The 62,996-nt window shown below is 43.3% G+C and overlaps 1 long non-coding RNA gene across 1 annotated transcript; it reads right to left on the bottom strand.

The window, feature by feature from the left end:
• Positions 1 to 11,392: 11,392 nt before the first annotated feature.
• On the bottom strand, positions 11,393 to 31,762 carry LOC142656486 (uncharacterized). Its single transcript, XR_012849691.1, has 3 exons — positions 31,550 to 31,762; positions 13,704 to 13,875; positions 11,393 to 11,568 (listed from the first exon to the last, which is right to left on the bottom strand). It is a non-coding gene; the product is annotated as an uncharacterized LOC142656486 (long non-coding RNA).
• Between the last annotated feature and the right edge of the window lie 31,234 nt (positions 31,763 to 62,996).

Raw genomic sequence — 62,996 nt, 5'->3', positions numbered from 1 at the left:
GAGAAAACAGAGCGATACAAGTGGGTACAAAGCCGACCGCCAACCAATCCTCCAGCACAGAACCACAGCAGCACCACATAACACCACCAAGCAGGACCCAGGACACAAGCATCAGACAAGCCACCCGCAAGTCACAATGTCCTGATACTGTCCTAATAATTGACTCAAATGGCAAATACCTTAATTCACGGCGACTCTTCCCAGGAAAAAGGGTCAGTAAAATTCACTGTGCAACTATCCAACAAGTCACATCAGTCATCAATAACCCACATTTTACCAATCCAAACCATCTCATTATACACACGGGTACAAACAACCTCCAAGACCAGCAACAGCAGATTGCAGAACAACTGACCCAACTAGCAAAGACGGCACAACAAAAGTTCCCTGACAGTAAAATAATTATATCATCCGTGCTCCCAAGAAAAGATGTACCCAACGAGATCACCCAGGCCATCAACACAGAGCTGGCAGCGAACATCAGCTCAATGTCAAACATCAGCCTGGCACAACACCCCTCCATAGAGCAGCACCACCTGTATGATGACAAACACCTCAACAAACGAGGGGTCAGCCTTCTGGCCAAAGAACTGAAAGACATTGTGCTGAACAGACCCCCCAGACCTGGACCCCACACCAGCCAAAGCCAAAACATGGAGACATCACTAACAATGAAAAGACCTCAAACTCCACACACCTCACTACACCCAGGAGAAAAACCCCTTTACCCAAGGTCAGACCAACAAAGGCAAAAGCCATGGAGAAAACCCCCTGCCTCACACAGAGACACGCAGAGCAGAGACATGGAGGAAACCCCCTGCCTCACACAGAGACACACAGAGCAGAGACATGGAGGAAACCCCCTGCCTCACACAGAGACACACAGAGCAGAGACATGGAGGAAACCCCCTGCCTCACACAGAGACACGCAGAGCAGAGACATGGAGGAAACCCCCTGCCTCACACAGAGACACGCAGAGCAGAGACATGGAGGAAACACCCTGCCTCACACAGAGACACGCAGAGCAGAGACATGGAGGAAACCCCCTGCCTCACACAGAGACACGCAGAGCAGAGACATGGAGATGATAAAGACCCTGCTCAGCACTCTATGTAAAAAACTAATGTGACTGTACAACACGAGAACATCTACAACACATCCAACAGTCACATCTCCAGCCCGTCCTACACAGCGCCGCTCATTACAAGGTATATGGACACACAATGACGTCCTTTATAATCAGCAGCTGGAATATTCAAGGCCTCAACGCCTCAGCCTTTGGATGCAAAATTAACGATCCAGACTTCATCCAAAGACTGAAAAATATCGATATACAAATCCTCCTGGAAACATGGACTAGGACAGAGAATGAGTCCCTGGTGCCCACTGGATACAGGGAAATCTCTGTCCCCGCCCTGAAAAATAAACACATCAAGCAGGGTCGGTGTTCAGGAGGAATATTAGTCTGGTACAAGGAGGAGCTCCATGAGCAGATCAAAGCCGTGAAGCGAGGAGACAGCCACATCTGGATAAGAATAGGCAGCTCCATCCTCACCTCTCAGTCTGACATGTATCTCTGCGCAACGTACATCGCACCGCCAGAGTCCCCGTACTCCAACCCAGACAGCTTTGAGATTATACAAAGGGAAGCCGCCCATTTCCAGACCCTGGGCAGCGTTCTCATCTACGGAGACCTCAATGCAAGAACGGGGAGAGATAAAGACTACCTGACCAATGATGGAAATATCTTCATCTTTGGAGCAGAGGCCGACTGTCATAACTCCCTACAGAAAGAGAGAAACAGCTATGACAGCACCGTCAACAAAAGCGGGAAAAAACTACTGAATCTATGTCGAAGCTTAGGACTCCACATACTGAATGGCCGCACCAAGGGAGACTCTTTAGGAAGGTATACACTAAACTCCCATGTAGGCAGCAGTGTAGTAGACTATGCCATCACGGACATGGACCCCGCAAACATTGGCGCACTCATAGTCACTCCACAAACGCACCTGTCAGATCACAACCAATTACTTCTATACATCAAATCCACAAACAAACCATCTGCACAAAAACCACATCAAACCGGCCTCTTCAACCTGCCCCCATCTTTTAAATGGTCCAAAACGTCAACTATAAAATATAAAGAGACAATCAACAGACCAGAAGTGCAGGAGATGCTTCACAACCTCTACAACAAGGTGTATGATACAAGCCCAGGAGGGGTCAATCAGGCCGTAAATGACCTCAATAATATATTCTATACCATGGCAGAGAAGTCTGACCTGAAAAGATGTGACTACAAGAGGCCACAAGAAATACATCCTAACGGTTGGTTTGACCGTGAGTGCAAAGAAGTACGGAAGACCCTAAGAAATGCCTCAAATAAGAAGCACCGAGACCCAAACAACACCGGTCTGAAGGAGGCCTACAGCAACATACAGAGGCAATACAAGACCATCCTCCGAAAGAAAAAACAAAGGCACATCTCCACCAAACTTACCCAACTCCAAGACGCCCTCCATGATAACTCGTTCTGGGAATTATGGAAACACATGGGCAAAAATTGCAAGAAAAACAACCTTCATATTCAAAATGGCAACATCTGGCTCCAATATTTCAGGGACCTCTACAAAGATATCCCGAAAGAAGAACAAAGCCAAGAACAAAAACAAATAATATCAAAATTGAAGGCGATGGAGGAAACACTTAAAGATTCTCAAAACCCCCTGGATACACCAATAACACTGCAAGAAGTAACAGAGAGAACCTCAGACATAAGGTGTAAAAAATCCAGCGGCCTAGACAGAATCTCACCAGAAATGATAAAACACAGCCCGCCAGAAATACAGGCCGCAATAGTCAAACTATTTAATATAGTGCTGAGTGCCGGCTACTTCCCACAAATCTGGAACCAAGGCCTTATAACACCAATCCACAAGAGTGGGGACAGGTACGACCCGGCCAACTACCGAGGGATATGTGTCAGCAGCAACCTGGGGAAACTGTTCAGCAGCATCCTGAATAAGAGAATCCTCAGCTTCCTCTCCCAGCACAATGTCCTCCACCAAAGCCAAGCTGGGTTCATGCCAAACCACCGCACCACTGACCACATCTACACCCTGCGCAGCCTCATCAAGAGCCACGTCCACAATACAAAGCATGGGAAGATTTACGCCTGTTTTGTGGACTTTAAGAAGGCCTTTGACTCAGTGTGGCACCCGGGCCTATTCCTGAAACTGCTGGAGAGCGGAATAGGAGGTAAAACCTATGACGTCATCAGAAGCTCCTACACAGAGAACAGATGCAGCGTGAAGGTGAACGGGAGAAGAACGGCTGATTTCCAGCAGAGCCGAGGAGTCAGACAAGGCTGCAGCCTCAGTCCAACGCTCTTCAACATCTACATCAATGAACTGGCCACAGCTCTGGAATCCTCCTCAGCACCAGGTCTCGCCCTCCATGACACCCAGGTGAAATTCCTGCTGTATGCAGATGACCTTCTGTTACTATCACCAACCGAGAAAGGTCTCCAAGACAACCTGCAAATCCTAGAAAAATTCAGCTCCACGTGGGCACTACCCATCAATGCCAAGAAAACCAACATCATGGTGTTCCAGAAGAGAAACTCAAAATCCCCCAGGCACCCGACCTTCACACTAAATAACGCCACAATCACAGCGACCGACAGGTACACTTACCTGGGCCTAGAAATCAACCAATCAGGAAGCTTTAAACAAGCCATAGAGATTCTGAAAGACAAGGCGTGCAAAACCTTCTATGCCATCAGACGAAAACTCTATCATCTCAAACCACCAGTGACGGTCTGGCTGAAAATCTTTGACTCCATCATCTCCCCAATCCTCCTGTATGCCAGTGAAGTCTGGGGTCCGGACACATACCCAGACTGGTCAAGGTGGGATTCCAGCCCAACAGAAATCTTCCACCTAGAATTCTGCAAACACCTTCTCCAAGTCCATCGGAGCACCTCAAATAGTGCCTGTCGGGCAGAACTGGGCAGATTCCCACTACACCTCACAATCCAGAAGAGGGCGCTATCATTCTGGGCCCATCTACACAGCAGCAGGCAAAGTTCCTATCACCATAAAGCCCTGTTACACCAAGGGGTCCCAGGTAAACCAGGCCCCCCAGAACATCTCACCCTGACCCGGCCTGAAGAAAATGTCACCCAGCGCGGCCTCACAAAAGCCGAAATCAAGAAGACAATAGACAAAGGCCAAGAGGAATATATCAGTGACTGGAGAAACGACATAAAGACATCCCAGAAACTGACAATATACCGGAGTCTACAGCGGGAATATAAACTGGCGCCATATCTGGAGAAACTGCCAAACCCCAGAGACAGACAGATCCTGAGCCGCTACAGACTGAGCGCCCACAACCTGCTCATCGAATCCGGGCGCCACAGACAGACCTACAAGCCCAGGGAGAGCCGACTGTGCCAACAGTGCGACCAGGAGGCCGTGGATGATGAGACCCACTTCCTGCTACACTGCTCCAAATACTCAGCAGTGAGGGACACTCACTTCAGGAGACTCTCTGATCTCTTACCGGACTTCAGCTCCATGGAAGAGCAAGAGAAACTCTACATCCTGCTGGGTGAAGAGGAAACCACAGTGGGCAAAGCGGCACAATATGTCACTGCATGCCATAGACTGAGAGAGACATGATATGCCATGGACTTGTATAACCCCGACCCTAGATATGTCCCTATCCCCCAATCCCTCAGTCCCTATCCCTCATTCCCTTACTTCTTACTTGCTTTGGCAATGCTAATATGTATTTGGTCCTGCCAATAAAGCTTCTTTGAATTGAATTGAATTGATTGAATTGATAGATAGATAGATAGATAGATAGATAGATAGATAGATAGATAGATAGATAGATAGATAGATAGATAGATAGATAGATAGATAGATAGATAGATAGATAGATAGATAGATAGATGATAGATAGATAAACTTTATCAGTTGATGAATTTTGAACTGACAAATCATTAGCAGTAATATTGGTGACATGTCGCACAGCAGGATAACATCGCTCTATTGGCAGGTAATGAGATCACAAGGTAATTGTCCGCCGTGCAGTGATTCCCACACTTTGTGCTATATATATATATATACGCAGCCCTTTCATCTCCCAGCACAGAATCTACAAGTAATGACATTTACCTCACAATCCACTTATTACTTACAAACTCAAACTGCAAATGTTGTTTTTTCTATTTCCACATTTGTAGCAATGATTTTTTTCGGCTGTTTAATCATTTGATCATCGCTGTTACTTTCTTGTAATGTTGTGTCTAACTCTTTGGACATTTGTCCTCTTAAACGCAATGTCAGACCGGCTATAAATTATTCCAGCGCTGGATAAAACTTCACATTCAGAACCTTTTGACAGATTTCCAATCTTTTCTTAATATCTTTGTTCTCTGCTGCAGCTACTAAACTATAATGAGAAACTAGGACCGAGAACTAACAAAGAACGGAGCGAGCTTCAGTGTATGGATGAGAGAAAGATATAAAGCTGGGGGAGAACACTGATACTTTATACTGGTTTAATGCTGGTTCCTGGATTTTTATTTTTATTTATTTATTCTTTTTATAAATTATTTATAAAGATTGATTATATTGTTTATAATTTATTTATTTTTTATAGTTCTATTTTTTATATTTTTGTATATTTTTGTATGTAATGTAAATATTGTAAATAAAATATCTGTTTTTATACCAAAGCACTGGAGTGTTCTGTGTTCTTAATTCCTTTATAGTTGTTATCTGGACCAGGAGATGGCGAATCTGTTACAATTTACTGCATATTTTTGGATTAGATGACGCACCGGACTGTAGGATACACCCAGACTTCCACAACAAAAATATTAGTGACTCTCCCAGCCAATGTGCACGGAACTACAACACAGACCCAATTACTTGAATGATGATCCAGGGTGATGTTGTGTAGGGAGGGAATAAGGTGACGGGGCTTCAATCACTTTTATTTTATTTTTGTCAAGGGTCCCAGAGGTCGCACCCCTATCGATCACAATGTTATGGCATATTCTTTTGATCTGCCATAACAATATTAGATGGGAACACCCCTTAAATATCTGCTGTCTAGGATATAAGAGGGGTTAAAATGTTATTTTCCGTAGTCTCGGGTAAAAGAGGGGATTAATACCCAGTCTCCAGTCTCTGACGTGTACATTGGGTTCAGCTTTCCTTCCAGCACTGCTACTATTAGACAGCAGCAAGCGAGATCCGGTCCTCATATTATCACAATGTGGGCTGCCGCTATTTCTCTCTGTTGTCACATGGTGCTGACGTTCAGGGGCGTAGCTAAAGGCTCATGGGCCATTGTGCAAGAATTCAGCTTGGGCCCCCTACCCCTCCCACCCCACTGCGCGAGCCTATGCCCAGCCGCCTTGCCCGACAGACCCCATGGATGCCCCCACAGTATAATGCCTCCCATAGCTGCCTCCACAGTATAATTGCCCCATAGTATATTGCCACCCATAGCTGCCCCCACTGTATAATGTTCCCCCATAGCTGACCCCACAGTATAATGCCACTACACAGTATAATGCTCCCTATAGCTGCCCCATACAGTATAATGCTCTCTATAGCTGCCTCCCACACATTATAATGCCCCCCAAAGCTGCAACCACACTGTATAATGCCCCCATAGCTGCCCCCACAGTTTATTGCCACCCATAGCTGCCCCATACAGTATAATGCGCCCCTACAGTATAATGCCCCCCCATACAGTATAATGCCGACCATAGCTGCCCCATACAGTATAATGCGCCCCCTACAGTATAATGCCCCCCCTACAGTATAATGCCACGCATACAGTATAATGCCCCCCATACTGTATAATGCCCCCATACTGTATAATTCCCCCCATACAGTATAATGCTCCCCATACAGTATAATGCCCCCCATACAGTATAATGCTCCCCATACAGTATAATGCTCCCTATACTGTATAATGCCCCCCATACAGTATAATGCTCCCTCAGCAGCCACCATATTAGCCCCCCTCCCATACCCTGCCATACCCAGTATAATGCACCCATATGTGCCTAAATATAATAACATAATTACTTACCTATCACCGTTCCCACGACGGGTGGAGGAGATCCTTCTTCTCCTCTGCACTGTGCTATGAGTGACTCGGCGCAGATAGGCACAATGACGTCATTACATTGTGCCTGCCTGCGCCGAGCCGCTCACGCCACACTGAATGCTAGAGCAAGGAGCCGTCAGCTCCTTGCTCCAGCATTGAATTCAACTGTATCTGCGCCCTGAGGAAAGGGGGACCAGCGCGGTCAGCGCTGTGTGGCAACAGGAGCCCTGTGTGCCCCCAGGCTTAGGGGCCTGGTCGCAACTGCTTCCGTTGCGACTCCTATAGTTACACCACTGGTAGTCTACACCCCTAGATTTCTAGAAATACACAAAGGCGCACATGCACAGGCATTTGCTTGATACAGTCAGTCTTTAAGAAAAACATGTATATATCAAAGTCATGCAACATGATACATATATGCATGGGCACACTTATTACATACATGAAGATTTATTATATACATGCACACATAGATACATGCATGAACACATACACACATTCCTCTGCATGCAAGCATGTACACATTCACACGGTCATGACATACATGAACACACTTAAACATAGGCATGCACGCATACGCACAGTCACTATATGCAGAGATTCACTCATACATGCACACTTATGACATACATGCGCACACTCACTAAATACTTTAAATTCACATATACCCACACTTATACATGCATGCACACATATGAACAGTCACTATATGTAGGGAGTCACACATACATGCAGTACATTAATGCACACATACAAACTCATTACATACATGCACACTCTCTGTACATACTTTAATGCACACATTCGCACACTTATTACATACCTGCACAAACATATAAATTCACGCAAACGCACAGTCACTATATGTAGGGACTATGCATGCATGTATATCAGTTACTAAATGTAGGGCCCCACACATACATGCATATTCAAAACATACATGCACACAATGGCATCACACAGCACATTAACACGCGATATACGCACATTCATTACATGCATGCACACATATGAACAGTCACTATATGATGGGACTCACACATACATGCACATTTATGACATACATGCACACACTCACATCATATAGTGCAATAATGCACACATACACACTCATTACATACATACTTAACCATAGACACGCAAGCATTCGCACAGTCAGTATATGCAGAGACCCACAGATATTTACACAATTATGACATACATGCATACACTCACACTTGCATACAGTACATTAACACACACATAAACACTCATTACATACATGCACAAATATATACATGCACTCAAATGCACAGTCACTATATGTTGGGACCCACACATACATGCATAATCATGACATACATGCACACAATGACATCACACATTAAGGCACACATACACATACTCATTACATAAATGCACTTACAGATACAGGCACATATATGCACAGTTGCTACATGTAGGCACCCACACATACATGCACATACAATACATACATTAACACACGCATACACAAATCGATTACAAGCATGTACACAAAGATACATGCATTCACACATACGTACAGTCACTACATGTAGGCACGCAGTTACATACATGAGTACATAGCTGCCTACAAGTCTCTCATGGGAAATGACAACTCATAGGCACTGTAATTATATATAGTCTAATGATCCCCCTATATTCTCAATCATGTGAGTTTAGAAATTAATAGATATATGGGCTGAGGCTCAATGTCGGACTTGTGTATAGTGGGTCCACCAGACTTGAACTTCATGATCAATTTTGTGAATGGATCTGAAGAATTCCCTTTTCCTCTTGTGGGCCAGTCTAAAGCTCTGTTCAAATCTGTGTCTGGGTTTCCGCCCATAATGGAAACCACCATGCTGTGCCGAATTCATACGATAGATACCACCGGCTACTGATGGACCCCGTAGGGCTATAATGGAGTCAATCAAGTTTGGTGGGGGTGTCATTTTAACCGGAAGAATAGTGCTGCACGCATATAAATATAATATCATTTTTAACACCGGCTCAGACTGGAGCTTCCAATGAAAATGTGAAAAGCCTAACCAAGGGAAACATCTACGTAGAGTTTGTATGTTTTAATGGTTTACTCCCAATGTTCAGATGCATTCTGTAGGGGAACCAGGGTAAGGGCTCATTCAGACGAGCGTGTATCTCGTCCATGTGACAGCCGTTAAAACAACAGTCGTCCCATGGACTCATGTACTTGTTTCAACGGAGCATGTGAAGGGTCCGTGGAAAAAATAGGACATGTCGTATTTTTTTGCGTTTCACGCATCCCTCCATAGACTCTAGTCTATGGGGGATCCATGATAACGAGTCCTGCACGGGTGCACCTCGGACATGAAAAACTGACGTTTTTCATGTCCGAGGTTGGCTACGTTCATGTGAATGTAGCCTTACATGTGATTAACTGTGGTGTGTCTGGCTTAAAGTAGGGATTTGTGAGCCTTGCGGGGAACAGAGACAATTTGAGCGAATAGGGAGCTGTGGAGTATGCGGGAACCTGATAAATAATGGATGACAAGCAGATGAAGTGGCCGACATAGCTTGACTGGCCTAAGTAGAGTCATGTGCTATTGAAACCATTTAACTTTTATTCCCCCTTTTTCACCCACCACCAAATAACGACACGTGACAACCGAGGTTGGATGTGAAATGGCCACAGCAGTCGTTTATTAATTTACATTATTTTTAAATGCAATTTAATCCGAAACATTCGATAACTCCTTTAGGAATTCGACCAGAGAATTCCTCCTATAATTCACATGACCCAACATGGGTCAGAATCAGAAATAACAATCAACATTATTAACACTTAACAGAGCAGGGGAAGTCCTTGAAGCCATTTACACCGGTTTTCCTTTAAGTTAGCCATCTGCAAACCACCACCAACTATTTACCTCCAGCCGTAAACCAGCTCGGAGGCACCGCTCACCTCTGCAGATGGCTCCAACCACCAGAAGACCACTTCAAAGGGATAACACCCTTTTGAAGTCTTCAAATGATATACCTTTATGGGGGACGCATACCCCCGATGCGACCCCCCACCATTTTGTACTGACCAACCTCAAGGACTCCCCCCGCCAGATGCCATGACACCCGGACCTGCTCCAAAGAAAATGAGAAACACAAGTTACATAAGCATACATCATAAGCACCATAAAATAGACAAACGCAAAAACAACCCCAACCCAAAAGTACAACCCAATTTAGGGCGGGAGAGTGGGAGCTAATTTTTTACCTGTTGTTCCTCAATGCCGAAAACAGCGGGAGGAACAGATACCGCACCCCCCAACTCCTCCCCTCTCTGTCTCCTCCCTTTTCCCTGCCTCCACTAACCCTTTCCCTTCCTATTGGCTGACCTTCCCTCCTATGGCAGTCATGGAGGCTTTCCCTTAAAGGGAATGTGTTGCCAGAAAAACATGTTTTGTATTTTTTAATTAAACATTTAGTGTGTAGGTGATTAAACATTGTTCAAATTTTTTTTATTTTTTTCACGAGTCAGGAAATATTATAAATTAGATTCTAATTTATCATATTTCCCATTGCTGGTCACTAGATGGAGCTATTCCCAAAATTGCAGCATTGCAAAATTGGGTAAAAAGCCCTCGCTATAGTGAGCTCTCAGCATCCCCCCCTCCTTTATCCTGGCTAGTGCCGGGATAAACGCTGGGTTTGAACGGTCTATCCTCCTACACTGTGTGTCGCCATTTTTTGAGCTAACACACAGTGTAGTAGGTTTACATACAGTAGTAAACACACACAAACACGAACATACATTGAAATCTCTTACCTGCTCCTGCCGCCGCGGCTCCCTCCAGCCCATCCGCTCCGTCTGCTGCCGCTGGTCCAAGTGCACAAGTCCGGAAGCCGCGACCGGAAGTAGTAATCTTACTGTCCGGCCGCGACTTCCGGTCCACAGGAAAATGGTGCCGGACGGCGCCAATTTCAAATTGGACTGTGTGGGAGCGGCGCATGCGCAGTTCCCACACAGACGGCGTACACAGAAGTGGATGGGACGGGAGCCGTTCGCAGTCCCTATGGGACTGTGGCTGCCGTATTCCATGTCTGTATGTGTCGTTAATCGACACACACAGAAATGGAACAAAAAATGGCAGCCCCCATAGGGAAGAAAAAGTGTAAAAATAAGAAAAAGTAAAACACAAACACACAAATAAATATAAACGTTTTTAATAAAGCACTAACATCTTTAACATATGAAAAAAAAAATTGTGATGACACTGTTCCTTTAAGCCCTCCGTGCTGCCGTCCAGCCTCATCTATACTGTGGGTATTTTCTCGCTTACTGTGGCAAAGCTTTGCAATATAGAAACATCTCATCCAAGAAACACAATAAAATAAGAATTCTCATCATTAAACCCAGTGTTTTGTTCTCAATCCTCCAGAGTTATGTTCTGAAATTGTAAATGAAAATAAGGGAATAAAAAAAAAAATTTGAACAAAACTGTGAAACTAAATGGATAAAACTGAATTGAACAGCTCTGCAAATAATTGAGTTGTTTTCCAATTTTTCTTCAAGGAAATCAAAGGGATGATGGAACGTTTAAAGTTCACACACAATGACATTCATCTCTAAGCACAGGCGGAGAACGCGGCCCATGCCCAACTCAATTTACAGTCATCGAAGTTATTAAAATGTAAGTTTCAAATACTGAGTCAACGCCATTCCCTGGGCACAATCACATCACTCCACATCAATATTCTGATCACAGCTCATGCCTTGTCAAGTAGAGAATGACAGGCTGCACCATCACAATACAATGATGGACTGACGTCTACTGCATTAGGCCAGGCTCATTATGCAAAGTAGTAAACTAGACTGACTTTACAATATATACTAGATATATACCTGCAATTACCAAAGAAAACCAACACGAGGCAATAAATACTCTAGCCTGGCTCTGCAGAACCAGAAACAATTTATAGTCAATGTCAATTTTGGATTCATGTAATTCACCACTGGAGGGATGAGCGGGACTACACATCCTAGTGTGTTCTGGGTGCCCTGTATTCTGGGCAGGTGTAGACTGGGAAAAAAGGAGCCACCAGCCAATGACTATATCTGTACTCCTTGGTGCTGGCATTAACAGGAACTCAATGGTGGTGGTAGGCTTATATGAAAGCAGCAGGAAATTAATGGTGGTTTGACCCATCATCAGGTACTGGCTTTTAATGAAAAGTCAACCTATTAATAATAGGAATTGAATGGTGGATGAACCAATCAGCAAGTAGACACTCAATTGTGGTGCGTGGATCAGCAAGCAACAGGAACTCAATGATGGTGGACCTATTGACAAGCAACAGGAACTCAATGATGGTGGACCTATTAACAAGCAACAGGAACTAAATGATGGTGGACCTATTGACAAGCAACAGGAACTCAATGATGGTGGACCTATTGACAAGCAACAGGAACTCAATGATGGTGGACCTATTGACAAGCAACAGGAACTCAATGATGGTGGACCTATTGACAAGCAACAGGAACTCAATGATGGTGGACCTATTGACAAGCAACAGGAACTCAATGATGGTGGACCTATTGACAAGCAACAGGAACTCAATGATGGTGGACCTATTGACAAGCAACAGGAACTCAATGATGGTGGACCTATTGACAAGCAACAGGAACTCAATGATGGTGGACCTATTGACAAGCAACAGGAACTCAATGATGGTGGATCTATTGACAAGCAACAACAGGCACTCAAGGTGGCTGGACCCATCATCAGGTAACAGGCACTCAATGGAGAGGACCTATGATCAAGGAATAGGAACATAAAGGTGGATAGACCAATCAGCAAGTAAATGACACTTAATGGTGGTCGACTGATCAGCAAGCAACAGGAGTTACTTCAGCCTTTACTTTAGATTCATTGGGACAATGGTTCCAAATGTAAACATATTCTTTAAGCTAGGGAGAGGAAGAAAATGACTGGGAGTCAGTGCTGGGTAGATACTTTTTTTTTCCGAGTGGGTGGAGTCAGAGTGGAGTGTGACCCTGCTGGAGTTCTCCTTTAAAACAATTATCCAGGCATAACTTATACACTGTGTTATGTTTGAGGCAGGGCCTGAGTGGGCGGTGCATGACAAAGGGATTCTCTTTTTGGTGATATTTGAGTCCGTGTCATGCTCCGCCCCCTCAGGCCCTGCACTAGGCATAACACAGTGTATCAGTTTTGCCTGAAGTGTTCCTTTAAGAATAGAAAGAGTTTCCTACTATATAAGAACATATTTTTTGACTGCTGGGTATGGTGGCCCCTTAAAGATAAAAGAGCATAAAAAAATGTCCTGATAGATATATTTATAATAATTTTTCATTAACTCTTTATAAAAGACTTGACATAACGGGGGTTGGAAAATCTGTGAAACACTTTCATATATACTTTTTGTTCCCATTGTATCTTAATAAATATTAAACAGATCCATCTATCAATGTGTTGGTGACTTCAGCCTTAGGTAGCTGCTGCTTAATAGGAGCATATGGTTATGTTTAATGCAAAAGTACATGTGCACCCGTGTCACTCACCAACTAATTAGCTAAATGGTTCTTAGCAGTATCTCAGGATTGATAGCAGATGTCTGTACAGTCCATATATCCTGCAGGTTACACAATATAGCTGAGTTCACCCCTCCGAGTAGCCGAGCTTCTATTAGACCAACAGAGAATGTGTAATGTTCCACATTGTCATAGCCACTTTCTAGAAAATGCAAAAATATAGTACATATAATTATGAGGTGTATAGCAGGGACTTGACATTTCTTAGGTTGGGTGTCATTAAGATGTTTAATGGCACCTATGGTCACCCAAACCCTTTATGCAACCCCAATGGTAAACACTATCAACCCCATATTCAGATAGATTTTGCCCCAGTTGTCAGGTCAGTCAGCCTGGGGTTATGGCCAGTTTTAGATTCAAATTGGTTTTCTATTTTTAAACCTTGTTACAAGACAATCTCTTTTGTTTTAACAATCTCTTTTATTTAGAAGGTTCCCTCAATGAACAGCTGATCATAAGCTGTCTCAATGATGGGATCCCCAGCGATCAGCTGTAATCTGTGCAGGAATCCAGCAGCAAGTGTCTGATTTCCCTGCAGCGCCACCACTGGGAAAACTAAGCATTACACAGTGCTCATTAAAGTAATTGATGGACATCCTTGATCCTTGAGAGATATTCTTAAAGAGGCTCTGTCACCACATTATAAGTGCCCTATCTCCTACATAAGGAGATCAGCGCTATAATTTTGGTGACAGCAGTGCTTTTTATTTAAAAAAACTATCTGTTTTCACCACATTATTAGCGATTTTAGATTTATGCTAATGAGTTGCTTAATGCCCAAGTGGGCGTGTTTTTACTTTAGACCAAGTGGGCGTTGTACAGAGGAGTGTATGACGCTGACCAATCAGTGACCAATCAGTGTCCTGCACTCTTCTCCATTCATTTCCTCAGCGTATAGGGATCCTTTTAGATCACTATGTGCTGTCTTATACTAATACATTAACGATACTGAAGTGTTTAGACAGTGAATAGACATTCCACGGGATGTCTATTCACAATCTCTGCACTTCGTTACTGTTTCTGTGGTACTTACAGCAGAGCAAGCGTAATCTCGCGAGATTACGCAGTAAATGACAGGTTACAGCGAGATTACGCTTCCTCTGCTGTAACTACCATAGAAACAGTAATGAAGTGCAGGGATTGTGAATAGACATCCCGTGGAATGTCTATTCACTGTCTAAACACTTCAGTATTGTTAATGTGTTAGTATAAGACAGCACATAAGGATCTAGCAGGATCCCTATGCGCTGACTAAATGAATGGAGAGGAGTGCAGGACGCTGATTGGTCACTGATTGGTCAGCGTCATACACTCCTCTGTACAACGAACACATGGTCTAAAGTTAAAACACGCCCACTTAAGCATTAAGCAACTCATTAGGATAAAACTAAAATCGCTAATAAAGTGGTGAAAACAGATCGTTTTTTTAAATAAAAAGCACTGCTGTCACCTACATTACAGCGCCCATCTCCTTATGTAGGAGATAGAGCACTTATAATGTGGTGACAGAGCCTCTTTAAGGTGGCCATATACGTTAGATGAATGTCGGCAAGCCTGCTGATTTAAGCCAACCATCTAATGTGTATGGTGGTGTCCCGACTCTCCCCTAATGGCAGATAACATAAGGATCAGGCTGTTGGAGGTGTCTGGCAGGGGCTTACTCCTTTCTCCCTTTTGAGAACACATGCACGCTCGGCCTAGGCAAGTGTGCATGTTTATGGGAGGTCGGAAGGAATAGCTGTCGTACGAACGAGCATTCAGCTGACAGCTATCTTAAGTGTGCTGCCAACTTTAAAAGGGTTTCCCACCTGATACATCTATCACCTATCCATCTCACTGATCACTAAAACGCCAAATTAATCTCTGTCACCGCTGTTTCCGTCACTCCCATAGAGTTTGAATGGAGCAGCTTGAATGCTGCTCCTTACAATCTTATTACTACCATGGTTGTGCGGGAGAGAAAGGAACAGTGGACTCAGGTCCCCCATTCTAGTGATCGGTGGGGGCCTCAGCGATAAAACATTCATCACCTATCCTGTAGACAAGTGAAAAATTTATTTGGTGTGAATCAATCACTAGATAGATCCTTTACGATATTAACGAGGTTATCCGTACCCACTAAACAGCCCCAAATCCTCTGGTAAATGGGGCAAAATATTTCAAGAGCCAGTATGCAAACTAGGTGAATACCTATACGAGTATAGACCATTGGCATACGCCAAACAATAATGCGTCCACACAAATCATAAAGCAAATATCAATACCTATACCAGACTGTGAAGACTACTAGTATATCCAGAAAATGAAACACACATAGCACAAGTCATGTACCATGACAATATAAAATAAACTTTATTGAAATATACATAACACATTGGCCATCAAAATATAAAAACAATATAGCACACAGTTAAAAAGGAGAGTATGGAGGAGCTGCGGGAATAATCCAATATATATGCTACCATACTATAAACATCCTGTGATGTGGTAACAAATGCAGATATCTATAGAAAAGATAATCATATAGATCAAGTATTTGGACAACAGAAGCACATAAATATATTTAGTACCTAACAGAAGAGCACACAATTGTGCATACATATAAGAGTATACAGCTAGAGCTCCAAGTTGCACCCAAAACAAAGACCATGCTTTATAAATAAACGTTTCGCCGTCAGCATTCTCAAGGGGTACCCCTTGAGAAAGCTGACGGCGAAACGTGCGTCTGGGGCGGTCAGTGTGGAGTGTTCCTGCGTGCTTCCTATCATGCAGTCCATGGGTTTGTGCAATATCCTTTATTTATAAAGCATGGTCTTTGTTTTGGGTGCAACTTGGAGCTCTAGCTGTATACTCTTATATGCATGCACAATTGTGTGCTCTTCTGTTAGGTGCTAAATATATTTATGTGCTTCTGTTGTCCAAATACTTGATCTATATGATTATCTTTTCTATAGATATCTGCATTTGTTACCACATCACAGGATGTTTATAGTATGGTAGCATATATATTGGAGTATTCACGCAGCTCCTCCATACTCTCCTTTTTAACTGTGTGCTATATTGTTTTTATATTTTGATGGCCAATGTGTTATGTATATTTCAATAAAGTTTATTTTATATTGTCATGGTACATGACTTGTGCTATGTGTGTTTCATTTTCTGGATATACTAGTAGTCTTCACAGTCTGGTATAGGTATTGGTGCAAACTAGGTGGCCTTACCAAATTTGTTTGGCTACTCAGAAGCTTGTACAGACATGTTAGCATATGAGCAAGGAATCCGATCTGGGGCCATTTAGTGGATACAGACTTCTTTTTTTAAGACATCTTTAAGGGACAGTCCAATCAAAACTCATACAGTGCGTTATGCCTAGTGAAGGCCTGAGGTGGTGGGGCATGACCAGGGTCGGACTGGCTCACCAGAGTACCAGAGGATCCTCCAGTGGGCCCAGACTCTGATCCAATAATGGGTCCCAAAAGGTCTAGCAGAAGATAATTCCTTTTTGAGCTGACTTGGAAGCCAAGCACTTGCCACTAGGGTCTATTTCTTATGGATGTTTCACAAATAACCTATATGACATTATTGATGATATATCCTAAGTGTGCAGTGATAACAACAAGTGGATGTGCACATATTCTGTAGCGATGGTGGATGGGATCAGAATCATTCGATCTGGTGGGCCCAAGGGAACCCAGTCCGACGCTGGGCATGATTTAAAGAACACCAAAAAAAATCCTTTGTCAAGCTCCGCCCCCTCAGGCCCTGCACTAGACATAACACAGTGTATGAGTTTTGCCTGGAGTGTATACTCTGAAATAAGCTCAATCAGTGTTGTGTGGAATGGTTTATTTCTGCGAAATGGGAATCTAGTAGCCGGCCACAACTTAAAAAAAGGAAGATGTTGGGTACTTTACTCTTCTTACTAGTGTTATGCCTGTTCACACTTGTACTACAATACTGTTAGCAACTGTGGCATTTTATAAATTGTAATTCCGGAATGCACTTAAAACTGGAGTTCCCCTTTAAATGGTCAATGCACCATGAAAATGAGTGTGTGTGTGTGTGTTTTTGTTTGGGCTACAGAGACGGAGGCGAGAACCATCTAATAGCTTCCTCTATAAATTTGCAGGATTCTGCTGCCAATTTAACAAACAGTGAAATGAAAGTGACATCAATTTCTTTAGTCCCATGCCAAGAGAGACCTCTGCCAATTCCATCCTCTTGGGGAGGGTAAGAGAATATCAATTCACTCCTGCCACCAACTAACGGATTTCCAATGCTACATTATATCTCAGCCTTCTGATTTATACGTCAAGACGAAAAATCAAGCCGAGGTTTTCATTTGCAGCCATAAATAATAACCAGTCGGATATGAAATGTGACAATAATCATAATATGGGAAGGAAGCAAATGGAGATTAAACGGAATCGGTCAGCAGTTTTATGGTCTCGAAACGGCTTACATGGCAATATAGGGGAGGGGGTTTTAAAGAGGCTCTGTCACCAGTTTAATACTTCCCTATCTCCTACCTAATAAACGCTTTGATGCTGATAACTACTGTTGTTTTTTTGTTTTTTTTAAACTTTGATTATTGACAAAGTTCTGATAATTTTTAGATTTATGCACATTTTTTCTAAATGCCCAACTGGGTGTTTTTTTTTTCCGTTTCACTAAGTAGGCGTTGCAATCAGCTCCATACACTTCTCTTCATTCATGCCCAGCTTTATTCACAGCACAGCGAGATCAAGCTGTGACGTCACTCTCCCGCAGGTCCTTCACCGGAGCGATGTGAGAATGACCAGACATCGCCTCCAGCCATATTAGGATTTCTCCTGAGGAGGATAATCGTCCTGGCACGGAGGCGATATCTGGTCATTCTCTCGTTGCTCCAGTGAAGGACCTGCGGGAGGAAGTCACAGCATGATCTCGCGAGATCACGCTGTGCTGTGAATGAAGAGAAGTTTATGACGCTGATTGGTCAGCGTAATACACTTCTCTTTACGACTCCCCCCTTGGTGAAACGAAAAAAGAAACGCCCAGTTGGGCATTTAGAAAAAATTAGCATAAATCAAAAAATTATCAGAACTTTGTCAATAATAAACGTTTAAAAACAAAACAAAACAGTAGTTATCAGAATCAAAGCGTTTATTAGATTAAGTAGGAGATAGGGAAGTATTAAACTGGTGACAGGCCTGAGGAAGATGCCAGTGCGACATTGAAACGCGTAGCCGTCTTACAAATAAATACTATTATTAATTTCTGCATCTTTATTGAGTAGCAGCGCTGTATTCAAATCCCCCTTTTTCTACCTCCATTCAAGACTATTGGGGGGAAGTGAGTAGGTTTGCAACAACCTTCTGGGCAACATCCTTACCAATGTCACCAAAATGTTTGTTATTCCCTCAGGTGAGACCGCCTGAGGAGGAGGACGCTGCGATTCCTAGACAGGTGCCCTCCATAATACACATTATCCTCATGGTAGCAAAAAGGTTTTTATTACAAAACTGGTTGAATAGGGAAGCTCCAACAATACCAGAGGTAATTATACAGCTGAAAAAGCTTTTGAATATAGAACGCCTTGAAACAGAAAGACACAAAGAAAAGGAAACAGCCCACTTTTTCAACAAGTGGAAACAATTTATTCTTACTCAATTCGATGACCAGGAGATCAGAGAATTGATGTCCTCGTTTAGACATACAACGTGGTACGCGAAAGAACACCTTAGTGGTTCCCTGGGAACTTTAGATATTTCGGGGAGGACTTGATAACAGGATAATACCAGATATAGTTAGGGTACCTGAAAAGGTTCTTTCCGGTATGAGGGGAGGTAGGGGAATACGTAGATGGTGTACAAAGTTAAGAAGGGGTCATGTATTGGTTTAAAACTAATGAGGTCATTTATGCTGGTGGATACAAGCAACCTCGGGCTGCGACCGAGGTTTGAATCGTCAAATGTGTTGGAATAACTAAGGAGGACATGGATTGTTTGATATGAGATGGAAAAATTGTAACGTTTTATCTCTATGGTCGCTCTTTTATGTTTCTTACAGTAATGTCGATACATTATGGCAAATGTTCATTTGTTTTTCAATATTGTTTTGATTTGTTATGATGTAAAATTGAGAAAAGGCAAGATAAAAAAGAATGTTTAAAAAAAAATAATAATAATAGTAACAGATTTTAAGGTAACATTTTATTTTGGGCTTTCTTCCTGGGTTTTATACACATTTGTGTGACCGACAAATAATCAAGAATACCTGATAATCGAGCACCTTTTAGGTTCAATTGATGACAAATTAAGTAAATTTTAACGTAAGGTACAGAAGCTCATCCATGCCCACTTGCAAAAAATTTCCCCAAATACAGGAAATAGTCTAATTACACCACCAGCACAACCTGATACAACTAGATAACAGTACCAGCACAAAATGCCACATATAGATCTAAGATACATAAACATAGACTCCACCACGTAAATATAAAGTGCAAAATGCAATAAATCACACAAAAAAATACCGGTTGTGTAATCGTATATAGCACTAACATACAAGAAACACTCAAAAATGTGGTGAAAATTATTAAGAAATATAGCTACCTGATGCAGACATGACAGGGCAGTGTGCAGAGTCGCCCTTTCAACACTTCGATGCGCGTTTCGCCTCCTTCGTCAGACTTAGGCGAAGGTGGCAATACGCGCATCGAGGTGCTGAAGGGCTGATAAGCCTCTCTATAATATTGGCAGTCCATTCTCAGCCTGCCACGTGTATATATATATATATATATATATATATATATATATATATATATATATATATATATATGGCCACCCTTGTGTATTTTGCAGTGCAAACTGTCACTTCTGCCTTATATACAAGTGTCTAGAACCATTATATGAGATTTTTTTTTTCTTCTATGGCCTTTACTAGTGGGAGAAGTTTTAGAAAAGTTGATAACTTGTATTTTAGCATGAAAATGGTTAACACTAGTAAATAAAAAAATTGTAATCTAAACCATAAGGCCAGAGCCAAGCATAACTGTACATCCACTGCCTGGACTGTGAAACCCAAAGTAATTGTTCCAAATTTATTAGGTTCTGTGTCAGCAAATCCAACGACAATTAATCACCCCAAATGTATTAACGCTGCTGGCACTAGTTCTTCTATCAGAGCAAATATCTAGCAAATCCAAAAACTCTCAGCGAGAGCAAATAACTGCTTAAATATTTTATGAACAGAACTGTCACGTGGATGGATGGATAGAAATGGGATAGAGGGATAGAAATGGGATAGATAGATAGATAGATAGATAGATAGATAGATAGATAGATAGATAGATAGATAGATAGATAGATAGATAGATAGATAGATAGATAGATAGATAGATAGATAGATAGATAGATAGATAGATATGAGATAGATAGATAGATAGATGATAGATAGATAGATAGATAGATAGATAGATAGATAGATAGATAGATAGATAGATAGATAGATAGATAGATAGATAGATAGATAGATAGATAGATAGATAGATAGAAAGATAGATAGATAGATAGATAGATAGATGATAGATAGATAGATAGATAGATAGATAGATAGATAGATAGATAGATAGATAGATAGATAGATAGATAGATAGATAGATAGATAGATAGATTCTCAGAAGAAGATGGCCACTTGTACCCATCACTGTCGGAAATACTAGGTACGTTTTGCCTATTTAATGGGGCACACATGAATGAGGCATTTATTTGCCATTAACAACCAATTAGTTCTGCCCTAGAACATTACCTGAGCAAAATTGGGCATTGCCTATTAAGCAGAATGTATTAAAAAAAATATGTGAATGATTCTGGCACAATAATAAGCCCCGAGGGGGTCCAGCAGAAGACAACCCCATTTGGAGAGGATTTTGGAGCCGAGCACTTACCACTAGGGTGTATTTCTTATGGGATGACTTTAACATAACCTATTAGACCTTCTTGATGATTTGTCCCGTGTGTACAATGATAACAAAAAAGTTTCATATGCAATTAAAAGTAAACATGCACGTGTTCTGTATAGGCGGAGTGTGGACCCTCAGAATAATTTCTTCTGGTGGGCCAACGGTACCTCAGTCTGACGCTTACTCCAGAAACGTCTGTAGAAGAAACCTATGACAGAAGATAGACGGGAGAAAGCCCACAGATGGGGCGGTGGTGGGCAGTCATGGAGAAGAAGTAGATCCCTTGTCCAGAGGTGTAGGTGGGGCCCTCAGAATAATTCCTTTGGGGCCCAAGGAACCCCAATTTGTTACTGTATACACCCCACCTAATCCTATAAATAAGGAGGGTCCCATCCCTGTTCTCAATGGGGTAGGGGGGTAAAACTGATCCTCATTCTCATTTCTTTTGAAATGTATGAAAGTTACAAACACCATAGAGTACTCCCACAGTAGAGTTTTCGATGGAAAGTGACTACATATGCATTGCTGCCACTTATTGATTCTCAGGGTCAGTAGGGGGCCACTACAGCCAGCACCCTGCCAATGATGTTGATAAACGTTATTCACTGGACAATCCTTTTAAGTATAATAGACAACTGTATTCTTCATGTACATTGTTTCAAAAAATCCAATGTCAAACCGTCCCACAAGAGACACAAATAAAACCTTTCTTAGCCGCCTTCCTATCATCTCCGATCTGCTCTGTATTTTTTATTCTGACAAGTAGGTCACAGGAAACCATTGAAGAAGCCTGAGCCTGGTTGCTGCCCTTGTCCTCCAGCCCAAGGAGCTTAAACCTTGCGTTCCATATATTATGAAGCTTCATTTATTTTTTATCGGAGTGTTTAGTACTTCCCGTCTCGCTTGTATGGCCAGGGATGGCAACTTCGTCATTAATCTCTCACATAAGATCTGTTCAAGGTCAGATATTAGAATTTATTAGCTGTATTACTGTAACTGGGATTTGTTACAATGGTTCAACCAATGTATTCGTCATTGCGAGGTCTCTGTGACAAATTATTTCAAATTCTATATGGTCTTATTAATGGGCCGGCGTAAGGAAATATCTCGCTGTTGTACAATATTTTACTGTGGGTTAATACTGTATATGATGCTGACTGTTTGGCCAGGCATTCATTGAAAAGGATATAATCAAGTTTAAAGTGAATCTAAACCTTTATCTATCTCCTCATATGTCAACGAGACAGGTGTAGAATTGGCCCCTAAGCAATAAAGGTCATGGGCCACTAAGTCATGCTATAAGTGCATATGGGGTGTATTTATCTCTTGCACATTTTTCTTTTTGCATTGGTGCACTTACCTGAGGGGCTATTAATCTCCTTCATCTATAAGCCCTACATTTTCCTAATGCCCTAATGGTCAGTCTACTTCTGCATTGAGACATGGTAGATGGAAAGCCATCCCGAGAGAAGTCTGTCGTGGACTTCTATTCCAAGGCCCAATACTCCACATAAAATAAAAATAGGCAATGCTCCAATTATCTTCCAGAATTTGAATCCCATGGTAAGCCCCACCCTTGTTCCACCCCTAAAATTAGATAGAAACACCTATTTTTATGTTAATTTAAACCAGCACCGCCCCTTTCACGGGCCATTTTAGGACAAAGTACTATAAAATATGAGATTGTTGATAGGTTTGCTCCAGTGTTAGTGACAAAAAAAAATCTTCATTCACCCAGCAAATGTTTCAAGTCCATCATGTAGATTAAAACTGTGAAATATTGTTCGTAATTAGATCTGGAATTACTTTCCTTCTAATGTAAGTTTATGAGAAACATTTAGGGCCAGTTCACACAGAGTTTTTTTACACTTTTTTGATGTGGAAACCGAGTCGGAAAACGCGGCAAAAAACGTCCAAAAATGCCTCCCGTTGATTTACATGCCCTTTCTTCGGACGTTTACGCTTCTGACCTCCCATTGACATCAATGGGAGGCAGAAGAAGCATATTTCACTGCGCTTTTTGCCTGCGGCGCTCAATGGCCACAGGCGAGAAACGCTGCGAAAATCGGCGTGCAGGCAGAGCAAAATCTGCCTCAAAATTCCAAACGGAAAAAACCTGCAAAATACTCTGTGTGAACCCAGCCTTACAAGCTGAGGAATGTTCTACATATACTGTATTTTCTGTTAAAAATGCAGTTTTTATTTTAAAAAAAATGTATAAATATATTATGAATGTATTGTATTGGTTTTTGACTCAAATTTGTGTGGTGTGGTTTTTTTTAAGTGATTTTTTTTAATGTTACCTTTTTTTTAAAATGTATTTTATCTTTTTTTTTTATCTCAAAGGAGGAATTTTAATTCCTCGCCACCGAAGAAAAGCCATAGCTTTGTTTCGTTTTCCGTCGACATAGCCGTATAAGGGCTTTTTTTCTGGGATGAGATGTAGTTTTTTAATGGCATGATTTAATGTACTGGGAAACTTTTAAAAATGATTTTGTGGGGTGGAATGTAAAAAAAACCAGCAATTCCTCCATAGTTTTTTGGGTTTTCTTTTTACGGCATTTACCATGCAGTAAAAAAAAGCAAAAAACAGGTTATCTTTATTTTGAGGATCAATATGAATGCGGCCATAAAAATTGGTTTTGTGTCGCCATATAATAAAAATAGCAATTATTTTTTTAACTTAAATTTTGCTTGCTATTGAGCGCCGCATCTGAGAGTTTAAGCGAGCGAGATCGATACCGATATTGATCTCACCCGTTAGAGCAGGGCTGCTCCAAGCCTTCAGCTACCGGAGGTAGCTGAGAGCAAGTAGATTTAACGTCTCCCTGCTCTGTTTATTTATTCCGATGCAGCGCTGTAAAAAGGCGTGGTCATCGGAATAAAGCCCGTTAGTGGCCGCCATAAAAACATGTGTGGTCACTAACGGGTTAAACACGCAGATGGTTGTGACTATTCTTCTGACAACTACTCTCCCGCAGTGCAGAATCAGCAAAATTAGGCATATTATATGCAGACTTGTCATTTCTCACCTCCATGAAATAAAGATTAGTGAATACGCTGGAATCTAGAAATTTAGATAATTTTTCTTTATTTGACAGTAATGATCATTTTATGGGATTAACCTCTGTTTGCTCCCTTAGTTTACTGCTGCCATAAAGTGAGATGAAGAGAATAAAGCTGAGGATATGATATCTGAACAGGATGATGTGGAGACATTTCAGAAGTACTTAACCCTTGTCCTTAAGATTTTGCAGCCATTTAAAACCTGCCATTATATGTGTACAAATGTGAGGTAAACAGCGATTAAAAGAGAAGTGAAGAGGGCAGAAGATTTTGTTTGGTCTCCTCTTCCATTACTGGATTCAGTGAAATTTAATTTTATCTGACAGACCATAATTAAAAGTGAAATAGTGGCGGCTTTAGTTCACGGCATATCACTTGCTCAAACTAAATGTTTTTGACATTGAAAAATAACTTCGCGTCTTCTACAATACGGCCCTGACTGCGGCATAAGTCGTGATATAGTCATGTGACTAAGGCAGTAGAAAGTAAATATTAGCCGAGGGTGTGGTATTATTTTCTGGGTTCTCTATAGGACTTTAGAAAAAGGCATGTACAAAATAACACTAAATAAAAAACGCCATCAAACGCCATTAAAAAAATGCCTGAAAAAACTATTTTACATTTTAAAAAACACTGTCGTTTTAAAATGTCCTATTGTTTGAATCAAGTTTTTATGTTAAATATATTTATAAAATTGTTGTTTATTAAAAAAAATTTTTGTTCATTTTCTATGTCATTATCTACTAGTATAATAAAAAAATAATCCTAAAATCTTGCAGTTCTCACTCTGGCCTTTAAGTCTCACAATAGACTGACCCTTCCTGTTCTGTAGAGATCACTTCTCATTATCATCACAGGCAGGATTACAATGACAGGTAACACCTGTATATTTATAACACAGGATCCACCGTTGACAATAGATGATGGACACAGCTCCCCTACTATCCCTTCCTGCACTATGACCTATGCACAGGTCACAGAGCATGCCCACTACACTCATCCATAGAAGTCAATGGGTCCCATTCTGTTCACAGGTTTTTATGGTCCATGTGGCTGCTGTAAAGCATATCTCTAAATGTTGTCAACAGCAGCTCAGGCAAGATGGCTGCCCCCATAGTAATGTACAGAAGAAAAAATTACAATAAAAAACAAACTGATTATAAAAAAAGATTATGTTTTAACTATCTGGTTTTAATTAGTAAAAATATACTGTATATAGGTGATATCTGCTGTCAGGGGCGTAGCTAGAGGCTCATGGGCCCCGATGCAAAAATTCTTACTGGGCCCCCCCCCCGCAAACTTCTCATGGCCGACGGTCCGCAGCTTTCAGCTGCATCGCTGGGTCTCCTAAGTGACGCAACAATGCAGCACTAGCAGCCGGGGGCGTCACTAAGGCTGGGTTCACACGCCCTATTTACGGACGTAATTCGGGCGTTTTAGCATTGAATTATGAATTACGTCCGAAAATGCGCCTCAAAAGCGTTGGCAAACATCTGCCCATTCATTTGAATGGGTCTTACGATGTTCTGTGCCGACGGTCATTTTTTTTTACGCGCCGCTGTCAAGAGGCGGCACGTAAAAAAGACGCACTGCGACCCTATAAACTATGGATAGGATTAGATACAGTGGCTCAGCAGACAGTATCACACATGATAGGATTAGATACAGTGGCTGAGCAGACAGTATCACACATGATAGGATTAGATACAGTGGCTGGGCAGACAGTATCACACATGATAGGATTAGATACAGTGGCTGAGCAGACAGTATCACACATGATAGGATTAGATACAGTGGCCCAGCAGACAGTATCACACATGATAGGATTAGATACAGTGGCTCAGCAGACAGTACCACACATGATAGGATTAGATACAGTGGCTCAGAAGGCAGTATCACACATGATAGGATTAGATACAGTGGCACAGCAGACAGTATCAAACATGATCGGATTAAATATAGGGCCCAACAGACAGTATCACACATGATAGGATTAGATACAGGGTCCAGCAGACAGTATCACACATGATTGGATTAGATACACAGCTCAGCAGACAGTATCACACATGATTGGATTAGATATAGGACCGAGCAGACAGTATCACACATGATTGGATTAGATACAGGGCCCAGCTCGCTGACATTGCGTCTCCAGCGCTGGACCCAGGATAGGTAAGAATAATAATTTTGCTTCTTTAACCCCTTAATGACCAGCCTATTTTGGACCTTAATGACCAAGCTATTTTTTACGTTTTTCAATCGTTGCATTCCAAGAGCTATAACCTTCTTATTTTTGCATCGACATAGCTGTATAAGGTCTTGTTTTTTGCGGGATAAGTTGTATTTTTTAATAGCACCATTTTTAGGTACATATTATTTATTGATTAACTTTTATTAACTTTTTTTTGGGGGGGCATAGAAAAAAATCTGAAATTTCGCCACTCTTTTGTGCGTCCTAAATAAACGCCGTTTACCGTGTGGTATAAATAACACAATAACTTTATTCAGCGGGTTGTTACGATTGCAACGATACCAAATTTGTATAGTTTTTGTATGTTTTACTACTTTTACAAAGTAAAATGCTTTTTTTTCAAAATGATTTGTTTTTGTGTCTCCATATTTGAAGAGCCGTAACGTTTTTATTTTTTCGCCGATGCGGTTGTATGAGGGCTTTTTTTTTTGCGGGACGACTTGTAGTTTTTATTGGTACCATTTTAGGGTAGATGCGACTTTTTGATCACTTTTTATTACATTTTTTTAAAGTCAGTATTCACAGAAAACAGCAATTTTTCCATAGTTTTTTATTATTTTTTTTACGGCGTTCACCGTGCGGGTTAAATAATGTTATAGATTTATAGTCGGGGTCGTTACGGACGCGGTGATACCAAATATGTGTAACTTTTTAACTTTATTTTGTTTTTTTAAAAGCAGTTTGTAAGGGGAAAAGCTGGGTTTTTCATTTTTTTCACATTTTTTTTAAAATTAACTTTATTAAACTTTTTTGTCACTTTTTTACTAGTCCCACTAGGGGACTATAATATGCGATTCTTCCGATCGCTATTGTAATACACTGCAATACTTTTGTATTGCAGTGTATTACTGCCTGGCCGTTTAACACGGACAGGCATCTGCTAGGTCATGCCTGCGGCATGATCTAGCAGGCAGTCACTCCAGGCAGACCTGGGGGCCTTTATTAGACCCCCGGCTGCCATTAGAGACACAGACACTCGGCGATCGTATCGCCGGGTGTCGGTCGGGGAGAGAGGGAGCTCCCTCCCTCTCTCCAAAACCACTCAGATGCTGTGCTCGCTATTGAGCACCGCATCTGAGGGGTTAAACGTGTGAGATCGATACTAATATCGATCTCACACGGCAGAGCAGGGACGCTCCCAGCCCTCAGCTGCCTCTGGCAGCTGAGAGCAGGGAGATCTGACAGTTCCCTGCTGTGTTTACTTATTCCGATGACGCGACGTAAAAAGTCTATGGCATCGGAATAAGGCCCGTTAGTGACCAACGTAGAAACACGATGGGCCGGTCACTAACAGGTTAAGTGTTACTGATTATTTTTGTGTGTTTGTGTTTTTTTTAAAGGTTCGGTTGTTGGACTTCGGATTCGAGGACTTCAATGACGGCGTTTTTTTTATTCTCAATAAAATGGTTAATGAGGGTTGTGTTTTTTTATTTCAATAAAATATTTTTTCTATGTGCTTGTATCTTTTTAAACTTTATTATCACTGCCTTAGTAATGGCCGCTGGCTGATTGACAACCTCCATTACTAAGGCGGGGCTTAATGTTAGCCTGTGCAGAGGGTACACTAACCCCCATTATTACCCCGGTACCCACCGCCACCAGGAGTACTGGGAAGAGCCGGGTACGAACCAGTACCCGACCATCTGTAGTGACGGGCAGGCAACGGGGTGGCCGCAGGCTGGTAGTATTAGGCTGGGAAAGGCCAAAAACAGTGGCCCTTCCCACCCTTGTAATGCTGCCTGCTGCTGCTGTGTTGCATCTGGCTGGTTATGAAAATTGGGGGGGACCCCACATCGTTCTTTCCAATTTTTTTTTAAATGACGTGGGGTCCCCCCCATTTTTCATAACCAGCCAGATACAATAAAGCAGCAGCAGCCTAGCATCACCAGGGTGGGAAGGGCCACTGTTTTTGGCCTTTCCCCTCCTGATAATACCAGCCTGCGGCCAACTCAGTGGCCGCCCATCACTACAGATGGTCAAGTACTGGATCGTACCCGGCTCTTCCCAGCACCCCTGGTGGCGGTGGGTACCGGGGTAATAAAGGGGGTTAGTGTTCGCCTCTGCATCGGCTAACACTAAGCCCCGCCTTAGCAATGGATGCTGTCAATCAGCCGGCGGCCATTACTAAGGCGGTAGTAATATAGTTTAAAAAAACACAGACATAGAAAAAATATTTTATTGAAATAAAAAAAAAACCCACACAGCCCTCATTAACCATTTTATTGATAAGAAAAAAATCCGTCATCGAAGTAGTCCTGGAATCCGACGTAGTCCAACGACCGAACCTGTAAGAAAACACACAAAAAATGATTAGTAACACATGTGTTAGGCTTAGATACAGGGCCCATGTGTGATACTGTCTGTGGGACCCTGTATCTAAGCCTACCACAACGTAGGCTTAGGGTATGTTCACACGTAGTCAACCAAAACGTCTGAAAATCCAGAGCTGTTTTCAAGGGAAAACAGACCCTGCTTTTCAGACTTTTTTTACCAACTCGCATTTTTACCAACTCGTTTTTTTACCAACTCGTTTTTGGAGCTGTTTTCATTGGAGTCTATGAGAAAACAGCTCCAAAAACGTCCAAAGAAGTGTCCTGCACTTCTTTTGACGAGGCTGTATTTTTACGGGTCGTCGTTTGACAGCTGTCAAACGACGACGCGTAAATAACAGGTCGTCTGCACAGTACGTCGGCAAACCCATTCAAATGAATGGGCAGATGTTTGCCGACGTATTGGAGCCGTATTTTCAGACGTAAAACGAGGCATAATACGCCTCGTATACGTCTGAAATTTGGCCGTGTGAACATACCCTTAGATACAGGGTTCAGCAGACAGTAATCTTATACAGTATAAGATTACTGTGTGCTGGGGCCCTGTATCTAAACCGACAGTGTGGTAGGCTTAGATACAGGGTCCCACAGACAGGATCACACATGGGCCATGTATCTAAGCCTACCATGTGATTGTCTTAGATACAGGGCCCAGCAAACAGGATCACACAATCTGTGATCCTGTCTCATGGGCCCTCTAAGCCTGCTACATCGTAGGCTTAAAGTGGTTGTCCAGTCCCTAAACATTGATGGCCTTTCCTCAGGATAGGCCATGAATAGCTGATGTGTCTGGGTCCGACTTCCGGGACTTTCCTGGTTCCGGATCGCAGCAGAGGTCCTGACGTCACAGCGCTATGCGCCGCGCACAACATCGAGAGGACAGAACTTCCGCCGCGGCTGAAGAGGAAGGTAAGATTAGTTGCCCTGACTGACGGGGTCCGACTCCCGGGACCCGCCAATCAGCTGTTTTGAAGGGGCCGCAGCACTCGTACGAGAGCTGCTTCCCCTTCATTTCACTACTCGCCCACACTGTGAATCGCCGACACCGATTCACAGTGTGACCGGAATGAAGGGGAGTAGCTCTCGTACAAGTGCTGCGGCCCCTTCAAAACAGCTGATTGGAGGGTCCCGGGAGTCGGACCCCGCCAGTCAGGGCAACTAATCTTACCTTCCTCTTCAGCCGCGGCAGAAGTTCTGTCCTCTCGATGTTGTGCGCGGTACATAGCGCTGTGACGTCAGGACCTCCGCTGCGATCCGGAACCAGGAAGGTAAGGTCAGTCTGTTACTATAGTAACAAGGGCCCGCGGCCCGAGTTACTATAGTAACTTTTTATTGATGTGGTGCGGGGGGCTGTGGGCCCCCCTGGCTTCGGGGCCCGGTCGCAATTGCGACCCCTATAGCTACGCCAGTGTAGATATGAGATAGATAGATAGATAGATAGATAGATAGATAGATAGATAGATAGATAGATAGATAGATAGATAGATAGATAGATAGATAGATAGATAGATAGATAGATAGATTAGATAGATAGATAGATAGATAGATAGATAGATAGATAGATAGATAGATAGATAGATAGATAGATAGATAGATAGATAGATAGATAGATAGATGATAGATAGATAGATAGATAGATAGATAGATAGATAGATAGATAGATAGATAGATAGATAGATAGATAGATAGATAGATATGAGATAGATAGATATGAGATAGATAGATAGATAGATAGATAGATAGATAGATAGATAGATAGATAGATAGATAGATAGATAGATAGATAGATAGATAGATAGATAGATATGAGATAGATAGATAGATAGATAGATAGATAGATAGATAGATAGATAGATAGATAGACAGACAGACAGACAGACAGACAGACAGACAGACAGACAGACAGACAGATAGATAGATAGATAGATAGATAGATAGATAGATAGATAGATAGATATGGGATAGATAGATAGATAGATAGATGATAGATAGATAGATAGATAGATAGATAGATAGATAGATAGATAGATAGATAGATAGATAGATAGATAGATAGATAGATAGATAGATAGATAGATAGATAGATAGATAGATAGATAATGAGATAGATAGATACTTTGTCTGTTATGCTAAACTGTCAGCCCTGAGGTGTGACTGCTCAGCATGACAGACATATGTACACACAGTGAAGGGGTTAAGAGCTGGATTACTAGTTGCTACTTACATCTGCTGTGGGGTCAGAGAGCAGCTGGTACTGCAGGGGAGCAGCAGACACGCACACCATCTTCTTGCTGTAGCCATTCCTTTCCCTCTGAACAGGTCACGAGGAAGAGGGAAACAGCAAGAAGTGAGCTGATTGGGTGGACAGTACAGTGGGCGGGGCTGGGTCTCGTAAGATGAGTGGATTCATCTATCATTCACTTTCCACCCTCTTGTTCCCCCTCCACGCAATGACTCTCTGACAGCTGAACTGCCACCAATGCTTTAAGCTACATTACTGGGTCTCTTTTGTACCACAGCAGGGACCCAGCAATGTAGAGCAATCATTGCAGCGCTAGTGTGGTGAGGGGGGCCTGCGGGCCCCCCTAGCTACGGGGCCCGGTCGCAGTTGCGACCGCTGCGACCCCTATAGCTACGCCACTGTCTGCTGTTTAGATTACAGTATACAAAACATTTTTTTATGTGACTATCCACATAAAAAGAAAATTGAAATATTCCAGTTTTCACACTGTCCACTACAGCAGACACCATAGACTGACATTTCCTGGCTTCTGCAAGCTCACTGGTCAGCTTTGCTGTGTAGACTGAGGTCGGCAGAGTCATCTCATTATCAGAAGGATTTAATGACAGCTCTTTTGTACTGCTGGAGTCCTAAATAAGGCGATAGTAACCTTACATACGGATGTATACACTATACAAACGGATAAGGCTCTGTATGCAGCTTCGCTGTCACTACCTGGTCTCTAGGGGAGGGGTTATTCTCAATTACTTCCTGTAGACTATAATAATCTATCACATTTCTCTGTCAATTAAAGGGGTGTTCCAGTGAGAAAAAAATTGATGGCCTATCCTCAGGATAGGCCATCGATAACTGCATTGGTTGGGGTCAGACTCTTCCCAAGATTCCTCCCTGTTTTTTTTTGCGAATCCATAAATACGGATGCACTACGGATGAACTATGGACCATAATTACGGATACCGTCCCGTATTTGCTGATGACTACAGATCCATATTTGAGGACAGTAAAAACCCTTAAGGTCGTGCGCATGAGGCCCAAATCTGGTATTACATGGCCTGACCTGGGCCGTGAAAATGAGCGCCGATCAATGAGACGATCAATGATCGGCGCTCGCTTGCTCCTTTCACAAGGAGACAGTATGGGGATGAGCGCATATTACTACGATCACTCGTCCCCATACATTTCCATCATGTTGGCAGCACATCTCCCTGTCGACAAACGATAATATTTCTTGCTGCATAAACGATACAATCAGCCGATGAACGAGTGTTTGCTAGTTCATCGACTGATCGTTGCCCTGTTTATACAGGGCGAATTATCTGGAACGAGTGTTCTTTGACGCGGTGCTGTCATTCATGTTCAGCTGTACTCAGAGCACAGTGTGATCTCGCGAGATCACGCTGTGCTGTGAGTAAGTCCCACAGAAACCGAAGTGTCGGGAGTGTGAATAGACATCGCATCCTGGCTGGAGGTGATGTCTATTAACTCTCAAGACACTTCGGTAAAGTTACTGTGGGAGTATGTGACAGCACAGCGTGATCTCACGAGATCACGCTGTGCTGTGAGTACAGATAAAAATGAATGAAGAGAAGTGTATGACGCTGATTGGTCACTGATTGGTCAGCGTCATACACTCCTCTGTACAACGCCCACTTGGTAAAAAGTAAAAACACGCCCAGTTGGTCATTAAGAACTAATTAGCATAAATCTAATATTGCTCATAACTTGCTCAAAAATGATCGTTTTTCAAAATAAAAACCACTGTTGTTATCTACATTACAGCGACGATCACATTATGTAGGAGGTAGGGCACTTATAATCTGGTGACAGAGCCTCTTTAAGACAATTTACCTCCTATCCACAGGATAATAGTTGAGGGTCCACAACAGCGGACTGCTATCTATCTATTCAAAATTCCATAATAGGGTATTTGATTAGGGTCTTCTAAGCCAGACAACTCCTAGAAGATGGAAATCTACCCAAAATGTATTTTTAGATAAAAAATATATATAATTTCATGAGATGGTGAATGGTATGATCATTGGGCCAGCTTCAATTTATAAATGTGAAACAACTGCTACAATGAGCAGGGATGATAAGGTATTAATATGTGATACAAAGATCTGTAAACATCAGCTATCATACATGTTGATGGTTTCCAGATTTTTATTCAAACCTCCACAGGGTAAAAACACAGAAAAATTTATGAAAATACAAATATGGTCGATTTCACATTTCCTGACTATATAGCCATAAGGGGGAGCTTTACATTTCACAATTTTTTTTCTCTCCAGATAATGTCTCAGCACTGCCAAAAAAAAAGAGAAACTTTTACTTCTCACAGAATGTAAGCATCTTGTAAATGATACTTGATGACATCTCACATATTACATACAGTAATTCCCAGAGGAACGTATCCAGCAGTTTATTTCTTATAATTATTCTGATCATCAGAAATCTCCCATCAGCTATTCCCAATAATGAAGGAAATTTTTTCATCCTTTAACTAAACAATCCGTGTCGGAACAATTAGGGATTTTTCTCCATCCTCCTACTAGAATCGCAAAGACGCATTTCTCATGTATGAATTTTAATTGCTGATTTAAATGACTAATTAAGGAAAAGCGGCGCATGTAATTATAGAAAGCGATTTATTCTTGTGAATTCTCTGCAATTTTTTTAGGTAGCAATATTGATCTGTGAGTAATAAATGACGGAAGATGCTTACATTGTGGAATGTAAAGATATACAATTGGTGCAACAGATTTAGGAAAGTTTTCAGCCACGGGTATAACTTATTCAATCATATGTGCCTTACGATTGGCATTGATTGTGTTGGGAGCTACGCTGCCAGGGGCGTGACTATAAAGATCCCTCCCATCCCCCAATGTATTTACCAGCTCCAGGTTAAAGTTAGGGTATGTTCACACGGCAGCGTCCGTAACGGCTGAAATTACGGGGATGTTTTCAGGAGAAAACATTCCCGTAATTTCAGCCGTAATGGCATGTGCAGGCGCTTGAACGCCGCGTCCATTACGGACGTAATTGGCGCTGCTTTTCATTGGAGTCAATGAATAACGGCTCCAATTACGCCCCAAGAAGTGACAGGTCACTTCTTTGACGCGGGCGTCTATTTACGCGCCGTCATTTGACAGCGGCGCGTAAATATACGCCTCGTGTGAACAGACAAACGTCAGCCCATTGTTTTCAATGGGCAGATGTTTGTCAACGCATTCAAGCCGTAATTTCGGACGTAATTCGGGGGTTAATACGCCCGATTTACGTCCGTAATTAGTGTGTGTGAACAAACCCTTAGGGTTAGGGCACATATGGAGGTTACGGTACCAAAAAAAAAAAAAAAGAACAACTCCCAGCATAGTCTTAAAATTGATCATCATCAGACTACAGTATCCCAGAGATAAAAAAAAATGTGCCACACAAGTGCCCCCAAAAGATACACTGTGTTGCCATTAGTGCCCGATATACTGTCCATACCAAAAATTAACTTAGACCCCAGACCTGACCGAAAAAAAAATAATTCAGACCCAGACCCCTTCCCACTCCTTACTCCCAGGTCCTACCTATTGCCAGGCACCACTGTACACTAGTTCCTGACGTTGGCTGCCACCAGGATCCTGTTTGCGGCAGTGCCGAAGATGAAGTGGACCCTGGAGCGGTAAGTGATACTTAAAGTTATCCATAAGATCAATCCAATGGATAACGGTCAGCGTCGGGCCCCATTGCAACCTCTATGGCTGCTATGGCGGCAGTTACGACACTGTGAACTGCAATGCTAGAAAATGCTAACATTTTTCATAATTTTCAAGATTTTTTCTTGCTGTCAGTGAATGGAAACATTGTTCTCTACATTCAGAGGCGGAAAACCTGACCTGATCTTGATCTACTTGCACACAGCTATAGTTTGTAACACTGTATCAGTGTACGAGTATAAGGCTATGTTCACACATAACATATTTGTTGCAGCTTTTGATGCAAATTTTTGAGCCAATGCCAGAAGTGGATCCAGGAGGAAGAAGACGTATAAGCGTATATAAGAGCTCTGCAAACAGAATACTCTGGAGGATAAAGGGCTGGCGGCAATACAAGAGTGACCGAGACAATGCAAACTAAAAATAGCTGTTTATTGTTTTGTAATGGAGAAGAAAGAAGCAGTAGAACTATCTTAAATCGCTTTGTAATGGGAGATAATCATCCGATTAACGCTTTATTAGACCGTACTACCAGTGCCTGACCCTATGAAGAGGCTCGTACTATAATGACTTCTGCCACAAATACACTTTTTGCGTGAATGTTTATACCCAAATTTAAACAATGCAAAAAAAGTCTATACAATGTCCATACAATACTGCCATCATGTGCCAAAATAATAGTGCCATACTATATACAAATACTGCCATGCAGTATTGTATGGACATTGTATTTCACTGCCCAAATAATACTGTCATACAATATACAAATAATACCGCCATGTAATATACAAATAATACTGCCATACAATATACAAATAATACTGCCATACAATATACAAATACTACCATACAATGTCCATACAAATACTGCCATACAATGTCCATACAATACTGCCATTCTGTGCCCAAATAATATCTCCATACAATATACAAATAATATCTCCATACAATATACAAATAATACTGCCATACAATATACAAATACTCCCATACAATGTCCATACAATACTGCCATTCTGTGACCAACTCCATACAATATACAAATAATACCGCAATACAATATACAAATAATACCGCCATACAATATACTAATACAATATACAATATACTAATAATACTGCCATACAATGTCCATACAATACTGACATCCGTGCCCAAATAATACTGCCATACAATTTACAAATAATACTGCCATACTACATACAAATACTGCCATACAATGTCCATACAATACTGCCATCCCCTGCTCAAATAAAACCTACATAAAATATACAAATGATACTGCCATACAGTGTCCATATAACATTGCTAGACAATGTCCATACAATACTGCCATTTGGTGTCCAAATAATACTGCCATACAATATCCAAATACTGCCATACAGTGCCCATATAACATTGCCATACATTGTCCACACAATACCACCATTCAATGTCCAAAGTCGATGTCCAATGCCCAAGAGCAATGAAGGTTTTCATGCTTCACTCTCAGGTTGCTCAGTCCTCTAGGAAACAGGAACCCTAGGCAGATGGCCAGTATGCCGCCCCTTAAACCTGCCCTGCTCAGGGTGCAGGATGGATTGTAGTTAATGTAAATGATTGGTGCTCTAGTCTCTATTTAATATATGTTTGGTCCATTCATTATTTTTTAGGTTTAATATTCCAGAATATATATGAATCTGGCCCCTATCTTTGAATGCTAGATTAAAGGAATTGTACATATTACGTGTTTTTATATTATAGCGATGTACACATCTATCCCGGCAGTATTTTCTAGACTATATAAATATGAATATAGCGTCATACCAGTGGCGGATTATCATTAGGGTGTTTCGGGCGGTCGCCCGGGGCCCAAGGCTGCCAGGGGGCCCAAGGCTCCCAGGGGGCCTATGACCGCCCGAACCCCCTCATGCCCAGTGGCGTCGTTAGCACCGGAGGGAGCCCCGGTGCCAGGACCGCACCTGTCAGGCGAGGGGAGCTTTGCTTCTACTTAGCAGCCGTGGTCTGTGCTGCTATAGAAGCTCCCCCTCCAGCCCCCCTTCCCTGCTCTAAACATCTCTCCTCTGCTGCTAGCTGTCGGGACATGGGGGAGGGGAGACTGTCGGCGGGCTCTGTGCTGTGAGCAGGAGAAGAGCTGCAGTGAAGACATAAAAGGTAAGTGCATGTGTGTTTAATGTCCATATTCATGTGTTTACAAGGTGTACTTTGTGTATAATGTGCATACTCGTGTGTAATGTGCCTACTTTGTGTATAATGTGCATACTCGTGTATAATGTGCCTTACTTTGTGTATAATGTGCATACTCGTGTATAATGTGCCTACTTTGTGTATAATGTGCATACTCGTGTATAATGTGCCTACTTTGTGTATAATGTGCATACTCGTGTGTAATGTGCCTACTTTGTGTATAATGTGCATACTCGTGTGTACTTTGTGTACTATGCATACTTTGTGTATAATGTGCCTAATTTGTGTACTTTGTGCATAATGTGTGTACTGTGCGTACTTTGTGCATAATGTGCGTACTTTGTACTGTGCATACTTTGTGCATAATGTGTGTACTGTGCGTACTTTGTGCATAATGTGCGTACTTTGTGGATAATGTGCGTACTTTGTGCATAATGTGCATACTTTGTGGATAATGTGCGTACTTTGTGCATAATGTGCCTACTTTGTGCATAATGTCCTTACTTTGTGCATAATGTGCGTACTTTGTGCATAATGTGGTACTTTGTGTACTGTGCGTACTTTGTGCATAATGTGCCTACTTTGTGTACTTTGTGCATAATGTGCCTACTTTGTGCATAATGTGCCTACTTTGTGCATAATGTCCTTACTTTGTGCATAATGTGCGTACTTTGTGCATAATGTGGTACTTTGTGTACTGTGCGTACTTTGTGCATAATGTGTGTACTGTGCGTACTTTGTGCATAATGTGCGTACTTTGTGCGTACTTTGTGCATAATGTGCATACTTTGTGCATAATGTGCCTACTTTGTGTACTTTGTGCATAATGTGTGTACTGTGCGTACTTTGTGCATAATGTGCGTACTTTGTGCATAATGTGGTACTTTGTGTACTGTGCGTACTTTGTGCATAATGTGTGTACTGTGCGTACTTATATGTGCGTACTTTGTGCATAATGTGGTACTTTGTGTACTGTGCGTACTTTGTGCATAATGTGCCTACTTTGTGCATAATGTGCGTACTTTGTGCATAATGTGGTACTTTGTGTACTGTGCGTACTTTGTGCATAATGTGCGTACTTTGTGTACTGTGTGTACTTTGTGCATAATGTGCCTACTTTGTGTACTAGTATTTAGGTAGTGTTAGCAATAGTTACGGCGCGGCAGGGTGGTGGTGGAGAAGGGGGGCCCAAGTTTGGGTAACAGCCCAGGGCCCATGGTCTTCTTAATCCGCCACTGCGTCATACACCTTACCCAGTTTCCACACAGCAAGCGGTAATAGGAAATGTAAACACTGCTAAATATTGCAAGTCGTGCCCTGAAAGAAAGAAATGCCAACCACATTAGCATGTATGTACATATTTATTAAAGATGACATGTCACCGACACCCGCTAATCCTCCAAGAACTATAAAGAAATGGCTTACAAATACTATTAATATGACATTTTCTTCTGTGGACACGCTGCCCTCTAGTGGTAGGTTCTAGATGACATTCTAATTGTTAACGGTTCAATTAAAAGTTCATGTTAGGATTAGAGGGAAATTAAAAGGGAAACTTTATTTATAGTAAACCATTTGAGTATTACACATGACCTATTTTTAGATTATATCGATGTTAGGAATTTATACAGGGATAAGAGACGTAAAATATGGTCGTACATTCAAGATTGTTCCCGAAGAGGTCTGCGTTTATAGCAGCAGCAAAGTGACCATATGGGACCTCTGTCATTGAAAAAAATTATAGTTCTTTATGTGGATTTCATACCTAATGTTGTTACAAACTCAAAAATTTAGGCTTGACTGCATTTCTCTAATCGCAAACTACCCCTTTAATATGATAGCCGCTACAGCGATCAACTGGTCAACACGGGTCCGACTCCTGAGACCCCTGGCAAACGCTGTAGGGGAAATGTAGTATGACATTGAAATTAATGCACCATCATGTAATACATAGACGGGCTGGGTCTTCAAGAGCAAGGGTCGTTGTTTGTTAGCAGCTCTCCGCACTGGAGCGGGGGAGCTCTCGCCCCGTTTCTCAGCTTTCTGACCCTCTCCGAATGCCATGTGGTGGTAAAGGGGGATATATTAATCACTCTTCACCACCAGATGGCACTAAGAGAGGTTAAGAAAGCTGACACACAGGGCATTGTATCTCAGGGTACTCACACAGTTAGGCCCCATCCACACGACCTTAAAAACTCTCCGTTATCGCGGACCGTAATACGGTACGCAATTACGGACACATTCAGTTCTATTGGCCGCGGACACCTTTCCGTATAGCTACGGATTGGGTGTCCGTGCCATTGAAATTTTCAGAAAATTATGGAGCATGTCTGTTCTTTTGTATTTTACGGGTCTAAGGCCCCATGCACATGACCATAGAATTTGTCCGTCATTGCGCATCGTAAATACGGTCCGCATTTACGGACTAATTCACGTCTATTGACCACGGACACCTTCCTGTATTTTTACGGTATGGTGTCCGGGCCGTAGAAAGCCTCGGAAAAAAGATAGGATATGTCCTATCTTTTGCTTTTTACAGACCGTGCTTCCATAATTTGTATGGGGGCACTGGCTGAAAATGCGGGTGGCACGCGATTATGGGCACGGCCGGACGCTGGCAGCCGCGGACAGTAATTAGAACTATGGCCGTGTGCAGGGGGCTTAAGGCTTCCCCACCCTGCAACAAATAGTTTTTAGTAAAAGGGTACATTTTTGGTTTTTTATGTTGTTTTAAACAAATTGTGTTTTTTACGACTCGCATATTTTTTTAGGGGGTGTTTTCCACATTTTAAACCATGTGATTAAAAGATCATGTGATGCAAAGATTTGCAACACATGATCAATTCTTAAAAACCGCTGAGACACTGAGCCAAAAAGCAGCAGTTGACATTGCCTGGCACATATTTATAAATGCTGCCAGCAGGTCCATGCCCCCGCATCTCACAGGGGGAAGCTTGTCAGCCGCCCACATCACTGGAGAATGGATTAATGAAGTAAATTAACCCTTCTGGCTTACTATTTTATCAAGGAAAGGGAAGCCCCACAATGGCCACCAGCACTCCAGCGTGAGGACCATGCCAAGTACTTACCCGTATCAAGAGGTGTAACAACCAACTATAGGTTTCCCAAGAAAAACCTGCAAGGTGGCGCCACTCCGCAATAACCACCATCAGCAGGGAGTGGGTTCAAGAACTGTTAAGGCTATGTTTATTATGGGTCATTTCCTGGCCATGTGGGTCTTTACCTCCCTTGCATGGACTTCCACTGCCCTGCCATCACGTTTCTACGTTTGGATGAACTTCTATTTGGAAGAGACGGAAGGTGTTTATTCCTGCACTATTTCTAGACCTAGGATTTCTGTCCCTACTCCATGCTTTACACTGCAGCTCTGCTTGCTCACATTAGCTCCTCTGTATGATCGTATAACAACAATTATGGAATGAAGCAAACGCCAGTATACAAAAAAAATAAGTAAATAAGAGCCTCAGTGAAAGATCGGGCCACGTATATTATAGTATCGTCCAGGAGAATGGGTAGGAAGATGGGTACCACGGATGACCACATAAATAACGAGTACAACTCTAGAAATGTAAGGCCGGCATCATTTTAATTTGTCGCCTATCGTTTCCAAGCTGTGATAGTGAAACGTAGAGGGATAAAAAGGCTTCAAGATTTATTTTAATTCCTTGCCAAGGTGAGTTTACTTTCCAATATCTCATTGTTAAGGGTGAAATTTCCAAAAGTGACATATTCTGTATTTCATAGAGTAAGTTCACTCAACTATGTAATAATATCTTCTCTTCAAGTCACAATCGCATTTCTGAAATTTTATCAACCATGTGTTTGCCCCCTTGTGGCCAATTACTGAAATACAGGAGCGCAAGGCCAACAAATTAATCATGATGATGATGCCGAAATGAGTAATAAAAATATAAGATGCAGGACTGCCGGGAGAATCTGTAGGGTCCTGCATAGATCATTTAGAAATAAAAAGGAGACGTGTGCAATATAATGGTTAGTGGTGCTGTAAAGCAGAATGCAGATTTTACTATAAACCTCTAGTCATACAATACCAGACGGCAATAGACTTTTAATGGGTTGTACAGGAATAGTAAAACATGGCTACTTCCTTCCCAAATCAGTGCCACCAGGTCTACGGGTTGGGTGTGGTATTGCAACTCTAATGAAGCGAACGGTGATGAGATGCAATACCACACAGAACCTGTGGACAGGTGTGGCGCTGTTTTTTGGAAGAAAGCAGCCATGTTGTTCTAATTCTATTTGAGGACTGAAATAATAATAAATATTATTAATATTATACCATTTAACAGAGGGCAGTGGGTTTTCTAATGTAAGCTACTTGTGGGTGTTTGTGCACTGAATTCTCAGTTTTGAAAAGAGACTGGACCTCCCAATCACAGGGGGCTTTCCATTTCAAAGATAACGCGGTGATGGTAGTAGTTGTTTCTATCTGTGCAGGTGCCCCCATTACAGAGCGGAGCTGGGTGTCATAGTAATTGCCACCAGGCACCGAGGTTGCAGTGCCTAGGGCGTCCAGCAGAGGTAAGGGGCTGCAGGATAGTTTTTTGTTTTTTCCCTTAAAGGGGTTTTAGAGACATTTATGACATATCCACAGGATGTCATATAGATGCGGGTCCAACCTCTGGGACCTGCTGCGGTGCCCTCCTGTCCTGCTCTGCCGTCCGTCCCCCACAGCACTTCATAGACTGAGTTCCCAGCGACATAATGGCATGCCCGTGGTATGGAGCCCACAAACCAAGTGACAGGTTCCCTTCAAACGGCTTGTATACTAATACACTCACACTTTTTAAAATACATTAAAGAGGCTCTGTCACCAGATTTTGCAACCCCTATCTGCTATTGTAGCAGATAGGCGCTGCAATGTAGATTACAGTAACGTTTTTATTTTTAAAAAACGAGCATTTTTGGCCAAGTTATGACCATTTTTGTAGTTATGCAAATGAGGCTTGCAAAAGTCCAAGTGGGTGTGTTTAAAAGTAAAAGTACAACTGGGCGTGTATTATGTGCGTACATCGGGGCGTGTTTACTACTTTTACTAGCTGGGCGTTGTGTATAGAAGTATCATCCACTTCTCTTCAGAACGCCCAGCTTCTGGCAGTGCAGACACACAGCGTGTTCTCGAGAGATCACGCTGTGACGTCACTCACAGGTCCTGCATCGTGTCAGACGAGCGAGGACACATCGGCACCAGAGGCTACAGTTGATTCTGCAGCAGCATCAGCGTTTGCAGGTAAGTAGCTACATCGACTTACCTGCAAACGCTGATGCTGCTGCAGAATCAACTGTAGCCTCTGGTGCCGATGTGTCCTCGCTCGTCTGACACGATGCAGGACCTGTGAGTGACGTCACAGCGTGATCTCTCGAGAACACGCTGTGTCTGCACTGCCAGAAGCTGGGCGTTGTGAAGAGAAGTGGATGATACTTCTCATCAGAGCGCCCAGCTAGTAAAAGTATTAAAAACGCCCCGATGTACTCACATAATACACGCCCAGTTGGACTTTTACTTTTAAACACGCCCACTTGGACTTTTGCAAGCCTCATTTGCATAACTACAAAAATGGCCATAACGTGGCCAAAAATGCTCGTTTTTTAAAAATAAAAACGTTACTGTAATCTACATTGCAGCGCCGATCTGCTGCAATAGCAGATAGGGGTTGCAAAATCTGGTGACAGAGCCTCTTTAAGTTAACCTTCTGCCACTGAGAAAAGGGTCAAGTTAAAATGGGGCCCCCTCAAACCTTCTGGCCTTTCCCCCTCATTAACTTACAAATGGGCTTCCTCTATGGTATGTATGCCCTGGCTGAGAGCGTCTAATGGACACGGATGTAGCTATAGGGGGTGCTGAGGTAGAAGTCACTCTATGCGCCTTCAATGTTTAGTCCAATTTTGTTTTAGTCCACAACCCCTGGAAGCAACACAGACAGGAGAATTTCCTGTCTACACTACCCAATCTAGGAAACATGTTGGCACAAGGCCCAATTCATACAATATATAAATAATGAAATAATAAAGACACCAAACACAAAATATGTGGATAAAAAGGCTGCAATGTTTTTATTAAGGGTTACCAAAATATTAATACTTGAACCAAATAAATATTTAAAAACCATTATAATTAGGGTATGTGCACACGTAGTGACCAAAAACGTCTGAAAATACAGAGCTGTTTTCAAGGGAAAACAGCCCCTGATTTTCAGAAGTTTTTTGAGCAACTCACGTTTTTCGTGGCGTTTTTCGCGCCGTTTTCGCTGCGTTTTTTGAGCTGTTTTCATTGGAGTCTATGAGAAAACGGCTCCAAAAACGTCCAAAGAAGTGTCCTGCACTTCTTTGGACGAGGCTGTATTTTTACGCGTCGTCGTTTGACAGGTCGTCTGCACAGTACGTCGGCAAACCCATTCAAATGAATGGGCAGATGTTTGCCGACGTATTGTAGCCCTATTTTCAGACGTAAAACGAAGCATAATACGCCTCGTTTACGTCTGAAAATAGGTCGTGTGAACCCAGCCTTAAAGTCACAATAATAACAATCCAGTTTACAAATCAGTCCAGCCGGCAATAGCGTGGAGACAAAAAACCCCACTAATAAATCATCCCGACATACATAAATATAATAGTAAAATTTGGAGGGAGGGCCTAGGAAGTCTGGAACGGACAGCAGAGCCGCGGAACACCGGGATTTTTAAATTACAATTTTCCCGCCGTTCCAACCGAACGACCAATCGGTGATGGGGTTCTGGTGCTGGGCAGAAACACAGAATCTTCTAGAAAACGCCAGAACCTTCCAGGAAAGTACTAACTGCAATAAAGAAGTGAAAATAACGGACCAAAACACCTAAAAAAAACAAAACAACAAATTAAATAACAAGCAATAAAAAAAGAAAAAAAACATTAAAATTCATGAATGCCCGTATGCCATCATGTGTCCCTCGGGGGTCCTATCAGGAGAGCTTTTTAGCTGCTGGCTGAAAATCACCTGTAAAGGGTATAAACACTTTTGCAACCGTTTTTTGTATTACTCTGATGGATCTAGAATAGAAAAAAAATGCAAAAACTTTGCAAATAGGCTTAATGAAAAATCTATCATTTTGTGTCTACAGCTCCTATGCAAACCTATCTGTTTCCATGGTTACATACTACAAACAAACCCTCTTTAGTTTTATCCGTTACTCCCTTCCCTCTCTCTATATAGGTTATCAAAGAGGAGGCAGATGGAAGGAAGTAACACATGACTGTAGGATCAGACTACACAGGGTTTGTTTGTAGTCTGTAACCCTGGAAACACACGAGACTGCATAGGAGCTGTATACACAGATATACCATTTGTGGTATAAAAACAGATGGCCACAATAACACGGTTTCCTACAGCGGGTATAGGTGTCAGACACATCCATTTTTATATCTGACCTCGAGGTCAGGGAAGGATTTGCATGTCCCTTTCTCGGGCCTGATCAAGGATAACCGCCTTTGATCTCTGATTCAGAGGGATAATCTTGAACATTAAGAGCTATTTAAGAACATGCGAGTAACTTCGCCTTAAGAGGCTTTTACTACGCTGCTTACAGTGAGAGCTTTTTATTCCGCTCAGTGACCCCCATAAGCACCATAAAGATTAACCTTTTAAGTAAATGATGGGGGGAAAAAAAATATGAAACTAAATTTGACTGCAAGAAAATAAAAGCAACAAGTGTCGTGTAAATCCAAAGATAACAGAGTTTATATTACAAAAAAATACAGCTGACGAGCGGAGTCCGGAGTTCATTAATATCTCTGGCGCGGAGCAGGAACACATGTTTTGGAAGAATTATACCCTGCAAAGAATAGAAACAAATTCTGGCTTCTAACACTCAGGAAATGATGGGATTCCAATCCCTCCACATAACACAACACTTCCAGGAGGCCCATGACAAGATGGAGATTGTACGGCGGTCAGCGTGACACATCATCATATAACTTGTGGGTTACTCCTCTAAGCGGGGATTACTGCATTCCCACTAATATAATACCTAGAGCTTAGAGTGATGGTTCGGTTTGGATTTTTATTATTTTATATGGTTTAGTTTATTAAAATGGGTTCCTCAATATGGTGTGCAAGCAACAGGCCCACACAGCGCGCAAGCAACAGCCCCACACAGCGCGCAAGCAAGAGGCCCACACAGCGCGCAAGCAAGAGGCCCACACAGCGCGCAAGCAACAGGCCCACACAGCGCGCAAGCAACAGGCCCACACAGCGCGCAAGCAACAGGCCCACACAGCGCGCAAGCAAGAGGCCCACACAGCGCGCAAGCAAGAGGCCCACACAGCGCGCAAGCAAGAGGCCCACACAGCGCGCAAGCAAGAGGCCCACACAGCGCGCAAGCAACAGCCCCACACAGCGCGCAAGCAAGAGGCCCACACAGCGCGCAAGCAAGAGGCCCACACAGCGCGCAAGCAACAGCCCCACACAGCGCGCAAGCAACAGCCCCACACAGCGCCCAAGCAACAGCCCCACACAGCGCGCAAGCAACAGCCCCACACAGCGCGCAAGCAACAGGCCCACACAGCGCGCAAGCAACAGGCCCACACAGCGCGCAAGCAACAGGCCCACACAGCGCGCAAGCAACAGCCCCACACAGCGCGCAAGCAAGAGGCCCACACAGCGCGCAAGCAACAGGCCCACACAGCGCGCAAGCAAGAGGCCCACACAGCGCGCAAGCAAGAGGCCCACACAGCGCGCAAGCAACAGCCCCACACAGCGCGCAAGCAAGAGGCCCACACAGCGCGCAAGCAAGAGGCCCACACAGCGCGCAAGCAAGAGGCCCACACAGCGCGCAAGCAACAGCCCCACACAGCGCGCAAGCAACAGCCCCACACAGCGCGCAAGCAACAGCCCCACACAGCGCGCAAGCAACAGCCCCACACAGCGCGCAAGCAACAGGCCCACACAGCGCGCAAGCAACAGGCCCACACAGCGCGCAAGCAACAGCCCCACACAGCGCGCAAGCAAGAGGCCCACACAGCGCGCAAGCAAGAGGCCCACACAGCGCGCAAGCAAGAGGCCCACACAGCGCGCAAGCAACAGCCCCACACAGCGCGCAAGCAACAGCCCCACACAGCGCCCAAGCAACAGCCCCACACAGCGCGCAAGCAACAGCCCCACACAGCGCGCAAGCAACAGGCCCACACAGCGCGCAAGCAACAGGCCCACACAGCGCGCAAGCAACAGGCCCACACAGCGCGCAAGCAACAGCCCCACACAGCGCGCAAGCAAGAGGCCCACACAGCGCGCAAGCAACAGGCCCACACAGCGCGCAAGCAACAGGCCCACACAGCGCGCAAGCAAGAGGCCCACACAGCGCGCAAGCAACAGCCCCACACAGCGCGCAAGCAAGAGGCCCACACAGCGCGCAAGCAAGAGGCCCACACAGCGCGCAAGCAAGAGGCCCACACAGCGCGCAAGCAACAGCCCCACACAGCGCGCAAGCAACAGCCCCACACAGCGCGCAAGCAACAGCCCCACACAGCGCGCAAGCAACAGCCCCACACAGCGCGCAAGCAACAGGCCCACACAGCGCGCAAGCAACAGGCCCACACAGCGCGCAAGCAACAGCCCCACACAGCGCGCAAGCAAGAGGCCCACACAGCGCGCAAGCAAGAGGCCCACACAGCGCGCAAGCAAGAGGCCCACACAGCGCGCAAGCAAGAGGCCCACACAGCGCGCAAGCAAGAGGCCCACACAGCGCGCAAGCAACAGCCCCACACAGCGCGCAAGCAACAGCCCCACACAGCGCGCAAGCAACAGCCCCACACAGCGCGCAAGCAACAGGCCCCCACAGCGCGCAAGCAAGAGGCCCACACAGCGCGCAAGCAAGAGGCCCACACAGCGCGCAAGCAAGAGGCCCACACAGCGCGCAAGCAAGAGGCCCACACAGCGCGCAAGCAAGAGGCCCACACAGCGCGCAAGCAAGAGGCCCACACAGCGCGCAAGCAACAGCCCCACACAGCGCGCAAGCAACAGCCCCACACAGCGCGCAAGCAACAGGCCCCCACAGCGCGCAAGCAACAGGCCCACACAGCGCGCAAGCAACAGGCCCACATAGCGCACAAATGACAGTCCCATACAGTAGAATTGCCAAAGAACACTTAAATACAGTTATCCACTGACCTAAAAACAATGCTATGCAGTGCTGCAACCACCATACACTGCAAAAGTAAGGCTGGGTTCACACGACCATGTTACGTCCGTAATGTACGGAACGTATTTCGGCCGGAAGACCGGGACCAAACACAGTGCAGGGAGCCGGGCTCCTAGCATCATAGTGATGTACGATGCTAGGAGTCCCTGCCTCGGTGCAGGACAACTGTCCCGTACTGTAATCATGATTACAGTACGGGACAGTAGTTCCACGCAGAGGCAGGGACTCCTAGCATCGTACATCACTATGATGCTAGGAGCCCGGCTCCCTGCACTGTGTTTGGTCCCGGTCTTCCGGCCGAAATACGTTCCGTACATTACGGACGTAACATGGTCGTGTGAACCCAGCCTAAAACCTCATTTCAGATGGCCGTGTTCGGTAATCATTTTTACACTACAGGAAAGTATTCCTGTATTTAGATAACTATTAACCCCTTCCCGCCGCAGCCCTTTCAGATTTTCATCTTTTCCTCCCCACCTTCCAAAAGTCATAACGTCTTTATTTTTCCGTCGATATAGTCCTAGGAGGGCTTGATTTTTGCGGGACGAGTTGTAGTTTTTTGTAGCACCCTTTATTTTGCCATATAGTGTACTAGGAAATGGGAAAAAAATTATTTGTGGGGTAGAAAATTAAAAAAACAGCGATTACTCCATGGTTTTTTGTGTGCCGTTTTTACGGAATTCACTGTGCAATTAAAACAACATTTTGTGTCACCAAATTCCGAGAGCCATAATTTTTTTATTTTTCCGTCGATTAAGTGGTATGATGGTTTATATTTTGCAGGAGAAGCTGTAGTGTTTAATAATACCATTTTGGTGTACAAGCGACGGTTTGATCACTTTTTATTTCATTTTTTGTCTGAGATTAGGTGACCAAAAAATAATGACCCCCAGCGATCAGCTGTAATCTGTGGGGAAACCTTGTGGTACATGTTCAATTTACCTGCAGCGCCACCAAAGGAGGAATGAAGCATTACAGAGTGCCCATTCAAATCAATGGGTTGCCTGTGTAATACAGGACAGGACCTCCAGAGCAAGAAACGCTCTTTGCCAGTGGAGTGCGGTTGCAAAGCAATGAAGATCCTGATTGGGGAACACCTTTCTATTAACTCAGAATGCCCTAATAGAGGATATGAAAATGGGTTTTCTAATCTGGACAATCTCTTTAACTTCCTTTTACACCCGTAAAAGAGGAGTTGGAACCATCGTAGATCTTATGCCTCCCAAGCTAGTAGTTACATCCCTGCCCCATTCATAAGTTCCTCAAAGCAGATCTTGAGACAAAGCCAGGAAAGGGTTCTTGGTCCTAATTGGTCCAATAATGCTACTCTTTGCAAGGACCAATTTTGATATAAAACAAGGAGTTTTCAGGGGTGTAGCTATAGGAGGCGCCGAAGCAGCTAGATAGGCCTGGTGCCTGAGGGTGCCCAAAGTCGCCTCTGCCAAATAAGAAGGACCAGTATTAGAAATGGCACGTTAGGTGGGGGGCCGTTACAGATTTTGCATTGGGGATCCCGGGAGTCATGGATCCGAACTTGACCCGATCACCTATAGGTGCCCAAAAAACGACTGCAGCCTCTCTTTGCGGATCTATGCACATGACTGTAGATTTCATCCGTAATTGAGTACCCATTCATTTCTATTGACCACGGACACCTTCCCGTTTCTTTGCGGGCAGGTGTCCTGGCCGTAGAAAGCCTCAGCAAAAGTTAGGACATGTCCTATATATGGGAACAAGGTCTGAAAATGTGGGTGGCTGTCTGCAGCTGCCCATGCCCGTAATTGCGGACCATGATTACCGGCGCAGCCGTGTGTAAGAAGCCTTAGCGCGTAATTTTGATAACACTATATTATGGGATTGCTCTTTATGCCGTTTCCTAATGTAAGGGTTCAGCAGAGGTGATCCTACACTGCAAATAACGAGCTACCGGATTTTTCTTTGCAGCTGGAGTTTATCAATCCCCCAAAAAAACAAGACCTGACATCCGTGGCAGAATTTGGGTGGCAGCACAAGCCTAGCTTTGTATGCTAAGCACAGTCTGGGTAACCAGCGAGAAGCGAGCAGTGTCTCGGCAACACAGGAAACTTTTCCATCTCGAATGTTTTTTTTCTTTTTGAGGCAAAAATGGAAGAAATGGTTAAACACGCGGCATGTTGATGCATATTACTCAGAGAACCTGACTGTAGTTTTCCATGAATTCCTGAGATCGGTGTCAAAGCCAGACCAGTCTGCTGCGTTACCAACACTAGAGGCCTTTCACGGAGGATTTTCTCACAAGCAGTAATGAAGAGAGACATCCTTCGTGAATATCCAAAGGCTTTCATTGTGAGACACTGCCCGCACAAAACATGTCAGTGTAAGACGTGGAAATAACTTATTCCTTGCCGGAGACATTAAAAACACACCGCCTCGGGCCTAGTGATAATGAGAGGCCTCCATTCATGAAGTGGCTTAAAGGGGAACCACTCAGTCCCCCCCTTTCATTTCACATGTGGTTCACCTTTAAGAGGGAATTAGAACCAAACACAGAAATTAGGATTCATTTGGTGTAAATAAAAGGAACTTGTAACTACGTCTCCAGTCACTCAGAATTTAGATAAACACATTGGCCACGTGGCCAGAGCTCAATTCCCACCAAAAAGGGGTTCTCCGGCTTCAGCAAATTAGTGTTTTTTGTTTTTTTTTTGTATAATTTAAAGTTCTATGATTTTCCAATATACTTTCTGTATTAACTCCTAAGGGTTTTCAAGATCTCTGCTTGCTGTATTTTAACGGATATTCAGACTAATTGGTTCCTATATAATAAGCGAATACTATATGAACTGTTAAAACTGAGGCCCCATGAACACAACCGTAATTTTGATCCGCAATTACGAAACGTAATTGTGGATCAAAATACCGATCCATTAATTTCTAAGGCCAACGGACACCTTCCCGTATATCTACGGGAAGGTGTCCAGGCCGTAGAAAGGATCCGTAAAAAAATAGGACTTCCTTTTTACGGACCGGGCTCCCATATTTTATAATGGCAGCACAACCCGCAAATGCGGATGACTGTCCGTGGCCGGCCGTTCCCTGTAATCACGGACCGTGATTACGGCTACAGCCGAGTGCAGGGGGCCTTAGGCACTTAATATATATAGGCTTTATTGGGTATGTATCATAATATTAACCCAGTATTTGACATATTCCCCAGTATAGAGTCCTGTTTATATGTTACTTGAGACCGCGGTTACCACTATGGCAGTTTAGTAGTCACAGGTTTCTGCTATAGGTGTACAGGTTATATGGCCTTAAAGGGGTTTTCCAGGGATACAAAAAATTTTTACACATATTCTCTGTCAAAATTAAATAAAACTTCCTAATATGTATTCTGTCAAAAATCGAAACGTATTTGTTCCTATTCCCCCTACATCTGGCCAGCAGTACTGCTTTTCATCCTAGTGTTTTTTTTCCCTCGACACACTCGAGCACAAGCGTTATTATGCAGACAGACCTGTGTCGATACCTCACGGAGTAGCGACACAGGTCTGGATTTGATGCATAAGCAGAGAATGAACGGTGCAGGCATTGAGGAGGCTGTGGACCAATAGGATGCCTCAAACCCGGGACTTCTGACATATACCTGGGTTTGAGGCATCCTATTGGTCCACAGCCTCCTCAATGCCGGCCCTGTTCAATTCTTTGCTTACGCCTCAATACCCGCCCCATTTTGTTTGTGTTTATGCTATTCCCCAGTGTCATGTACTGCTCGCCCCGAAAATGTAGTGTTTCTGGAAAAACCCTTTAACTTATGTGACCTAGTGACAGGTCCTCTATGTTGAACTGGTTAACTGACTTGAATAGCACGGTCTCCCCCATTCCAGATGTATAGCCCACTGTTTTGTTGGCTTCCTATATGATAATTTGCTGTAGTTAGCCAACAGGGTGGAGCTAGCTTTCTTGCCCCTGATGCTGGCCAATCAGCACGAGGCAGCTTGGGGGTAGTTCACGCCCTTTTGGTTAATTACAGCAGATTTGCATAGAGGGAGCCAACACAACAGTGGACCATTTCTCTGGAACCGGGGGGTGGGGGGGGTCCAGGAAAAAAAAGAAAACCGGCGCTGGAATCAGGGAGACAGCACTTTTCAGGTCAGTAAACCGGTTCAACTTATATGACCTAGTGACAGGTCCTCTTTAAATGAGACTCCATGAAGGGACGTGTCCCTAATTTGGGTCTATGCGGGGCGTATAATACACAACCTGGTATAGCTTACTACCTCACTTATTATTTAACTACCTATATAGATATTTTAGCTCGTGGCTCAACCAGGTGAGAGCTGACTGAGAGGATTCTACTACTCTGCATTTATTACTGATCCTATTCAAGACGTACAGCAAGGTCGAAGTCCGTACCACTCACTATATTATACTGCCTATATAGGTAAGTATTTACTGACCCTACACATTTCCATTGTGCTTAGTTTAGTCAGGGGTCATTCAAGCAATTTGTCATTCAAGCACACTCCCATAGCTGCACTGACTTTTTAAAGGCGAAGCTCTTCCGCTGTCTACACCACCAACCAACATTCTATGTGAGTGGTAGACCCACGTAACCCAAGGGTTAATAATAAAAATCAGTAACTATTTTAGTGGTATGGATGTTACAGACCTCAAAATACACGGTTGCCTAAAAAATTAAAGGAGTTGTCCGATCTCAGCAAATTAAAGCGACCCTCCGGTCTCACAAAAACCTTTTTAAATATGATGCGCTATTTGGAGTTGTATTACCTGGTGCCCTCCAGTTGCGCCACTCTGCCGTGGATTCGTAGCTTTGGGGTCCCCTCGGTGTTGTCCCAAAATGGCCACAGCACTTCACACACCGAGTCTAAGACACTGTTCTCGGGTTGGCCTGAGCTGCTCATTATCTGCATGGAGTTTGGATGTTCTGCATGCATTTTTTTATTTTATTTGGAGGAAACCAGAAAACCAATATGGAAGGTCAACCAGTCGTTGAATTGCATAAATCTCTGGTGCGTTTCAGACTACTAGGGTCCTTGGGTGTAGCTATGACCAAAAACTCTAGGTCCGAAATTAGTCAGTGAATCCGTATGGATTGTAATATCTGGTTTCCTCCAAAATTCCAAAAATTTACCGGTAGGAAGTGAAATGAACCTATGAAATTAGGCCTAGTACAACAACGGCGCTATATAAAAAAAATAACTGGATATAATATCCTTCGCATTGTATGACAGTGATCTATGGACTATTAGCATAAATCTAATGTACACTGCAGGTTTCATAGATTCAAAGCAATTGGGGAAAGAATTAAACATTTCTATGACTGTCTAATAATCTAAAATCTAGGATAATCCAGCAGTTGATGCCGGATTAAAGGAATTTTGCTTTGCATGGTTTGCATAGTTCATGTCAAGTAAATCAATCCTCATTCTTGTCTGACCTACTAAAGCTGCCCATAGGCACGAATGTTTGTGGAAAACCCACAGTTTTGGGGAGATCTGACAATCTAATGGGGGCGTTCGGACTTGTTGATTTTTGTATCAACAGATCATATGGAACAGGACCCGTCCTATTTATAGTACAACATACCTGAGTCATGGTAAAATAGCAGAGAGGACACATTGATTTAAGAATCAATTCATACTGTACGAAGATGGTATTTCTCCCTGGAGCAGTACAGGACTGGTTTTAAAGGGACACACGCACAAATATTAACATCAGCCGAGTAGGAGTACAGGGTGTGTTACACTATTCTGCATGTCCAGGTTACTCCATACTAGCATATTCTAGTCAATAAACTGTATATACTAGCTTACTCCCAAAAAACATTATGCCTATTGCATGGGCTGAAGGGGCGGAGCACGACACCAAAATTGAAAAACCACCGGAGAGATAATTCTTATGTCATGCACCGCTCCGTCAGGCTGCGCATTAAACACTGTTTTGCCTAAAGTAAGACCCCTTTACCTTTGTTTCCATGCGGTTATGTCCGAGGCTGCCATTTAAGTGGATTTCTATTCAGATCCAAGCAGGAGGAGAAGTTAGCTACTTCCTAACTTGTTTAACAATGCGACCGATGCGAGATCAAGCTACATCCTCCACAGGCATACATCGAGCCAAGCTCAGAATCTCTGTGTCTCCAATAACAATGATATAATATAAGGGAACGGTTATCCAGGACATCCTTTTACATAGATTTAACTTAAAGGGGTATTCCCATCACAAATTAAAGGCATATTGCTAGGATATGCCATCACTTTTGCTGCGACTCCCACCAATCCTGAGATTGAAGGGGACGCAACGCTGCTATTCACTGTTTTTCCCTGCACAGCGGTGCCCCCCCCCCCCCCCCCAGTCCCCCACTATCAAGGGAACTGCAGCAAAGCTGAATTCAAGTGAATGGAGCTGGCTAATATTCCCTGCACAGCCAGGTGGCTGGGAGCACCGCTGTGCAGGAAAAAAAATGCATTCTCGGGATCAAAGAGGTCTCGCCCATCGGACCCCCACCGATCGCAAAATAATGGCCTAAGCAAGTCCCATTGAGAATACTGGTACTTTGGGCCCCCTCAGATACCACGGCCACTTCTACTCCTGTGTCCCTATATATTAGCTCTAAAGATGGAGCTTCACTTTAAAGGGAGACTATATGTAGGCAAAAAATGACAACTTCTCACCCTCAGATCAGACCAATCTCCTGCAGCAGGAACCTCCCCCCACAACTCTGTCTGCAAAGGGAGAACAGATAAGCTACACCCCAAACCCTCAGTCTCTCTCCTGACAAAATGGAAAGGATTAGATGAAGACGTCTTGAAGAATATATGTGTGAGGATAACATAGAAAGTCTGTCAGGCTGCCAAAAAATTATTTTCTTTCTATTTTTTCGCATATCATTTTTGGATCACCGTCCCTTTAAATTTTTCAAAGCATTCATATATTACTCATAGGCAATTGTAATCCCTCGTTTACATTCCTGGCTTGTACTTTCCTCTAGTTTATATTGTTGTCACTTTATGGTACATCTTGGATTTGTGACTAATTAAGATTTAATGAAAACGACAAACCGCGTTCCCAGCCTCGCGTTTGTCATTATTACTACATTATCTGATTGACAGGAGCAAACTCGAAAGTAATGATCCTATATGTGCAAAGGGAAATTACGAACTTATATCAGAATAAAAATATAAAAAAAAAAAAAAGTTAGAATCATAAAACTTAAAGGGACACAGCCTATATTCTATCTGTTCTACGTTAGATGTGCGTCTATTGCTCCCTGTTATTAGCCATTTAGGGCTGCAAAGGGTCTGACTGTAGTGCTCTACTTACAGGCATTGCAAAATAAAAAATCCCTGCCCCCATGACCACTACACCATGTGATCTCCCTCCGAAACACTGACATCCAGTTGCTTTTTGTATAAGCTGTGGATTTTAGGTTCACTGTACCTTTAAGTCTTGGAGATAAATGGGTTAACTTCTATCTGAAAAAAAATTCTAGGATTTATTCAGTGCTGTTTTCAGTCATCTTTTGGCCGTCTTGGTGTAATTTCAGAGCAGCCTTTCCATGTATAAGCTTCCTGATGCTTTGCAGCTGCATGATATACACATTTTTGGCTCTTGTTGATGCTGATTCTGGCTCTCATTAACATTTTTTTTTGCCTTTTCATTTGAAGGGGATACAATTTGTGCTCAAAATTTCTATTTTTCCACTGTTTAATCCAAAAATGTTGTTTCCATAAAATTTTGGCTTAAAAAGGCAGTGCCGGAGTCCCTCAATTTCTTGAAAAAGAGAACTTTAAAGGGGTTCCCATAATAAATATTGACGGAATATTAAAATCTGGTGGGGTTCTGACCCACTGGGACTCCAACCCATACCTAAAATGAAGGGTTTGCGACTAATCCCAAATCACAGCGCCCCTCTTCAACTTTGTTATAAAACAGCCACGTTCATTTTGACTATAAAAAAAGCCAAAAGTCACCAGCATCTTGGTTCTAGGGCTTAGGTGGGGGGTCCCAGCAGCTTGACCCCACTGATCAGATATTGATGGCATAGCTAGTCTAAATGGCATCGATGTCCCTTTAACTGGCATTCCACCTTCCAAGCTATTGATTGGCCATTGGCTGCAGTGCCGACAGATCTAGTTTGACATTCCAGCATCCCCACATGTTAATTTTGGATCCTTCCCATAGCTAAAGGAAGCAATTCCAATAATAACACTATATTTGGTATAATACATTGAAATTAGAGCTGCGCTCTTAAAGGGGTACTCCAATTCTTAAGCATCTATTGCAAATCCACAGGCGTTTACAGAAAGAGCCGAGCAAGCAACGCATGGGAGTATGAACGGGTGAATCCTGTACCTATCAGGCATTAATGGCATGTCCTGTGGATATGCCATAAATGCTTAAAATGGGGATACCCCTTTAAAGCCCGGTCTAGATGGAAAGTCTGATCTTTTGCCGAAATCTTGTTGATAAATCATCTAAAAAGAACTGGACGCGACTTAAGTCTTATATGGACAAGCCTCTTAACTCTACAGAGATCTTGGATGAAACACTTTAAGGTGCCCATAAAACTCCGAGCCCCATCTGCTCAGCAGACAAGGACACTAAATGCTCATATGTTGTTATAAGTGAACCGTAAAACAACGCTTAACACGTGCCAGTCTCCTTCAGCCTCCATGACACAGAGTAAAAGCACACCGCGTATCCGTCCTGGAAGCCGCAGGGAATTCTGCCCGAAAAACCACTCCAAATTGTGGTCCAGTTTTTCGGGCGGAGTCTCCACTGCGGAAATACTGCTAGAAAAAAAATATATATATCACACTTACCTGTTCTCTGTTGTCATAGCGACGCATCCCTCTGTTCGGAGTGCAGCCCGGCCTCCTGGAATGACGCTGCAGTCCATGTGACCGCTGTAGCCTTTGATTGGCTGCAGCAGTCACATGGGATGAAACATCCTCCCAGGACGCACTCAGAACAGAATATTGTGTTGCTATGACAACGGCCAGGGTAAGTATGAACATTTTTATTATTTTTAAGCTAAAAAAAAAAAAAAGGATTATCGTTTTTTTCGGATTTGCGATTTTTGCAGCTCTTCCACCGCACAGATAGTAACATTTGAGTATTTGTTGCAGGTTTTAACTCTCCATTGAATTCAATGGGGGAAAACACCCTACACAGAGCAGCGATTCCGCAGCCTAAATTGACACGCTGCGGATTTTTTAAAAAAAACGCACTGCAGGCCAATTTATGAACGGTTTCTCAGCTGATTTTTTCCGCATTGTGTGAATGAGATTTGCCCAAATCTCACCCCCACTGCTGCTACTGTAATATGCTGCCGATTTTCTGCAATGAAATCCGTTGCAGAAAATCCGCAGTGTTTACGCCACGTGTGTCCCTACCCATACAGGCTGTGAATGGTTTCCTTACGATTCATTTAAAGGGTTGTCCAGACAATCCCACCACAGATTTGGGCTTCCTGGTAGGGAGCAGCTGATCCTTGAGGCTCCAAGCAGTGAGATAAGCTGCTCCCTACCAGGGAGCCTCGATGTAAATGCTCATTTCCCATACATAACGAGACAGGACGTCCACAGAGTTCAGTGTCAGGGTGGCCATACACAGAGACATGTTGGCCAAGCCTGCCGACCATCTTATGTGTATGGCGGCGTCCCAACTCACCCCCGACGGCAGAGGGAAGGGTCAAGCATGTTGAATTTCAACGTGCCCGATCCTGGTGTTCGTTATTAGATAAGCCGCTGCCAGAGGAGCACATGCACGCTCAGCCGAGCAGATCGGTGTATGGGGAATAGGGAATAGCCATCGGCCGACAGCTATCTAAAATGTATTGCCAGCCCCAGAGCTGTGGAGAGCCCAAGCTAACAATAGGGGGGACCTGCACTCTTCGCTTAACATGCCCTAATGGGTGTATGGGGAGGTGTTTTGTAAATCAGTCTTTAGGGTGCCAACTGACTAAGCCGTCATCAGTGGTAGCTAGGTTTTCCATTACCTCGGGCAAAGACTTAGTTTGATGCCCTAGACCTGCATCTAAATAAATACCCTGGTTATAGCAGAGTGGCTTGATGGCCCCCTAGCTACTCCCCTGGCCATCAGGTCTACTTTAGCAAGAGCATATGTGAAGGACTTGCTTGAATAGCAACCTCCTAATATACTATAAATCTCAGAATCAGTCATTTAACAGGGTTAAAGCTCAGATTATAGACATAGGGCCCTGCAAATCAGTCAGCAGACTGTATCCCGCTGTTTTGGCAGCCTATAGTCTGTGAATGAGACAAGGGTGTAAGAGGTTGAAGTCGCACTGGGATTCTGAAGCCCATGGGGGCCCAAAAGGTTTCTCTGCCCCATATCAGATGAGTACTATAAGCCATGCCCCATAGTTGGGGGCAGTCTTACAGATTTTGCATTAGGGCGCAGGAGCTTCAAGTTACCCCACAGTCTGGATAGAGCCCATAGTCTGTGAACGCTTTAAGGGCAGTCATTAAATCCCACTGGTAGAGAGAGTAATGGATATCTCTATATTGGGTAAGGGTATGTTCACACGGCCTACTTTCAGCAGTTTTTCGGGCCGTAAACGGCCGAAAAATCGGAAGCAGACATCTGCTCATGGATTTCAATGGGAAAAACAGCGTTCTGCTCTGATGGGCCGTTTTTTTACGTGGCCGTTTTGAAAAATGGCCGCGTAAAAAAACGGCCACGAAAAAGTAGTGCAGGACACTTCTTGGGATGTTTTTGGAGCCGTTTTTCATCGACTATGGAAAACAGCTCCAAAAACAGCCATTAAAAACGCAGCGAAAATCGCGAGTGGCTCAAAAAATGTCTGAAAATCAGGAGCTGCTTTCCCTCGAAAACAGCTCCGTATTTTCAGACGTTTTTAGTCTAGTGTGTGAACATGGCCTAATGGTTATTTAAATATAGTTTCAGGATATCTTATAAGTAGATTATCTCAAGGATCTGTATATAGCCAGTGTGTCCATGGACAAACTAGACATACGGATTACTATAGACGCGTAGCTCATCCTAAAAAGGCTCCAAGGCCGTTATACCGGACACCCACAGTTCTACTGAACCAGACCAGAGTTCTATGGTGATCTAAGTTCAACTCATTTGAACTGGAATATGGGCCCTTAATATGGGTGCTAAAATGCGGCCGGTTTACAGGCATTTGAAAGCGGCCCACGTTATATTTAATATTTTATTTAATGGGGAAAAACTAAAAATCAAGCCCAGTGCAGCATTGTATAGAGAAGGAGAAACTTGGCAGCTAAACAGAAGAGACATCTGGAAGACGAGCCCTGAAAAGGCGGCTTGTGATCTGCCATCATAGCAGAAAAATGGAAGTAAGAAGGGCTTATGAAAACAGGGCTAGGAGGACTTATCAAAAATTGTGTACACAGAAGCCACCACACGTTTTACCCACTCCCCTCACCCAGGACAGTATATTAGACGGCATTACCAAACTACTCTAGCCAGTGACTTCCCTGCGCCACGTATGTTCAGATTTACGGCAAGAACCCAAAAACATGTTACATGAAGAAGCGAGGACCCAACTATATACAGTCAGTGAGAAGTTAAAATGCCACAATGAAGTTTATACCATATTCTTCATGTGACGATACGATAAAACAATTTCTTATTGTTTCACTCTGAGCCAAGGACTTCTCTCGTGCTGCACCATCTGGTGGAACTCACTGCTCCGGACCTTTAGATTTGCTTCTAACATTCCTAGTTTTAAGCAAGCCTTGAACTCATTCCTTTAAGGAGGCCTAAGTCAAGTTCTATATTCCAACTACATCCACAGTCTGACCTGGTCACACATCTCTTGCCATGTCCTCCGGTTTTTACCCCTTGTTATCTGTAATGGCTCAGATACTGGATGTGTGACTGGATGATGCATATTTTTATATTACCCACTACCAATACAAGGGGCTGGTCCCCTGGACAATATTAGCACCATATATTTATTATATCACTACTCTCCGTTCATTTAGATTGTAAGCTCCTATGGGCAGGGCCTTCTCTTCTTTTGTCTCATTCTTTGCTCATTAGTTTTTATTGCTTGTCCTTTTACTTCGTGGCCATTTCACTGGAGGCCCGCACTACATCAGAGCCATTAGGACATCTTAAGGGGGTTTTACACCGGGCGATTATCGTGCAGACGAGCGTTCACATAACACTCGTTCCCGGTAATTGCCCTGTGTAAACAGGGCAGCGATCAGCAGATGAACGAGCAAATGCTCGATCATCTGCTGATCGGATCGTTTTAAAAAAGTAAAACATCATTGTCGGCAGTGCATCTTCCTGTGTAAACAGGGAGACGAGCTGCCGACATGATAATAATGTATGGGGACGAGCAGTCGGAGTAACGACCGCTCGTCTTCATCCATAGCTCCGTGTGACAGGCGCAAACGACCACCGATCAATGATGTCTCATTGATCGACGCTCACTGCATTGGCCTATTGTCGGCCGGTGTAAAAGGCCCTTTACCTGTGGTTGCCACCGCAATAAGTCGCAGGTTCAGTTCCTAAGCAAGCACATGATTTTGCCAGGGAAAGCCACAAGCAGACAGCGGGACCCCTCCCTATTACATCCATATGTTCCAATAGGGCATATTAACAGGGGTTTTCGTAAAGAGACAAATCCTTAAAGGGTGCCATCACACAGAGCGTTTCTAAGAAAAACACTGCTTTTTTTGTGTTTTTATTGGCCAAAACATCTGCGGCCAGATGTATCTGGTATTCAATAGGAAATATTAAACGCACTACGGTGGGATTTATTTGAATTGCCATTTTGGAGTTGGGAAGAAATTTTTCCCCCAAGATTAAGAAAATTGGCTTCGGCCTCCCGCGGGTTTTTGTCTTCTTCTGGATCAACATCGTAGTAGAACAGGATCAACTATGTCCATGACTTATATCTTTAGGTTACCCTGGCCTAGTCGCTTTGCTTACTGGTGAGCGCCAAACCTAGCCCCAGCGTATAATGAATATTTGACTACACATAAATAATAAAACTCAACATCTGTGCGCAGCTGTCCTATGTATGAAGAAGCTTTTCCCACGATTTCATTAACAGGACACGAGAATTAGGACATGGATATAGAAGAACTATTCAGGAACCGCTCTCAGCAGACGTCTCCAGAATGATGTGGTAAACCAACATAATGCAGCACATAGAAACAAAAACATCATAATGACAATCTCCAATAAATAGTATAATAACCAGATAATCGAAAAAACGCACTAGTGCAATCTATTGCTCCATGTTATCAAGAGTTTGACAGTAGCGTTCTTCAATGGGATGACAGGAAGGAAAAATAAACCCCCTGCCCCCATGTAACCGTCTGATTCCTGCTATACCCAGGGGACTATGGCTAGGGTCGAGGTTCTCGGCTCACACCAGGACTTGGGTGTCTCTAGCTAGACTGGTGATTAATTCCCCAGATAACATTTAGAAGATCGGAAATCAGACCCAAGGACGTAATAGGGGATACGATGGCTATGGGTACCAACAAATGCGCGGTAACGTACCAGGAAAGGTATACGGGAAATGAAACCAGTCAAGAAGTTCAAAAATCAGCAACAGGAGGCAAACGGGTACCAGGAGAGAAACGTAAATGTAGTCGAATGAGCCAAGGGCTAGTAACAGGAATGTAGCAGAGCTGGTTACATGGCACAGTAGAAAGAGGGTAGTGAGACAAGCAAAAATTTAGTTACAGCTGCGCGGAATGGGACCAAGCAGGAGGGGAGTCAAACAAGCCGGGTCAAATACAACGCAGGGAACCACAGGGACAAACGAGCCTAGCTTGGGTATAACACCTTATAACTGAAGCCAGTGCATTGCCGTATAAATAGGGTGCCCTCAATTGTTTGGCAGTTGGCCGTGCGTTCTGTGCCACTCGGCAATCCTGCCAGCCCCACCGGCGGGTTGAGGAAAGTGCGTGACACCTCCTGATCAATACTTTACATCAAGTTCTGAGAACCTCCAGAAACATTTACATACATATGCTGCCAATCTTAAGTTTATGGTCAAGGAACGTTGGGAGTAGTAGTTTTGGAACAGCTGGAGAGACACAGGCTGGATATCATTGCCAAAAAAAAAAAAAAAAAACAGTTTGTGCACTTTTCCAACATTATTTATTGCTCCAATGCATAAAAAAAAAAAAATGAAGCCACTTAAATAGTCTTGATTAATAATATTCTAGTGTTTTGTATGCAGCTCCTGTGCGGACCTATGTGTCTACATGGTAACCCTATGTTATCTTATTATTCTCCAGTCCTGTTATTTTCTTTCGTTCGCCTCCCCTACTTGCTAATCTACAGACAGTAGAAGAGGAGACTGATAAAAAGAGAGAAACACTGTAGGATCAGACTCCACAGGGTTTGTTTGTAGTCTGTAACCATGGAGACACATAGAAGCTGTATACAAAAAAAAGTGGGAGATTTTTATTCTAGACCCTTTGCAAAGTTGCATTATTTTGTATTTCAGATGCACTGGAGCAATAAAAATTTTTTTTGTAAAGGTGGAGATATCACAAGCATTAATAGTTGAGGAGACAAGTCATTAAAACACGAAGTGTACAGACGTATCGGAGCTGATTTTGTCATTTAACGGTTTCTTTTGTTTCTTGTGATAACTTACCAAGATCTTAAGAGAAAACCACAGATAACACATAATATTGCAATGTGTTGTAATAAAAGACACTCGATTCTGCTCTGCTGCCGTGGGTACTCAATACAAAGGCAAACCATGCAGCTGTTATAGGGGGATCCTTGGAGAGAATGGGGCCCATCCCTGCTTGGTCCCATACCCTTTGCAGGAATCGCTTGCAGCACGGTCAAATTGGTCCAAGAGCGTGCAGAGGGAAGCAAACACCAGGCCCCTCTAGTCTGGATGGCAAAACCGGTACCATAATGGGGAGCCGATTTTGTTCTTTGGTACGGAGCCCCTTTTCTATTCTGTACGCCACTGCTTTATAAATACATAGGATTATCAAAGTAAAGTGGTTAGTGGATTAATGTGCAGAAACATCACTGAAAAAATATATTAAAAGTACTGAATTCCACGATCTGCCTACTCAAGTGAGAAGAGTGGTGAGTAGCGCCAACCTCGGTCCTGGATGAGTTCTTCCCTTAATAGCCGGAGAGGATGAGGTCCATCATAGGAGTTGCAGCTATGTATAACCTCGTTACAGGGATATATTAAAGTGGTTTTTGTACCCCTATGACCTGCTTCACACGGCCGTGTTCGGTCCGCGAAGTACAGACCGTATGTCAGTTGTATTTCCCAGGCCGGACACAGCTCAGGGA

The sequence above is a fragment of the Rhinoderma darwinii genome, chromosome 6, assembly GCF_050947455.1.
Source record: "Rhinoderma darwinii isolate aRhiDar2 chromosome 6, aRhiDar2.hap1, whole genome shotgun sequence".
In the NCBI taxonomy this organism is placed as follows: Eukaryota; Metazoa; Chordata; class Amphibia; order Anura; family Rhinodermatidae; genus Rhinoderma; species Rhinoderma darwinii.
The sequence above is the reverse complement of the archived record's forward strand: the minus strand, read 5'-3'. Positions and strand labels throughout refer to the sequence as shown.